At 32.3% G+C, this 72089-nt stretch overlaps 3 protein-coding genes and 1 long non-coding RNA gene across 11 annotated transcripts; 2 read left to right on the forward strand and 2 right to left on the reverse strand.

Annotated features, from left to right (window-relative positions):
• Positions 1-17435: 17435 nt before the first annotated feature.
• LOC106367361 (pyruvate dehydrogenase E1 component subunit beta-2, chloroplastic-like) lies at positions 17436-19756 on the forward strand. Its single transcript, XM_013807123.3, has 4 exons — positions 17436-17698; positions 17763-17881; positions 17974-18002; positions 18527-19756. Exons 1-4 carry the CDS (start codon positions 17605-17607, stop codon positions 19497-19499), a joined length of 1215 nt encoding a protein of 404 aa, XP_013662577.1. The 5' UTR covers positions 17436-17604; the 3' UTR covers positions 19500-19756.
• A 199-nt stretch (positions 19757-19955) lies between these two features.
• Positions 19956-21981, reverse strand: LOC106367362 (nudix hydrolase 25). Of its 5 annotated transcripts, none has more exons than XM_048740443.1 (6): positions 21806-21980; positions 21353-21420; positions 20976-21026; positions 20669-20761; positions 20476-20570; positions 19956-20394 (listed from the first exon to the last, which is right to left on the reverse strand). In XM_048740443.1, exons 2-6 carry the CDS (start codon positions 21416-21418, stop codon positions 20172-20174), a joined length of 528 nt encoding a protein of 175 aa, XP_048596400.1. In that variant the 5' UTR covers positions 21419-21420; positions 21806-21980; the 3' UTR covers positions 19956-20171. The 5 variants fall into 5 exon arrangements, with proteins under 5 accessions (XP_048596400.1, XP_048596401.1, XP_048596402.1 ...); XM_048740444.1 differs by having other exon boundaries at positions 21353-21423; positions 21806-21976; XM_048740445.1 differs by lacking the exon at positions 21806-21980 and adding an exon at positions 21549-21779.
• A 208-nt stretch (positions 21982-22189) lies between these two features.
• LOC106367363 lies at positions 22190-26110 on the forward strand. Of its 4 annotated transcripts, none has more exons than XR_001273833.3 (3): positions 24314-25133; positions 25215-25740; positions 25823-26059. It is a non-coding gene; the product is annotated as an uncharacterized LOC106367363 (long non-coding RNA). The 4 variants fall into 4 exon arrangements; XR_001273836.3 differs by having other exon boundaries at positions 25321-25740; XR_001273834.3 differs by having other exon boundaries at positions 24315-25740; positions 25823-25966; positions 26049-26110.
• A 25215-nt stretch (positions 26111-51325) lies between these two features.
• On the reverse strand, positions 51326-53479 carry LOC106363948 (probable 9-cis-epoxycarotenoid dioxygenase NCED5, chloroplastic). The gene has a single exon (XM_013803599.3). It carries the CDS (start codon positions 53312-53314, stop codon positions 51545-51547), a length of 1770 nt encoding a protein of 589 aa, XP_013659053.2. The 5' UTR covers positions 53315-53479; the 3' UTR covers positions 51326-51544.
• Positions 53480-72089: the final 18610 nt, after the last annotated feature.

The raw sequence follows: 72089 nt of genomic DNA on the forward strand, positions 1-72089 counted from the left end.
TATTAATTATATCAGACAATTTCATAGCTATTATTTAAAGAAAGTGCGAAAATATTCTTTTGTACACTATTTATCAATTTAATACTTAATTTAATAAAAAATATAATGTAAGTTAAGATGAACCAACATATTTCTCTAAGAATTCTGAATTTCATCATCATGGTAACACATGACTATAAAACAATGTTGTAATATTTTTCAGTTAATATATAAGAGATTAAATTCATACTTATGTTGCATATAAATTCATACTCCTGTTGCATATAGATTGATGCGTTGTTATATTTTTTTTTTTAACCGTAGTGTGATCCCAAAAGCTTTCTAGATCCAAAGACTAATCAATACGAAGCTTACAATATCCACGTTTTCTTACCACTTAAGGTGCTCCGGATGGTCAAAGAGAATCAAACAAACTCATTTACTATATTTTTATACTCTTAATTAGGCCTTCAATTCTCTTATGACATTTCATAACAAACTCATTTGCCATTTGAGTCAACAAATATTAATCTTCGACTACTTTCTAAAAAAAAAAATTTCAACTAAGGCACGTGCTTGTCTCTCCATGCGCTGCTCCTTTCAATATTTTCTTGTTTTATTAATTCTTTTGCACTTGTTTATACTTATATTTTATTTTGTTTCACGGCATTGAACAAGTGGTAGAGATCCGTAGGAAAAAACGTGGGTAGGAAATAATTTTTTTATTAGTGATTGAATTTAGCTTTCAATTGGTAACTGTTGAATTGAATGAAAAACTGAATAAAATAATGAACACAAATTCAGTAGAAAAAATGAAAAAGCCAAAATTATATAAATTTGTATTCATTTCATTCTTCATGGAAATTGGAGGAGAAATTTTTTCTTTACAGTTTTTTTCATTCATAAAAAAATAAAATGAATAGATGAGACCCACAAATCTATAATATGATAAAAATATTCAATATAACTGACATAAAATTTACCATCAATTTTTTTCTCAAATTGTGGTCACCAGTTAAAACTTTAGTTTACAAATGTAAACTATCCACTAGTAAAGTTATTCTTGTCAAGAAAAATGTATTTAAAATGAAATCGGCTACTAATTAAACTCAACCTGGGTGCCATCTTCCCTTTGAATCGGTTGAGTAATCAATGTCATTATGGATAAGTGTGCTGCAAGCTAATATGAATTTTACCTGATGTTGTATAGAATAGTTTGAGCTGTTCATGAACCTCGTGACGTTGCGTGTTGCGTTGTACTTGGTCTTTATGCATAATCTTTTATTTTAATTGTTTATCTTCAAAGTTCGGTTCAAATTATAAAATCGGTGGCATGGAGACCATTTGGCATATATATAGTGGTTCAAATTATAAAATCAAGTGTTAATTGAATTGCATTAGTCATTTCCAATATTAACTCTATAAATTAATATTCGATAAATTAATAAATACTATAAATTAATAAATTTGTATGGTCTCGAATAAAACCGGTTCAAAATAAGATACAAATAAGATAATAATTTTTAGAAAATCTTATATAAATATATGGTCCCATTAAAATCATAATTAATAATTTTTATATATACATTTTATATAAATACAAACAAACAATTTTATTGTTTGCTTCTATTTCACAATAGAATTATCTATATATTTTCTTAACATTTCAATATATTTTGCTAATCTTTAGTAAAATTATATCTGAAATACATTTAAATTTTATAAAACATATTTATATACATCAAATAATGCAATATAAAAATGTGAAAGTTGAACTAATTTAATTAATGTATATATGGTAAAATCAATTATTTTAGTAATTTTATAAGAAATTCATAAAAAGAGATTTTTGTAAATTAATAAATATCATAGTTTCAACAATATTAATTTATAGAGTTTTTACTATACTCTAAGTCGATGGCATATTGTTTATCGTAGAGAAATAAATATTAAACTACGATTTTATAGATTTGCTTATTTTAGGTAAGAAGAACATAAACACGTGAGTCATGAGCAGTAACCAACGACTTGGAGATTGTTGGCTTCCCATGCGGCATGCGCCATTTAATTGATTCATTCTTTCACAAATATCGTTTTCTCATTTCACAAAATAGTTTTATTACGTGCCTTAACTAAATATCCAAAATAGTTTGATAAAGTGGTCGGCTTATTACTTTATCTCCTTAACTGAATCCAAAAAAAAGTAGACGACACATCTTTTGTATGTCTGTTTCAGTCGACGTATCCTTAGAAGCTAGATGTGCTCATATACCGACAATGTAGAGAACAAAAGCACGCTGAAAAAGTGGGCTGTAAATCCAAAGCCATCTAACCATTTCAAATAACATAAACAAGGTAATTGGCTAGGCTTAATCCAAGGAATTGGAATCCGACAAAGCTGCAGTTCCCACCAGTAAGTGTTCTGGATCTCCAAAACCAGTTCCAATATTATTTTATTTTATTTGGATAGGGTTGTACACCGGTTCCATTCCATATGAGGGGTGAACTATAATGAAGTCTCTTGTAAAATATCAATCAAGGACTAGGACCGTAGGACGATTAATGAGAGAATGAATTTATTAGAGATCTAAGTCTGAGGCTTTACGAGACAAATTTTGAAAGATATACAAGCATCTGTCTGTGTTTCAAAAAAAAAAGTGTTTCAAAAAAAAGCATCTGTCCTTTTTGGTGTAAAAGCTTATGTTATTTTGTTCTATACAAGTATCTTCACAACTTCTCTTGTTAATAAATCCAAAAACATTAAAATTTTATTTTAGATTGAAGGATTCTTAGAAGACACTCGTATAAACTCGCGAAAACAAAAATAGCACGAGCGTTACTTAGAAAACTAAAGAAAACAATTTTAAATTGGATTCCTGACTTATCTTCTAGATATGTAGCCGCCATATCCGTTAAGTGATAGGCACAATTGAAAATAAAACTATTTGAACTACCACCGCAAGTTCACAACGTAGTTTGTAGTGATACAGTTTCTTAGAGAAAAGGGTAAAGAATATCAAAATTGGTTAAATACTTCAAATGCAGAATTATTTTCTAAGCTTAAAAGAAATGAAGTTACATCGAAGGGATTAAACAAAGACTACGATGATCTTCCGAGGTGGAATTTATTACAAACCAATCAATGAAAATTCAAAGTGTATTCTCTACTCAGAGCATCTCCAAAAGAAACTCTATAACTCCAAATATAGATTTTTTTGCTCTCCAAAAATGAACTTCAAAACTTCAAATTTGAAGTTTTATAGAGTGAAACTCCAAATATAGAGTTTCACTTTTCAAAACTTCAAATTTGAAGTTTCATCTTTTTATTTGCATTTTGATCCTTAAAATAATACATCATATTTATAATTCTTAAATATTTTTTGTTTATTGTTTTAATCCTTAAAACTTTTATATCTCATAAATATTTCAACTTTGTTTTATAAATTTAAGTTCTAGACATGAAATTAAATAAAAAAATTTAAAACAAGATTTATAATCTTTTAAAAATAGAATTAAACAGCACGAATATTACACAAAACCATAATAAAAACTTATTAAAAAGACACATGAAGACATAATTATTACTCAAATTTAAATATTATAACAACACTAATAGTCTGGTAAATTTGCTCCAGAACCTCCAAAATCTCCAAAATATTGTCCAAACAAATTTTGTGTAACCGAAGATGATTGTTGTTGTTGCTCTTGACGCATTTTTCGTATGATTCTTTCTTGTTCAGATCAAATGTATTCACGAATATTAACATCATCGATAGAAGCTACGTTTTTTAGCAATATTTTATTTTCTTCTTTTACTTCTTTAAAAGCTAACTTTTTGTTTTATTTTGCAGTAGTAATTCAATCATCTCATGACCTTTTTCCCTGGTTGTTGTACTTTCGTTTAAAAGATCAAGGTTTTGTTCGTTTGATGATATCAAACTATCAGCAGCCATATTATGAGGATATCTGATTTCAACAATTTTTGGCTCGTAATCTACAAATAAAAAATAAAAAGAATCATTTCTTACTTCGAAATGCACTAATTGATCATATATTGGAGCATTATGGAAATAATTTTATGGAATAGTGTAATATTTGCTTGCAGTTTAATATTTAATTATGTACATTTATTTATAATTTTATATTTTAGTGTAAGATTTTTTAATTAATATTTCTGTAATATTTATATATATATACTAGTTATTTATAGAAGTTTTATGAATTTACATCAATTATGACAAATATAAGGACCATAGTGTAAAATATAAATAATTTTGAAGTTAAGTTTGAAGTTTTACTTTTGGAGAAGAACATATTAAAACTTCAAATATAGAGTTTTGGAAACTTCAAAATAGAGTTCCTTTTTGGAGATGCTCTAAGTTGCAAGAAAAAAAATTCCAAATATAAATTCTCTATTAATTATCAACAATGTTAGTGATTAGTGTGAAGCAAAATTCGAAACAAGTCAACTAAAAACGTGAGACGAGACCTTTCAGATGATTTTATACCAAGCCGACAATTCGAAGAATGATTTATGATTGTTTGTTAATGCCACACTATGGTGAACTGCTAGCCCCTAAACCAAAAAGAGAAATTGATGATTCCAACGATCCCTAAAAGATATATAAAGAAAAAACATTCAAAATCATATTCATTGAGCCAAGATAAAGATTGGGTGTGACGACTTAATTTGTGTAATTTTCGGAACTTGTGAAAATAACAAAGATTGGAGTCACTTTCAGGATTGAATAGATAGTTGCACGAATAATAGGTTCTTGTTAATGTTGGATAATTCTAAACTCCTGGAAACTTAACATATTATTAGATGTTTAATATGTTAAGATAAACACAATAAAAAAAAGAAAATTACCTAAAATAACACACATTTGTTAGGTAATGACTAAAATAACTTACAAAAAGAAAAAAGAAAAAAAAAGATGAGTTAAAGTCTATAATGCCCCACTAATAAAATGAATTAAACAAATTTTAAAAATAAACATCCTCCTATACATTAAAAGAGAAGTCACTTTAGTGATTTCTGCTGAGGTGGCACTCATATAGAGCTTCTCAGAAAAAACGTTATAATTCTATTGGCTGGTTTTTTTGAATTTTTCTTTTTCATTTATTTTAATCAATCGCTTATGTAGACAAGCCCAAAACTATTGTCGATTTCGTTAAGCCCATATATAGCTAGGGGATAATAATTATCGATTTAGTTTAGCCTTGGGTACCCGTTCGGGTTCGAGTCGGGTATTTCGGATTTTCGGGTATTTCGGTATAGAGGTATAAAACCCGTTCGAGTATTTCTATACTTCGGGTCGGGTTCGGGTATTTTTAGTTCGGATTCGGTTATTTCGGATCTGGTTCGGATATTTAGATTTTGAAAAAAAAATTTAAAATTTTCATTTCTCAAGTTTCTTATATTTAAGAATATAACTTTCAATTAACTAATTTTTTATTTTTAATAGATTGAATAGTTAATAGATTTGGACATAACAATTTAAGACTAAAAAGACATTAATTTAGTTATTTTTTTTAAATTTCGGATGTAACTTTTTGTTAATTTTTTAAATAAAAAACTTGACATGCATTTTAAGTGAGTAGCAAATCATTTTTTTCGTAATTGTATGTATATTATATGAACTTAAAGTGTGTGGAGTATCAATATAAATATTTTATATAAAATGAGAGATGTAAACTAAAAATATAAGGTTAATTATACATATGTTCGGTTATCTTCGGATATCCATTCGGGTTCGGGTATTATCCGTTCGGGTTCGGGTATCCAATCTCTCCTTATTCAATACCCGTTCGGGTATTTTGCTACTTTGGTTCGGATTTCAGTTCGGATTTTTCGGATCGGGTTCGGGTGCCACTTCGGATATCGGATAAAATGCCCACCCCTACTAATTAGGTTGTTTGTTTTTAATAACTTACCTTTGTAATATGGATTACTTGCGCAAGTTGAAATCATTAAATATGCAAATAACTTATTGACAAAATTTGTTTTTAATAACTTACCTTTCTAATATGGATTACTTGCGCAAGTTGAAATCATTAAATATGCAAATCACTTATTCACAATATGGATTACTTGCGCAAGTTGAAATCATTAAATATTATCGATTTAGTTTACCCTTGGGCAAGATTTAGAATTAAGACAAATATTAAAAACTTTCCTTATTATTCAAACGGTAAACTTGCGCATGTTGATATCATATTTATTACATTGCTTACAAAATATTTTAATGTTTCTAATTAGGTTGTTTGTTTTTAATAACTTACATTTATAATATGGATTTCTTGCGCAAGTTAAAATCATATCATATGCAAATCATTTTTTGACAATACACATTTAATATCTTTCTTTAAACGATTTCATTATTTATTGTGCAAAATATTGTGCGTCATTAATATGAGAAATAAATCGACTGTATATATATATATGAGACACCCAAGGTCTTAAAATACAAACATTTTCTTTTTATTCTTTAAAGTATTATTCACAAATCTCTTCTCTCATACTATTAAGGTATTACGACGATGTTGCTTGTGTGTTAAGAAAAATATGTTTAGACGCAAAGGCTCCTCATCTTTCATCGACTCTGCCACCCACTTTGCCTTGGAAGTATTATATGCTACTTGATGAATCGACTCTGTCACCCACTTTCATCGACTCTGCCACCCACTTTACCTTGGAAGTATTATAGAAAGATTAATAATGTTTTATATATTACTTTTAATATTTATAAACTATAAAATACAATGAACGAAATTTTATATAAGATAATTATAATAGTTTTATACTCTACTTGATGAATTATGTTTGAATATAATTATATAATAACTATTTTAAATATTACAAAATCGAAAAATGTTTATTAATATTATTTTTAAATTATTTATCGTTGTTTAAAGAATAAATTTATTATAATTTTAAAATAATTTATAAAATGCTTATAAAATGCAAGGCAAAGTTTCACTTTCAAGAGTTAAGTCGAGATCTGGATTAAAAATCCTAATAACTGGTAAAGAAGGGAAGCCGCAGACAAAAATATTGAATGTTGTCTACAAACAAGTTTTTCAGAATATTTCGTAGTTACGGTACGTAATTTTAATCTACTTTTTTTTCAAATACAAATTTTAAAATGAATAAACTGTTGCAATTGCTTATTTTTTGTATTTGCTAGATGGGTTGTGATGAGTTAGGAGACCGATGACAGTATGTCAATTTAATATTATTTCATGTTTAATAAAATTTAGAAATTTATAAATCTATCAAATAATGTTAACCCGTCAAATTGCTTACAAAATATATTTAATTTTTTGCAAGTTTCTAATTAAATTTGCTTTCTTTATCCAAAAATGTACTTCATAATTTATATTATTTATGGATAATATTTTGATTTTTATTATATTTTCTTTTAATATGTCACATAAATGTTTGTTTATTATTTATGGAAAATAATATTATTCACCTAAAATAAAGAATTACGAAACATATACAATACAATTCTAATTAATGATAATATAAAATCTGTTACTTCGAAAACTATACACTATTTATTCCATTTTTTGAATGAAAGTATCTTCGTAAACACACAAAATATTTTGTGACGTTGCAATTATACATACACACAATATCTACCTCTTCGTACTGACGTTACTGTGTTCCCTTTCGTGAGGTACGGGCCGAGAGAGAACACAAGGTGCAGACCGATCATGTTCTTATGCCCGCACAGGGTGCGGAGCGGTCACCTAGTTTACTTTAAAACACTTGAAAAGGTAACAATTAAAAAAACACGGGAAAATCCCTTTGCCGTAACCCATGAACCGAAGCCTAAACCCCTTTCCCATAACGTTCTCCTGTGTTTTGCCATGATTTATCAGAGATTCGATCTTATTTGCACCCTTCTCTACCACAAAAAGCTTTGATTCACAAGGGGAAGTGAATTTGAGGAATTGTTTGATGTCTTTGGTATCTGGATATGACACCGACGATACCTTTGGAGGAAGAGTGAGTCTTCTATCTTCTACAGAGAGAGGAAGAAGACGATTCCAAGTTACACTTGGATCCTCAGTACATTATCAAGTAGCATCTGGGATAAAGTTGCTTCCTAATATATGAACTAGTTCAAAATGCAGAGTCTGCAATTGATTAACTAGAAGAGAGATGATAATATGATGCTAGCTGAAAACGTTGGAACCAAAAAGATTGCAGAAGTTCTGAGCCATTGGACTGTGATTCCAGTGACAAGCCTTTTCCAGACTGAGAGGGAAAGGTTGATTGGTCTTTGCTGATATGTTGCAGAAGAGGGCTGTCAGCTGTGGGACAACAACAAGTAGTGAATGCAGTTTCTGAGGCGTTTTTGATGTTAAGGGCATGACTTGGAAGACCACAATTGATTGTACTTTTAAGGGGTTGTAGTAAGAAGAAACAGCTGATTCTCATCTATTTATATTTCACGTCATACGGATTAACCGTATATTCAGGGACATATTCACTTGGAACAATATGACGTCGGCTAATGATTTTGATCATCAGAAAAACTTGATGCTGGAGCAAGTATTGGTCTCTAGCTTGAGACTGGGTTATAGCAGAAACGTGTTTGGTTCAAACCAGGTTGTGGGTCATTGGTTTCGGGTTGTTCAAGGATTTGTGACAATGATTTGCTTGACAAATTGCATCATCATATGGGTTGAAGAGAAGATAATTTTTTTATCATTATTTGATATTGGATCAAGTTGGATTTATATATTTTGAATTTGCCTTTTCCTTCTGCCACAAACTGTTAAAACCTCCTCCATCGTTTTTTTTTTTGAGATTAACGTGAAAGTTATTTGTAAAAAAAGTGGAAACTGTGACTTGGAGAAAGCAACTGGTTGCGGTTAGTGGTCGGTGTTTTGGTTCAATTAGAGGTAATCGAAATTCTGATTTGTTAATTGATTCGGGATGAAAAAAGTCTGTCACTCCTTAAAGGTATGTCATCACATACATTAAAACCTGCTGCCACATAGCAGTTAGTTTTGTTATAAATTTTAAACTCTGCAACAAAGCATACTTATTCAAAAAGTTTGATGTCTATAAATTAAAAAAGCAAGTCTGCTATTTCAGCAACACGAAAATCTGCCAAATTATAAAAAGTCTACCAGAAAAATTTACATGCCAGTATAAAAGTCTCTTAACTTTTATAAACATGCTATCATAAGGCAAAAGTCTGCCATTATAAATCTGCCAACAGAAAATAAATCTGCAAACGTAATTAAATCTATCATTATGTGCAGTAGACTTTTTACCGTAAGTCTGTTATGATATAAAGTATGCTGCAATAAGTCTGTGTGAAGAAGTAAATCTGCTAGACATTAATAAATCTGCCATCAAATATCACAGATTTTTTACCGCAGATTTATTTAACTGTTTCGAAAATAATTTATTTTTTATGATGTGGTAAAAAAATATTAATGGTATTTTCTGTAAATATGTTTATTGTTAACAAAGGAAATAAGGACATTTTAGGTACACAAAACAGTCTAGTAATTAAAAAAAATTATAAGTTACTCTAGTAATAATAACATGATTTGGTGTTATTTTAGTAATCTTTCCTAAAAAAAATCTAAAAATAGAAAAATCAAGTTTTCTATTTACTATTTAGGTTAGGTTTGTGTTTTTCATATCCCACATGTTAAAAGAAATTGTCTTTCATATAAATAGAAGTCTCATGGAGAAGTGTTCCAAAAGAGATATAAGAGAAACACATTAAGAGCTTTATTTTTGGTAATTTCTAAAGCTAATAAGAAAAATCGTTTTTATAATTTTTTTGTTTCTAGAGATTTGAGTTAATCCCGGATTCGTCTGGAATAAGTGTTTATTTATTTTAATTAAGAGTGTGTATATTTAGTTCTCAAAAACAAAAGAGTGTGTGTGTATCCATGACCAAGACCAATTAGCATCTCGCCATGCAAACAGACATCCTCCTACTATTACCACAATTGGATTTGATGGTTTCATCAAAGTTTAATCCATTTAAACCAATGCAGCGAAGTTCTTGATCACGTTTTGCTGATTCCTCTCTCTCTCTCTCTCTCTCTCTCTCTCTCTCTCTCTCTCTCTCTCTCTCTCTCTTGTTAGCCGATGGTTCCACTATATGTTGGTTTTGTGTATCTGGGGTGTTGAATGAAAGGTACATTTCCACCAAAGTTTTAAGTGCCTGAAAATGCAAAAAGAATAGTAAGTCTTTCATCGAGCCGTCCAAGTTGATCCATATGTACTTTTGAGTATATCTTTATCACATACATGCCAATAGATCCATAATTCAACCTTAAGTGGCATCAACAAGAAGAAGAATGTGGGATCAGAAACCCGTGTCTGGGGTATTCTTTTGGTCTTTAACGCTGCAGAAAAGTAGTTACCATGATGAAGATGATGTGATTCATATATATATCTCGAGGTTCATTTGCTCTTATCTTCCAATACCCAAGCATATTCTTAAAGAAAGTTCATTTAGGAACCTCTTATCAACTACACAAGTTGATAATATCAAAATCATAGATGGTAGATCATTACCATGAAAGGACTGACTTGTAATAATTTAGCAACCAAGTTAGATTCAGGGTCAAAAACAAAAGTCACTCATTCCTCCCCATGGTGTATTTGTAACCTACAAGAATCCTCTAATCATATCAACATAAACACTAATACCATAAAGCTAATCCAATAGATACACCATATAAGTTTTTTTTGGGAAATCTACAAGATCTACATAAATCCAACGGTCAAGATTAGTAATACGATGGTGATATCATCAATTTTGAGTGTTAGATTTATGTCAATCTTGTAGATTTCCCAATAGGTATCAACCCCGAAAATGCACAATCTCTTCTGAGAAATAACATAAAACAGAGGAGAGAAAACAACCTATATACATGTGCAATGCATTTACTTAAAGCGCTTACCCGATCCTTAGCAATAATACAAGCTCAATGAGTTTTGTTCATATCCAATGCTTGGAGGTACTGTAATTAGAAAACTGCATCCAAATTAACAGTCATCAGATTTTTTCTATCTTCAAAACTTCGACCATGCACATTATTTTGACTATCACACAGCCATGAAATGATAAGATAATGATTCAATTGGGCTTTATCCTGAAAGGTATACTGCAAATGCATACTGAACCACATTAGTATTTGAGAGATCAAATCTACAAAGACCGATGCTACACTAGAATTCTGCAAGAGAAGATTCAAGCTAAGTCAAATGAGGAAATTTTTTTTTATATAAAGCTAAGAAAGTATGTAAATATGCAAAAAAGGTTTAATGTATGAAAAGCATTGGGAATGAAGGAATTCCCAGGGATTCAAATATGAAGAAACAATTAAAGCAATAAGGAAATTAATAAGCAACGTTCTCGAATTCAAACAACAAAATTAGCATAACCTACTTCCACAGAGAAAAACCCTATGTATTAGAACACTAAAGACTAAATTTTGTTGAATTCTAGTTTCTTAACATGCATAAAGATCTGAGTTTGATAAGTTCACAAAACTCACTAACATCAACTTCCATTGACTAAGAATATTTTGCTCATCTAATTTTGTTTCAGGCGTTTAAACTATCACTTGTGATGCATTTAATAAAGTAATTAAGACAGAAACTAGGTCATGAGTCCAATTTCAACATTAAAGAACTTAAATGAAGAATCCAATATTGATAAATCATTATTAACAAATCATTAATCAATAAAATCCAATTGAAACCATAAAATCCAATTAAAAACTACTCAAATATGACCGGAGAAACAGAGAAAAATATGAAGAATGCATAAATAAAAATCGGGGTTCATAACACTTCTACGAGGTAGAGTACAAATTCGTCTCCTCCAAAAATTATAAAACAAAAGAGTATGATGAAAACAAAGCATAGCCTATTCAACGGCTAAAAATAAGAGATATATGTCTAATTCACGTTCTAGTCAAAATTTAGCTTAAACCAAACTGAAAATAAATAAAAACTGAAATTTTCATTTTTTCGTATAGGACTGGCAGACAGGCCAGGCTTCAGTAAAACAATCATAATTTTTGATCTAACCGATGGATCGACTTCAAACTAGTGGCACTGAAAAGCTTACTTAATTATATATTATTGTATCCAAATTTGAATTCAATCTCATCGCGGAAAATCTCCCATGCATTGGTAAACTTCAGATGCATCTAAAAAGTTCTGCATCTTTATTTTCTCTTTTGCATCCAATTCGGCACCATCTACTCCAAATCGACCTAACACCTTAAAGACTTGATAAAAAGTAAAAGACTACGAGACAAACTCTGAAAATAAAAGAATCAAAACAAATGATAGAAGTTGGTTAAACACTGTTTATCAAATATGATCTACACTGTTTTAGATCAATACACACAACCTTAACCAAACAGAAGCGTAAACTATCTTGGAATCTAAGTCACTCCTTTTAAACATACTCTCTTAGTATCTTGTAGTAACACTGATATGATATAATGAAAATATAGCAAGAGCAAAAAGAAGCTTACTTCAGTCTGGCGGTACCAGCAAGAAGGCAAGCTTAGTTTGGAGAGAGATGATCTGGCGGCGCGTTGAGTGCATTGTTGAGGTAAAAAAATGTGTAATGGATGGAGTAACAGAAGGCTTGTAAAGCTTTTAACGATATTGATCGGGATCCAATAGACATTTTGCAATTAGTAGAGACAAAATTAACATTGTGGACTGAAACTCAAGTCTTATCAATCCATAGTGAAACTCTACTATGAGAGAGGAAGAAAGACAAAACTCATCAATTAGATTAGGCATATGATGTTCTACGGATAGGCCGTGGAAGGAAAATGAAGTTTTATCGGGACACTGTTGGTATAGTACTTTTGAAGGCTTTGAGAGATTGATGGGAATAAAGAATACAAGACAAATTCTCACACACTTGCATTCATAATTTGAATATCTTATATGGACAGTGGAATACATGATAGCTTTCAGATAAATTCACGTGACGTTTGTAAATTGTGACATATTGTTCTACATTAGTGAAAATGATTTTTGAACTAGATGAATGATTTAATTTTGCAACATATATGGAGGAGATTTGAAGATGTAAGGAAAGGTCTCATATCATTCACAAAGATATAGAGTATTAACTGAGTCTATTCTATCGATAACAAAACAAATTAACAACTTTTGTTTTTATTTGAGATCAATTTTTATTTATTCTTAGTTTCATTATTAATATTTATTAAATGGCATAATAATATTTAAAAGCTAAAACAAAAATAGTATTTAATATTTTATAACCATATAAAATAAAGTGCATAAATTTTAGAAAATATAATTAGTCTTTATTTTTGGTTTAATCTATATATATAAAGAAGACTTTTCTCACACCTAAAGAAGCCACGTCATCAATTCGTTCATCCTGGACGTGACATGTGTCCTCTCTCGCTTAACGCCGCGTTTCATTAACTGTTTTACCTAATATTTTTGGGCTTTGTGTTTGGGCTTTATGATTCTTTATGCTGATCGAGCCCGAAAGCGACCAAACACATATCGTCTTCCTCGATTTCAGAACGAGTTTAGGGTTCATCCTCCTCTTCCCATGAACTTCTTCAACTTCATCTTCCCACTCTCACTCTGATACATCAATGGAACTCACTTATTTTTTGTTTAATATAAAAATTGTGTTACCTACAAATTATTTGGATTAACTGAGTTAATGACCATTAAAGTGACCCTGAACTATTGTTAATTCAATCTACGGTAAAAATACACTTATTGAAAATTTTTAGATTAGTGACCCTGAACTATTCGTTGAGTAACCTTTACTTCCTATTTGCTACATTAAATTTCAATAATATTAAACAAATTTTCTAGTTGTATTTTCTTCCCTTTCTTCATCGATCTACACGAAGAGGATATTCAAGATGTGGTGTACAGACCTCTTATACAGTAGATCTACAAATTAAATAGGTAGCTATGTTATACTAGCTAAGATCTCTGAATACATTTTAGCCAACATCTCTCTTTTTACGTGGCTTAACTCTAGGTCATTTTTGGTAGTTTACGTAAATATGCTACAGGTAAAGCATGTTTTTAAGCGAGTGGGGTAGTTAGATAATTTTGCTCCCATTTGTGTATATCTAGCAACTATCTCATAAAATTAATATATAAACTAAAAACTATCAGAAAATTAGCTTGATGTCTTGGTTAACTCTAAAGATATAAAAAGAATTTTAGTTAAATATTTAAATATCAAAACTTCATATCTTGAAGCAAAATGAAAATCAATATCAAAAGAACTATAAATAAAAACAATTTAAAAGGAAATTAAATTGATATTTAGAATACTTTTATGGAAAATCAATATAAAAGTTTAACTAACAGAACTAAAGAAATAGTAGCTTACAAATGTAAACTTACAGAAAATGATATTATTAATAATAAACAAAAACTTTAAAAGAAATTAATCTAAATAAATTAAATTGATATCTAGACTACCTATGTGTAAAATCTTATCTCTAATATACATAAGGCTATATTTTGAAGTTGGAGTTGACTAAATCTTAGTAGATGCAGACAATGGATATCAAATAACTCCAAGTTGAAGTTGGAGTTGATGAATATTTTCAATCTTATCTCCAGTATATAAATGGTGATTGAATCTTACACAAGTTTTACCGTTTTAGCAATAGGAATTTCAGATGGAGTTGTAGTCCATGCCACATCTCATTTAGCATGCGCGGTTCCCTGGCTTTTCAGAAAATAAAAATGCGTCTAAGCTAATGGTGAAATATAAACAAAGATACATATGGATTTTGTGCAGGCGGTGGAGGAGCTACATGGATTGCAATGATTAGACTAATAACCTTCACATTGGATACACCATGGTTCAGACGCAATAAGCTCTAGCTTCTTAGAGCGTATCAAATTTCTTGATTTTTAGGCATGTTATATAGACAAAATAATCAACTAGTTACAATAAGGTAAGAAAACCGAATATTAAATAGATGACAATGACTCTAAACCAAACTCGCCTTTGGCCTGTTTGATGGATAGACCTTCGACGTTATTCTTCATCTTCACCATCCTTATTCATATGATTTTTGTATATTCAAAATTTTATAATTAATATACACACATAGTAGAAAAGATTAAAGCGAAAATGTATGTAAGTGTGAAGAATATTGGTCAGTTCAGACAATAAATACAATTATTTTCATCCATGGGTGATCTCTATTAGTTTTATTTTATTTTCTCGGATTAGTATTGACAAGATTTCTTTCAAAGGTACATTTAAAAGCTAAAGAAGTAGATTTCATTCATCTATATTTTTACTCCATCTAAAATCTCAACATCTTAACTTTGTACCCAGATAAAATCTTATTTTAATAGTTACAAAGGTTTAACATGCTCTACAAACAACCGAGAAAACAAAAGATTTTTTTTTCAAACAATATATATTAAATTTTAATAATAATTAGAAATAAAAAGTATAATGAAATTCTATAAAACTGATAAATAATAAAAACATGCAACCAGAAAACCACGTAAACCTTATCCAACCTTTATAATATTATACGCCACAACCTTTTAATATAGACACAACCATCAAAAACAAACACAATAAATCTTAACATATATAACCAACCAAACATTCTTGAAAGAACATAAATATTATTATACACCTCTAGCAACATAAAACACATGCAATGAAAATATACAATAATATAGTTATATGCATCACACATAAAGCATATCATGCACGTAGCGTGGACCGATAATAAACTACTAAAAACAAAAGTATTTAAACTGAACTTTACACTAATATAATATTTATAAATCAAAATTCTTAAAAACTGAGAAACCAAACCAAAACTTGTATGTGATCTGAATTGAATACTCCTAATAATATTCTTTTGTTTGACGGGGTTTATGGATTATAGGTGCGCCTAAAGATGAGGGAGGGTTGGGTTTGCGATCTATCAAAGAAGCGAATGATGTCTCGTGCTTGAAGCTGGTTTGGAGGATTCTCTCGACTAAATCATCACTGTGGGTACGGTGGATCAACAGATACTTAATACGGAAAAATTCTTTTTGGTCAGTCAAAGACAGTAGCTCTTTGGGATCATGGATGTGGAAGAAAATCTTAAAATACAAAGCCATGGCGATGCGTTTCATGAAGGTGGAAGTCAATAATGGAGCATCGACATCCTTCTGGTTTGATCAATGGTCCCCTCGTGGCAGATTGATTGACACAACAAATGGAAGAGGCATGATAAATATGGGCATTAAGCTTAATGATACAGTGGAAAAGGCTATCAACTCTCACCGCAGTAGGAGACATCGAGAGGAAATTTTCAACACGATAGAAGAGGAGATATTGACACTGCGTCTGCAAGGTCTAAATCACAATGAGGATGTCTATATGTGAAAAGCAGGAGATAATATTTACAAAGCAGATTTTAGTTCTAAAGCGACATGGAACCTCATCCGTGTTGAGCAAGCTAAAGTCGACTGGTACGAAGGTATTTGGTTCCCATGCAACACACCTCGATACTCCTTTATGGCTTGGATTGAGGTTCAAAATAGACTCCCCACGGGTGATAGGATCTTAACCTAGAATATGCCCGCGACAACAGCATGTTCCCTCTGTTCAGAGCCGCTTGAAACTCGCAATCACCTGTTTTACAAGTGCAAATATTCAGAAGAAGTTCGGAAAAATCTTACTCTTAAGCTACTGTCTGTGCACTATACGAATGATTGGGAGGAGATCATCCGGCTTCTAACGGACCAGACATGGAACTCGACCTACTTATTTCTGCTCAGGTATGTGTTCCAGGTGACACTATCAACTATTTGGAAAGAGAGGAATGGGAGAAGGTGTGGAGAACTATCCAACAACCCTGCAACTTTGATCAAAAACGTGGACAAAGCTGTCCGAAACCGCATATCTAGTTTGCGTTCTATGGGAATTCACAAGTACAACAAAGCTATGGAAACATGGTTTTCATTTAGATAACATTTTATTTCTTTTTCCAACTCCTTAAGAAACATTCCAACATTCAACTTATGTTGCAGTCATTGTAAAAAAGTTTTTTTTTTAAATTAATTTAACATTCATTCAAGAAAAAAATTATAAGTGCGCCTAATGAATTGTTCTATTTATTAATGTGCCTGATACATTTTAGGCCCATCCGTCCGAAAACCCAAACCAAAGAAATGCCAAAGCTTAGTGAAAACTTAAATGTAGTTAAGGTTTGGTCGAGGTGGTTAAGCGAACTCATCGTTGTTATTCTCAACAGCTGCTACTGTTCAGATGTAAACACTTGTCAATACAGCGCGAAAATACAAGGTGTCGCGCTTATATTGGTTGCTTACACAACATGAGATGACGATGAAAACAAAGTAACACAATATAATTCGGCAAAAAAAAAAAATATATATATATATATATATATGAAATTAAATTCTTCGATATCTCCGCTCGGCGTCGTCACACTTTTGAATCTCCATTGTTCTGTTTTATATACACTTTGTAATTGCATAGCTATAACTGTACCAATATTCCCCCCCAAAGATTTAATTGTCCCGAGCTCCGTGGGGGAAAAGAAATGTCTGCGATAATCCATGGAGCTGGAGCTGCTACGGCCTTGACGACGTTTCATTCCAAGAAACTCGTTGCTCGATCTCGCACCAATCTTCCAGGTTCCAATTTCGATTTCGAATTAAGCCTAGGAAAGATCTAAAGCAGTTTGGGGTTTTGATGCAGGGAGGAGCAAGAGATGCATTGTCGCTTCTGGATCTGATGACGGGAGTAAGAGCTTTGGCTCTTCTTCTAGCCTCAGTCTTCGTCACTCTCACAAATTGATTCCTAATAATGCTGTCGCGGTATTTGTTTTTGTCCTCCCATTTTCATTTTGTTGTGTTAGAGTTTCTCCTTTGAATCTACAATCATTTACGGCTTTTTCCTTTTTTTGTAGACCAAGGTGGACACATCAGCGACCACGGGGTACGTTTTGCAATTTGGAATCTGATTTTCCTCAACTTAATTCTCTAGCATGACTTGCTGATTGAAGGATTTAGATACTTGCTTGAACAAATCTATCTTTTGTTACACAAAAACATAGGTTGCATTGCATGTCAATGGGAATCAAAGTTAAGCCAGAGAGCAGCTAGTTGTTATTCTTTTTTGTGCATCCTGGCCAGTTATGGATTAGGAAACAAATTCTCTTTTGAAAAGGGTGTGAGATCTAGGAGGTTTCCAGAGACATTCAAATCCATAGCTGTTATTTGGTAAAGAAAAAAGATTGCATTCTTTGTTTTTGTAATCTTCCCACTGACATACCAGTTGAATATACTGTAATGGCATACCAGTTCATCTATTACTTGTTTCCATATTCATTTTCTTTATTGTAAAGAATAACACATTTCCTGCTCTACCTCGAAAGTCCAGTGTTTCAATGCTCATATTCTAACCATGTAAATTAGATGCCTTTTCCGTATACCCAATTTTTTTGTCATATGAACTTGCAGACATGAACTACTGCTTTTCGAGGCTCTTCAGGAAGGTCTGGAAGAAGAGATGGACAGAGATCCACATGTATGCGTCATGGGTGAAGACGTTGGCCATTACGGGGGCTCCTACAAGGTTACCAAAGGCCTTGCTGATAAGTTCGGCGACCTCAGGGTTCTCGACACTCCCATTTGTGAAAACGCATTCACCGGTATGGGCATTGGAGCCGCCATGACTGGTCTAAGACCCGTCATTGAAGGTATGAACATGGGTTTCCTCCTCTTAGCCTTCAACCAAATCTCCAACAACTGTGGAATGCTTCACTACACATCTGGTGGTCAGTTCACAATCCCAGTCGTCATCCGTGGTCCCGGTGGAGTGGGACGCCAGCTTGGCGCTGAGCATTCGCAGCGGCTGGAATCTTACTTCCAGTCCATCCCCGGGATCCAGATGGTTGCTTGCTCCACTCCTTACAACGCCAAAGGCTTGATGAAAGCCGCGATAAGAAGTGAGAACCCTGTGATTCTGTTTGAGCACGTTCTGCTTTACAATCTCAAGGAGAAGATCCCTGACGAAGAGTACATCTGTAACCTTGAAGAGGCTGAGATGGTCAGACCTGGAGAGCACATTACCATCCTCACTTACTCGAGGATGAGGTACCATGTGATGCAGGCAGCTAAAATTCTTGTGAACAAAGGGTATGACCCTGAGGTTATCGACATCAGGTCGCTGAAGCCGTTTGATCTTTACACGATTGGGAACTCGGTGAAGAAAACGCACAGGGTTTTGATAGTGGAGGAGTGTATGAGAACCGGTGGGATTGGAGCTAGTCTTACGGCTGCCATTAATGAGAACTTTCATGACTATTTAGATGCTCCGGTGATGTGTTTGTCTTCTCAGGACGTTCCTACACCGTATGCTGGTACTCTTGAAGAGTGGACTGTGGTCCAACCGGCTCAGATCGTGACCGCAGTTGAGCAGCTCTGCCAGTGAAATTCATGTCTTATCCGGTGAACCATTATTTACCATTTTCCTATCAGTTTCCCGTCTTTAACTTAGTTCGTAAGAATTTGTCCAAGTGGTTTGGTTTTGTTAAATGTTTGTTCTCTTTTGTTGTGTTGGTATATGGTTTTGCAACTTTTTTAATTTATCTCCCACATTTTTATTTTGAATCTCAGAATTTTGTTTACGTTCTGTAACTAAACACAACCTATTCTGTTTTAAAAATCGTCTAAAGATTTCGTATGAGACATTTTTCACCATGGAATACAACTTGACTATTTGTGTGTTTGAGTACTACCATAATGGATTCGAACAAATTGTACAATAAAACATGAATAAATGCAAAAAATTAGTTTGCAAATTATCTACAAGAATATAAATACTGCAAATAATAAAGCTAGAATAATATATTTCAAACTAGCTTACAAGAATACAACATTCAGGGAATATAAACAATGTACATGTACTATTTAGAATAATCATAACCTTTGCATTTTCTTTACACTTAGTTATAAGTTAGAAGGACATACACAAGCCATTCCCTTTTTGTGGATCCAGACCATGACTTTATTACAATAAACCCCCAAGTTAAACCAAAACCAAAACCTTCTAGTACCAATAACCAATTTACAAAAATGAGCAGAACAAACATTGGTTTCCTTATCACCACTTGGCAGATTTACATTTAGCAGCTCTTCCTGGATCATTCAAGTAAGAACCAAAAGTCTTAATGACTTGTTCGTAGGTTGGCCTTTTGTAATCAACTGCTTGCTCTACCACTTCTTCCGGTCTCGCCCACTTCCACTCCGCAAACTCTGAATCCGCTTCGTTGTTAGCTAGATTGATCTCTCTTTCATCCTCGTCGTTTATCAGTCTCACTAGAAACCTGTGTGGATTCAAAACATTGAACCATTCATTCTCTCTTGCAAAACACTTTGTCCTAGTTTAGGAGGTACTGAAGACTCACCATTTCTGCGCCTGACCATGCCATTCACCGCCCCAGAGCCGGTTAACCTTTGCTTTTACTGCCGGTGGGAAATCATATGTTAACCAAGTTGGAACCTGTTTTTAAGACATTTAAGACGACAGAGAGAAAATCATTGGTAAATGGCTCTGATTCAAAATCATCTGTGGTGTGTTAGTAAGTAAAGAGTAGAGACCTCAGCTATGATTGCAGCTGAAACGACTCCAGTTTCTTCTTGTAACTCTCTCATGGCTGCTGACTTTGGATCCTCTCCATCTTCTATCCCTCCCTGTGACATCCTCAGTTTAGTGAGCTATGAAGTTAAACGATCTAGAAACATCTTGTCAAGATTCTTTATCAAAAATCATGACCATCTATTTCCACTAGAATGGTGTTAAAAACATCAGCAATATGATACAGTTTATCTAAAACGACAAAAAATATAACACCATGAAAACGCGAAAACTTCATAAGTTCGAAAATGAGTGATTAAACACACACACCTGCGGCATCTGCCATGCTCCAGGAACATTCAATCTTGAAGCTACAAATACCTTAGAACCATACATAATCAAAGGTCACAAACTAAATTCAGTTTTACTAACCATTGGCGGATCTAGAAAGTTTTATAATGGGGGGCAAAATTTTCAAACTTACAAATAAAGCATACTTAACCTTAGATTTGAGGTTTTATGGGAGGCAAATTTATTCAATTTCTTCAAAATTCATTATAATTTAGTAAAGAAATTTTTTTTAAAAAAAAAATCATAGGGGGCAGATGCCCCACCCTTGTATGCTCTACATCCGCCACTGTTACTAACTAGTGGCAAAACAATAATTTTACGAGAGAGCTGAATTAGATGATTGAAAATAGTGTTACCAAATTATCTGAATTGATTAGACAAACACCAACATTGGGACGATATCCAGGAGGTAGATTCTCCATTCCTGCTGAAAGCAACAGTCACCACTTGATACATCAAGACAGGAGATTATGTGGTATATAAATTATAAGAATTTTTAGCTTCATCTACTCTTTTTTTTTAGCTATATCTACTTTAAAATAACTATCTTACTTTTTTCAATCTTGCATATCCAGAAATGTTTTTATGTCACTACTACAATTAACGAAGGCGAGAGAGAGATTTCAATTTTCTGTTATCAGATCGTCTTAGAACTTTTGAACAGATTCTCCTACAGCAAAACCTAATAACTCTTCTATTGTTATACTTTCAGACAGAAGAAAACAAATGAAAACACTCGTGAACACAAAGAACAATCTAAAACGTACAGATCTAAAAAAACAAATCAAGAATCGAATGAAGGAACAAACCTTTGCTTTTTTCTGAGCTTTGACTTCTTTAAAGCAGGAGAAAAGTTTTAAGTTTTAACCCAAGGAAGCTACAAAGAAGAACATGTGTAAGAAAGCACACGTATACCTTTTTATACTATATTATATATGGAGAATTGGATTCGATCTTTAAACGGTGACGTTTTTGATCTACCAGCCTCTTCCTTTTCTGTGTTCTGACCGACTATTTGACATCTTAGTTTCACTGTTTATGATGGTCCGGGCCCACAGGCGACTTATTTTAACTTACATTTAGCTGCCACGTGTATTCTATAAAGACCAAAATTAATATTTACAGTTTTTTTTGTCAACGTTTCTTTTCCAGTTTTTGTTTTGTTTGGTTTATTTTAAAACATGATTGTAAATTTTAAATTAGTTGACAAAATAAACATATTTCGCATTTGTTAACTACTTATGTAAATTTGGTTGACTTTGCTAGGGAATTAATGTGTATATGCAGAAAATAATGAAATCGAAAGTTGTATTTTGATGAAGGAAAAAATGTGATGTCGAGCTTCACGGTGGACGATTATTTTAGTTATTTAAAAAAAAGTATAATGTCATTGTCAATTTTTTTACAAGGGCAAAAAGAAAGACATTAGCAAGTTGGCAGAAAAGATAATCTTTGGGAAATAATAGGGTAATGATATAAAGGTCAGCGCATGTTAACGAGACGGGAAGGAAAGTAAGTTAGCACAAAGGAACGTGAATGTTTTAAGCGCACGATAGTGGAGAAAAAGGTGGGAGATGGAGTCAATGAGTGGACAGAGAGAGACGAACGTGCGGTGGTGGGGAAGCCAGGGAGTTGACTTAATAGTGAATTAATGATCATTTTGTTAAGTTGTGTAGTTTTTGTCATTATTAATTACGACAAATAAGTACTAGTTTATCAATTGTCTCTCCACTCAATCACGGGTGATAAATAAAGCTGCCACCATCTTCTTTATTATGGTTTCGGATAATTAAACATAAACCAAAGAAATAGATGGTAGTGATTTCTCCGAATGAAATAAATGGTGGTTTAGTAATATTTTGCGATAATAAAGCGTAACTTCATTTTGTTGCTAATCATATGCTTTCTATAATAATATGTACATACTGAATGAAAATATCAGTGAGTGCCTTATTTAAAAGAATGATTGGAATGGCCGAGGCTGGATAAGATGCTGGTAAATCAAATGTTATCATCCATAAAGAAACTGAATTTTATTCTACAGACTACAATCCCCAGTGCCCTGCTTGGAAGTTATGATACATTGACGACATGTACAAGGCATACGCACACTATCAGATAAAAAACATTTACAGAGTTGTAGCTACAAAAGATTGGCAGAATTTATTTTCTAAGCGTACGCAAAGCTTCTTCTTTTGACGAGAATCAGATCACAAGCCCCTATACTGTTTACAGAAGATCGTCATTGGAAATGTCAAAATATATTCGGCTATGATAATAGATAGTGGCACAATCCGGAACAAGAACTCCTGGAATATAAGGATTTATTACACAAACAATTACTAACATCCCTCAAAATAATTACAACAGCTTCTTACTAACCATCTAAGCCAACAAAGAGAACCCACACACCGGCACTTCTTCCAGAGTAACAACCAAATCTGGCGGCACGAGGAAGAACCATCGATGACATCGTTCGATAAGAGAAACCAAAGATTTCCACCTCATGTTCATCAAACCGAGAAACCTTTACATCCATTTAACCGTACACCCATTTAATCAGAAATCACATATAAGGAAGTGGTACGGCCTCGAGGTTCTTTCTCTGGCGAACAGTTACCCCTAATCAGATTGGGGAGCTTAAACAACTGTCTCACCTCCCCATAGCTGACAAAACAAGCCTCCCCAACCGCAAAGACCACCTATATACCCATTTTGTAGCACTAAGAGTGAATCATACCAGTTGATAGCTAGAGCCTAGATGGTTGTTTATGAGTTATGTACTTAGTCTCAAATAGTATGAAACCTTAAATGATGCTCACGTTCATGGGGGTGTTTATCTGTTTTTGGTTGAGGAAAACAAATATTTTTATTTATCCAATTGTATAATGTGCACTTGCTCTTCGCACAGTCTTCTATAACTCTTTTCAAAAATGCTTGAGTTGACAAATTCAGCCATAAAGGCGGATAATGAAAGTGTGCACGAGGTTCTTAGTCAAAAAGCAAAAGAGGTGAAACCAACAAACGTTCTGAAACGTAAACATTAGCCTATTTGTTGGAACTGGAACAAAGATGTTGATGTTGGAACATGGAAAACATGATACGTCATTTAACAACACGTCTTTTATCGACATGAACTTATGGAAACAAGCAATAGCTCTTGAAAACAAACGAAAATAAGTTGCATTAAAATATGAAACTATGTTTTCGTAAAATGATGAATTGGAGTTTGGATTTCATGAAGCAATTTGCTTTTTGTGACCCTTTGGAGGAATTGACTACATTCTCGTTGGTGCCATTGGAAATACTCAATTCTCGTTGGTGCCATTGGAAATCAACACAATAAAAAGGTTAGGTTCTCTCCAGCAGGTGACACATCAGCATTTTTAAGCTCTGTGGAGAGGACATGTCATTAAATGAAAAAACTCAGGTAACCAATCAAAACATTTTGTATCTCCACAATCGGAAATCAACACAATCAGATCGGGAGAAGCTCTCTCTCTTCCTCTTTCGATTTAATCACTGTCTCTCTTTCTCTTTTGCTTTGAAATCGAACGAGGATGGAGAAGAAGACAGCGAAGAATACAGGTGCTGAAGAACTTCAGACCCAATCACCACGCTCTTCTCCGCCTTCTCTTCACCACTCTCTTCTCCGGCTTCTCTTCACCACTCTCTTCTCTGGCTTCTCTTCTCCATTTAGCTGCCGTCAATGTCAACTTAGAGAGATAGAGCTCAGCCATGTTTCTCCTCCTTCCCTGTTGATCTCTCTTCCTCCATGTCACCTCTATATTGTATTAGCGTGGAGATTCATTAGCATCACCAGCCACCTCTCCTCATCTCACCGGAGCAATTGTCTCTCCCCGGGGAAGCCATTTTTGTTGTGATCCTTATCATTGTGGGATCGTGACCAAAATGAAATGAGAATTGAAACCGGAGCCGTCACGTTCCATCAGGACCAGCCACCAATCCGAGCCCCATTAACCATCCATCACGGGAGAGCCGCCGTCGTGATGTCACCACCTTTGCTTATGGGTTTTGGTTATGTCTTTGAGATTTTAATAAAATTGTTATCAGATTAAGAGGGAGATTTCGACCATGAAACTCGTTCGTTATCCTTGTGTTGTTCGTCTTTACGAGGTAAAGTTTTGTTCTTTCCTCTACTTTATACTGAAAAGATTATATCTATCTTCATATAGAAGTTGATTCATTGCTGTTTAGGTTTCTAGCAGGTCGCACAAATATTTACATTCTCTTGGAGTATAATACATGTGGTGAACTGTTTATAGAATTGTGAATTATCTAGCTCTCGACTCAACTATTTCAGGTGATGATAATCTTTGGAAGACATTGGTTATCCACTTGTTACATGTTATAGGTTCGTAATGAACGTATTAGTGAAGCAAAAACTAGGAAGTACTTACACTAGCTTACCAAAGGAGTTGATAGTAAAGGGGTCTACCACAGAGATCTAAAGGTGGTTTCTTTTGCTGACAATCAACAATCTTTTCAAACAAAATCTGGTTTTGGTTGTTTTTGTAGCCTGGAAAACTTCTGCTAGATTCTCAAGGAAATCTCAAGATATCTGATTATGGGCTCAGTGCATTACCAGAACGAGTAATGGTGGTTTCAGTTTATTGTTTTACTTTCATATTGAATTTTTATCAACTAATCATCTTACTTGTATCTTAAGGGAGTTACCATTTTAAAGACAACTTGTGGAACTCCAAATTATGTTGTCTTTTAAGTAAGTCAAATATCACAATGTTTTGAAATATAGTAATGTTATATATATAGTAGCTCATATTATCTTCTCTGTTTTGGTTTAGGTGTTGAGTCATAAGGGTTACAATGGTGTCGTGGCAGATGTATGGTCATGTGGGGTCATCCTTTATGTTCTGAGTCATAACTCATAAGAATTACAACTGAGCCTTGTGATGAGAACGACTCATGTTCCATTATCTTATATTGCAGTATGTTGTGTTTTAAGTTTTAACTAGAGGAAGAATACAAAGTTATATTTCTAAACAATTTTTTTTTCCTTTTATTGCATAGAATCTATTCTTCTTGGATTGTTTCAGTGATCACCTTTCTATTAGAACCAATAATCGCTTGAAGATGGGGCCCATGGTTACTTTCAGTCCAAAGTTTATAGGTGAGGTTAAGCTGAGTGATGAAGCTGTTGCAGACCAAATCTAGAGGGAGTAAGGGCATTTCAATAGCAAGTAGTTACTGTTTTTTGTCCCACTGAACAGAGTAAGCAAGTGGCAGGCTATATCCAATTTTTGAGGGAAGAGTAAACACATACGAGTATAATGTGTTACTGGGAAAGCGAGCTGATTCCAGAATATTGAGTGCCAAGCAACTGTTGGAGCTATGGGACGAATCAGATTCCATATTTTCTGCTACCGAGAGAGGTAGATATGTCTTCCGCTACAGTTGAAAGACACGTTTCTACCTTTGTGCTTCTTAATATCATGTGTTCATCTTGGTTAAAATAACCTTTTGGCTTTCTTATAACATTTTTAGTTTGGGAATTTTTTTTAAAAAGAATGAAAAACATCTCAAACGACTAAAATAAGTATGTTTTCAAATTAATATGTACAATCAAATATTCAAATAGGCAAGTTTGTGACTTTTCAAACAATTATGTAATCTCTTAAACAAGAGAATCTCTCATTTTATTCCTTTTGTATTGTTTTTATTAAAAAAAAACAAATTATTCCACATACTCAACAATCATAATGTTATATTATTGTTTTCAATCAAAAGTACCAAATACTAAGTTAATATTTATAACTTTTGCTTACTTATCAAAAATACTTTTAAATTATTTTATTCTTGAAAACTACTAAAACATCACCAAAGTTAATATTCTTTAAATAGATTGTAATTTTTTATTTATTAAAAATAGAATTTTTTTCTTAAAATATTTTATGTGTTATAATTTCCCGCAGCGTAGCGCGGGTTTCGACCTAGTACTCAATAATGAATATATTTCAATAACTGGCTATGAAATTATAGGGGACTCAAACAAAATAAAAATAAAGGGCTATATTTTATTTTATAAAATTTTCATAATTTTTTTTAAAATATAAATGTTTTACTATTGCTGTATAATGAATAAATGGGAAATGTAATAGTTGAAAAAAACATATTTGTCAAAAGAAAAAAAAATGGAAAACCCATTAGTCAAAAATTGTTATTTTATGCATTTTAAAATGATTGGGATTTTTTATATGCATTTGTTATTGTTAACTACTCCCTCAGTTCCTAAAAAAATCATGTTTTAGAATTTTTATATTTTTTAATAAAATATATGAAAACTTAGCTATAAATGAATAGTTTTTTGTAATTTTATATTTCTAATATTTTTAAACCAATAAGATTTTAAGAAATGCAATTAATTTTTTTGAACTTCACAATTTCTCATTATTAGTTGACAAAAAATTACATAAAAAATATAAAATATGTATTTTTTTGAAACAAAAATTTTCTCTAGAATATGAATTTTTAGGAACAGAAAAATTATTTTGTTATTATTATTAAATGGGCAAATAAATCAATTTTATTTTATATGGAGATTTGCGAAATTCTTCTACACCAACTCCTCTAAAAGCCAAATCTATAGAGATTCGATACTCCAAGTTACAAGATGGGGGTATGCTGGAGTGACATATTATGGTGATTGCAAACTCTATCTAAATCTTGAACTGAAGCAACAATCCAAGCGTTGGAGCAAGGCCCTGGGCAATGAAATGACCTCGGACCTCCAATCAGAGCCGGCCCTAGGCCTGTTAAGGCCAGAAGCCCAAATAAAAGAAATGGCTGAAAAACAAAACATTGCTCCTGAGGGGCATTGAACCCATGAGCTAACGTATTGATCAAGTGTAACTAAACCACTACACTACGGACAATTTTTAAAAAAATTGTAGCCGGTTAAATACTTAATACAATGGCGGCCGCAAGCATGTGCTTCTTTCGCTTGTTCCCAAGGCCGGCTCTGCCTCCAATTAATGTTTGATTGGGCATTAACTACAGTAAGCAGTAAGCCCAGTAAAAGCAGGCCAGTGGAAAAGAAGAGGTGCAAAAGCCCAAAACACATATACTAAGCTCCTGACTGTAATGTAGTTTTTCTCCTCTTTAACACATCTTTTATCAAGGTGCACAAAAATAGTAAGCAAGGTTTTAAAGTACAATTTTTGCATAACATTTTCTTTTGATCACTAAATTTTGAGATTTCAAACAAAAATTCTAAAGTAGAAATCCAACTATACATTTTTTTTAAAAAAGAGTAGAAATCCAACTATACATCGAAAGGTACAAAATATAATGAATCTTTTGCTTAGGAACTGCATATACGATCATCTAAGATTCTGTTCTGAGGTGTAAAATATGTTATTATCTACTCAAGAAGTGTTCAACAATGTAAATTCCATATCCGGTCGGTGGTATATCCGGCCGGTGGTGTAATGCAATTTAAATATGTAAAGGGATGAAGCTTTTCGTATTAATAATAAAAAATAAACAAACTCAGTCAATTACAAGAACAAGAGATGCTCGTCTATACAGGTCGTCTAAACAAGTATCTCTCTAATTTGGTGTGGTCGTCGAAGACGAGCTACTCCGAGTAGGGCAGGTCGTCAAAGACTTATGGTGTGATTTGGTCGACGATCTCCAGGTATGGATGGTCGTTTTTAAGAGTGAGGCTCTTTTTATGTATTTTCTGTATGTTTCTGACTGTCCCATCATCATTAACTTTAAACAAACGTTGTTTATTTACAGTAAAGTACATCTTGTCTTCTAGTGAAGTCACCATTCTTGTTTAGCAGACCGGACTTGATTTTGTGTTTAGTTCTTAGTGGGCTTATGCTAAGTCCATCTCCAACAAACAAAATAACTAAACGTAATGACTATGTAACAGACTCTTTAAATAGCAAACATGAATATTTCGAGTGGGGTTAGTAATCCATATTAAATTATTAATTCCCAAAGCTATTGTCAATATTTGGAAAATTTTGCCATATCCTACCAATTTTTTGCTATGTTCATTGATATCTGATTTTCTTTTATCACCGTTCAATGATAACTGATGGAAAATGGATTTAGACATTCTTATTTAATTTCCCGCCATACATTACATGTTTTTATATCCTGATTGAAACGTTTTGGGCCCCAAAGGCCCATTAAAGCACATACAGATTTCAGACACGCCCTCTCACCACGTGTTTTATTTCTTTGCCATCTCTGGCTTGCATGGCTTGGTATTATGTCGTGATACACACGGTACTATGTCCTGATTTGCAACTTCTTTTCGTTTGTTTTCCAGAGCTATTGCTTGTTGCCATAATTCATATCCATAAAAGAAGTATTGATAACATCATAAATAAACCATTTTCTTTATAAACCCTAGTTGATGCTAACCTTTTTTTTTTTATAAACCAACCCTATGGTTGTTGCCTAAACCATTTTTTTATAAACCCTCTTACAGTTGATGTTAACCTTAGAACCGCTAGGCTAAAGTTATATTTTACAAATTTTGGGGCCGATTAGATACTTATTAATGTGGTCGCCGGAAGCTCATGCTTCCTCCGCTTGGACCCAGGGCCGACACTGCTTCCGATTAATATCAGAGGTGAACCGACTATCTGTTACGATCAACGATGTAAACCACTTGGGACAAAGCCCAAGCCTAGACTGACCAAGTAATGATAATTTAATTCTTAAGTAAATCCATGACTGATATGGGTACATACCAAGTCTAAAAATATTACCACTAGGCTACTATCACTTGGTTATAATACCATCTTGTCATACCAAATACTTCAGCCAACAAACAACGCAAGTTGGATCAGATATATGTTCCCTGGCAATAGTAGGGAGAAAACATAATTTACATTACTTGTAGAGAGGCCTGTAAAAAAAGATAGTGTGCATATCAAAGCCTTACCACTCGCATTCCTAAGAGTAAGAGAATGCATAAAGTGCATGAGCATTGAATACTATTTTTTTTTATTGTAAGAAGTTTTGAGCGAATATCAGTTTTTTTTTGGATTATAGATAAGAAGCGGTTGTTTAGTACTTTCCCCGTAGATGGTTAGACTTGAATTTGATATTTTCACCTTTGAATAGAAGGCTTTACCAATAGAACTAACAGTTTCGGGTGAGCGATGCAATTTGCGAGAGAAAACAGTACGCAGTGCCTAGTTTGTTCTTTGAAAATGAATTTCAAGTAATAGTATACCTAATAAAAATGTCGTATGAGATACATGGCAATAAAAGAGAAACAGACTTAGTAACAAATGAAAGAAATACGAGCAGGCGAGCTATGTATCTCGCAATGAAATATTGCCAGAGTGAATAGCATGCAACGCCTAGTTTGTTCTTTGAAAATGAATCTCAAATAATAATCTACGTAGTAAAAAAAGTCATGTGAGATACATGACGATAAAAGATAATCGAATTTAGTGACAAATGAAAGAAATACGAGCAGGCGAGCTATATATATCTAATCACATGTACTATATGTATAAAGTATATAAATTGTGGCAGAACTCATATTTCACATTAGTCTTTCTCTATATTTTGCGGAGAAATTTAATTTATACAGTTATTGACTTTCGCTTTTAATAATATTTTTTCAATATAATTTGTATATTATGCTTTTGTGTTATACATCCTAAATTTCATTTTTGAGTTTCATTTAAACCAAAATCACTGTGGTTTTTGCCAAGAAAGACCTTTATATTTTGTTTGATTCTTTGATTAACCTCCCAACAAAATTATCAGTCTTCAGTGATTATGTCTATCCATGATCGTTACACTTACATGTTTTACATCTGGAGGTGTTTTAAACTTCTGTGCATAACTAAAAACCCAACATTTGTTAGGCCGGACGTGGATAGGGTCCGGAAGGAGGAATGGATAGGGTCTATGACGGAAGAGTTAGTAAGTATAGATAAGAATCAAACTTGGGATCTTTTGGAATTACATGAATGGAAGAAAGCGATATGTTGCAAATGGGCGTATAAAAAAAATCAGGGATGTCCGGTAATGAACAAGTAAAGTTCAAATCAAGATTAGTGGCAAAGAATACTCGCAAATGAAAGGTATAGGCTACAACGAGGTATTATCGCCCGTGGTAAAAAACACTTCCATACAAGCTATGTCAGGTTTGGTAGCTAGCTGGGATTTGCATATACAAAAAATAGATGTAAAAACGGTTTTACTTCATGGAGACTTGGAGGAGGAACTATATATGGAGAAACCTAAAAGTTTTTTTTTTAAGTCTGGAGAAGAGCATCTAGTGTGTAGATTTAAGAAGTCTCTCTTCGGTTTGAAGCAAACTCCAAGGCAATAGTACAAACATGTTGACTCCTATATGTTGAAGATCAGCTATCAAAGGTGAGATTATGATTGCTACGATTATGTTAAGTTTCTTGGCGACTATTCTCCCATATTCCTACTGTTATATGTTGACGATATGATTATTGCAGCAAACGATATGGACGATATAAACCGTTTGAAAGGATTACTCGGAGGTGGGTTTGAAATGAAGGATCTTGGTGCTGTAAAGAAGATTCCTTGAATGGAGATTCCTAGGGATATAAAATCTAAGAGATTACAGTTTTTTCTCAAAAGAGCTACATTCAAAAGGTCTTAAAACGTTTTGACATGTTGAAGGAAAACTGGTTTCTATACCTTCGACGAAGCACTTCATACTTTCAGCAGAACAATGTCCAAGGTTTACTGAAGAGATCAAAGATAGGGCGCAGGTTCCTTATGTTAGCGTATTTGGTTGCTTGATGTACAAGGCCGGATCTAGTACAAGCAGTTAGTAAGTATATGTCAAATTCTGGAAGAAGTCATTGGAATGTTGTCAAGTGGATTCTAAGATACCTACGAAGAACAAGTGGCTATGGGCTTATGTTTAGAGGGCAAGAGTGCGATTCAGTTATAGGATTCGTGGATTCATATTATGGTGGAGATCTTGATAATAGAAGGTCGACTACATGGTACATTGTAACTCTTACAAGAGCACATAAATGTTGGAGATCGGTACAACAACCTATTGTAGCAATGTCAACCACAGAAGCGGAATATATGGCACTTAGAGAAATAGCTAAGGAAGCAGTACAAGTAGAAGGATTTATATCGAGTTGGGTGTTGATCACGAAGGTATTCAGTAACAATCTGATCATCAAAGGGCATTGTGTTCGGCTAAGAATCAAGTGTATCATGCAAGGACGAAGCTTATTGCTATAAGGTTTCACAAAGTAAGATAGTTAGCATCTTCTGGAGAAGTCTTATTTGAGAAGGTGCATACTTTAGAAAATGCGTCTGACATGTTGACCAAGCCTATTATAACAGAGAAGTTCAAGCATTGTTTGAATTTACTCCATGTTAGCCGATGTTAAGAAGAAAAGGAGGTCCCCCCATAATATATATGGGATAGAGAGTTTTGTAGAGATTAATCGTCAAGGTGAAGTTTGTAACATCTAGAAATATATTAAATTTCTGTGCAGCAATAAAAGCCTAACATTCGTTGGGACGGATGTGGATTGAGTCTGGAAGCGGTGTAGTATACCTTTTAGGCATAGGAAACAAAAAATTCTAAGATAAGTAGTATTTCTAAAAGAAAAAGAAAATTGGATTTTGAGACTAATGTAAATATGGGTCTAAAAGATTATAAGGTTATTCATCCACATAATAATATAGAACCCTAAACAGATATTTGTCTCAATTATTTTTGCTTTCTTTGCTTTCTTCAAGTTTGATTCGCGTTTATTCCCAACAAGTGGTATGAGAACAAACCTCCTCTCAAATTATGTACCACTCAAACCTTTGATTTACAACCTCCAGCGATACATAACACACATCTTGTACCGTCGTAGTCACCAGTAGGACTCATCACCTAATCCTTGTTACACCTTTATGATTTATTCACCTAATCCTTGTTGCACCATTAGTTATTCACCACCTAATAATTGCAGCACCATAAGTAACATCAATCTAATCTTTGTATATCATTGTTAGGGAGAGATTTTTGGCACAAGTATCCCAGACAGTCTTAATTACAAAGTCATCGTAAGGATGTTCCTCCCACAATCAAAACTTCCAGGATCTTTGACTGGTATTCACCACATACCTTCTCTTCTTATCGAACTATAGTATTTTAGTCTTATTGCGGATTTTTTCTCATTCTGACTCTTTTACCAATTGTTAGGCTTTTTCAAGTTCATGTCCAGATCTACCAAAATCCGATTATTAGTACAATGTTGTATATTTTGGACCGAATAAACAAAGGCCGCATGGATTTGATTTTAGGTTTCTTCCCAAAAAGATTCATATTAATCAGAGTTAAACATTTTTTATATATACTAAACATTATTTATCTGAACTTCCGATGTAAGACTTTGTTTGCATTCACAATCATAATAATGCGAATATATTATCTCTGAAGTTGGACTTGATAAATTGTATCATTCATCAAAATATTTTGTTCTCTCTTTGCAAACTTAATAAACCCGTAAAAATGTATATATATTTAACTTTTATCCATTTATAATTTTATATTTTGTTTAATCTTTTATGTGAAACTTCTAACACCATTTTTTCTGAAATAAATACACTTGGGTATATATCAATATATATTCCATATCTGAGTCAATTCACGCTCTAGTATATCTATCTATCTATTTTATTAAAACATAAGTACAAAAATGAATTAACCCTTTACTTAACCATTTAATTAAAACTAATGCCACTGAATAAGCATCTAATACTAAATTTTAGCATTTATTGTATTATCAGCATTTAAAACAACCATAAACATAACTAAATTGATTTTGAAACTAATTAATACTAACTATTCTTAAACTTTCTTGGAAACACATATTCACCAATCAGAATAAGTGAAAATAAAATTTATGCAAATATCAAATTTTATGCGGTTTATGTTTCCGTAATAGTTTTTTAAATCTCATCTAATATTATAATGATTGTAAGTGATGCATATTGTAAGTTCTAAAAAAAACATTTTTTTGTGTTCTGAAACGTATAAGATTATATAAACTATAAATCATCAGTTAACAAATTAATCCTTTTTCGCAACTCACAATATATATGTGTACATAATATTCCTAAAATATTAACAAAACAATGCACCACACATAATATCAAACATACATAAAATATAGGTTCACCATCCAATTATAATTCGCCACGTCATAATCAGTTTCTGAGAAAAAAAATGAAAAAATTAATTAGTTTTTAACGCCAAAAAAAAAACAAAAAAGGAAAACGTTGTTAACGCCGTCGTAACCCTATTCCTCTGTTGAGCTTCTCCTGGCGACGTTGTTTCTTCTGATTCATCTGTATAGTAAGTTTTTAAGTTCTTAGATATTGTTTAATCACCCAAATTCTCAATAACTAATGACTTCTGCAAAGATGTTTTCAATTTTACATATTATCATTTCTTTTTGGTATGTAGGTTGAAACATTCGCCCAATTTGGTGAGGTGTTTATGTGCTTCACATTGGCTCTAGAATTCTTCACTGCTAAGGTGAGACCAACGTCTTTTTGTTTACTTGCAAGTTTTATTTTTTGGTGTAATGTTTACTTGAAAGTTTAGCATAACCAACTCTTTAAGGACTTTTTCCTCAACTTTCAGTACGTGGTTACGATCAGTTTCTGTTCGGGGAGGCCTTCAAATTCTTCTTTTCATCTTCCTATGTGGAATCAGTGGTGAGTCCTTTAAACGTGAACCAAAGAGTATATTTGCTATCTGATTTATTAATCAATAAGCACTATTTAGTTTTATTCACCATAAACCTTCTCTGTGGCTTGCATATTCTTCCTTCCCTTTTTCTAGTACTTATCGTGGTTTGACTATAGAATTTTATATTGTTTTGATGTTCTGTGTTTTACTAGATATTGATTATCTGGATTAGATATGTTCTTTAATTGAAAGAAGAGGTTGACTCAAGAAAACATAGTAAATATAAAAAATATTTAGGTTACGTATGCTCTATAATATAAATATAATAATATTAAAATGGTTAATGCAGATTGTAATGGAGAATAATCAATTAAGTGGGCAAGAAACTGTTCTTGGTGGTCAATGTGAATCTAGTTTACAAGTCTCGGGTGATTTCAGTTTGATAAGTCAAAAGTCGGTTGAGCCTTTTGCCGAGGACGACAACGCTTCACTCAGTGAAGACGACGCTTCACTCAGTGAATTTAGGGAAGAATATGAACTAGGCAACGACGAAGATCTACTTGAAATTGAAAATATTGATGCTTTAGAAGCAAACAATGAGAATGAGAAGAAAGATGAACTTTGTATTAGAATGGAGTTTAGTTCTAAAGATACTGCGCATATGGTTTATAGTAAGTATGCAGGCAATCATGGTTTCAACGTAAGAAAACAGAGGAGGACCAAAAAAAAAAGAAGATGAAAAAGTAGCAAGGATTCTTTATGTATGCTCAAAAGAGGGGGTTAGGAAGGAGCCTAAGGTCAATAGATCTTATACCCAACCAATCACAAGGTGTGGTTGTAAAGCTCATATGGCTTGCTACCTTCAGAGTAGCGGAAGGTATAAGATTGTGTCTTTTGACCAGAATCATAACCATGAGTTAGTGAGAACACCTATGAAGCATTTGTTGAAAGGAAATCGAGCAGTCACTGTCTCTCAAAAACAACATGCTGATGATGCTGAGATGTCAGGAATTTCAGCAAAAGCAACCATTGAAATGATGAGCAGAGAAGTTGGGGGGAGAGAAAATCTGGGTTTTTTGGATAAGGACTATCGCAATTACATATACCGTAAACGGATGGCAGAAATGGTAAAAGGAGATGCTGGAGCAGTTTTAGAATACTTTCAGAAAAAGAAAGAAGATAATTCCTCATTTTTCTATTCAATGCAACTTGATGAGGACGATATGATCAGTAATATCTTCTGGGCGGATGATCGGTCTATAAGCGATTACAATCTCTTTGGAGATTTCTTTTGTTTTGACACTACTTATAAGACCAATGATTACGATAGACCGTTTGCTCCATTTTGTCGGGGTAAATCATCATAAGCAAACTGTTGTATTTGGAGCTGCTCTCTTATATGATGAAACCACCGAGTCTTTTAAGTGGCTTTTTGAGACTTTTCTTGGAGCAATGTCTGGAAAACAACCGAAAACGATTCTTACAGACCAGTCTGCAGCAATGGCGAATGCAATAGTGAAAGTGTTTCCAGAAACAAAACATAGTTTATGTGTCTGGCATATTTACCTAAATGCTGCAAAGAATTTAAGTCATATATTTCATGGACCAGACCAGTTTGCCATGGATTTTGGAAAGTGTGTATATGACCATGAGGAAGAAGAAGATTGGTTATTTGCGTGGAATGATATGCTCAATAAGCATAAGCTGACAGAAAATACTTGGCTGAAGAATTTGTTTGAGGTGAGAGAAAATGGGCAATGGTATATGGCCGTCATACTTTTACAGCCGATATGGTGAGCACACAGCGTAGCGAAAGTATGAATAGTATTTTGAAAAGATACTTGAAGAGCAGTTTTGACTTGTTGACCTTCTTTAAACACTATGAGAGAGTGTTGGATGATAGGCGATATAAAGAATTAGTTGCTGACTTCGGTATGATGCATACTTCACCGGTATTAGTTGCTTCTGTTGAGATGTTGCAGCATGCAGAAGAAGTGTATACACCAGAAGTGTTTACCTTGTTCCAAAAGGAATACACAGTCATCGGTGATTATGTTGCAAAACAAAAAAGTAAATCTGAGATGATGTATGAATACAATGTCTCTTATCGTGGTGGTGCACGAGAGCATTTGGTTAAGTATGATGCTGCAAACCAAATGATACATTGTAGTTGTATGAAGTTTTCATTTGCTGGGATCTTGAAAATAAAAATCGTGGTACATCAAAATCATCAAGTAAGGCTAGAGCAAAGAAAATATTATTTCAGGTATTGATATATATTATTTGTTTTTGGTTTATGAGCTTTTTTATCAAAATGTGACTAATCAATATATGTATATACTAATCACTGAATATATTGATGAATGCTCCAGGAATCAACTCTTAATCTTGATACCCAGTTATCTTTTGCTACCACCGGTCCGATCTTACATAATGAACCATTTTCCTCTCAAGTACCCGAGGTAAAAATTTCATTATGTCTACTATTTATAATTGGGTTATATGTCAATATTAGTGTTACAATAAAAATTTATATGTCAATTTTTAAAAATTTGATAAATGATTCAGGAATCAACTCCTACTCCTGACACCCAGTTATTTTTTGCTACCACCGGTCCGATCTTATATAATGAATTTTCCTCTCAAGTACCCCAGGTAAAAATTTCATTGTGTCTAGTATTAATAATTTGGTTATATGTCAATATTAGTGTTACCAAAAAAGTTATATGTAAATTTTTAAAAATCCTGATAAATGATTCAGGAATCAACTCCTACTCTCGACACCCATTTATCTTTTGGTACCACCTGTCCGATCTTACATAATGATCCATGTTTCTCTCAAGTACCTCAGGTAAAAAAATTTATTATGTCTAGTATTTATAATTTATTTATATGTCAACATTTACAAATTTGATAAATGATTCAGGAACCAACTCCTACTCATGTATCTGCTGCTGCTGCCACCAATCCAACATTACATAGTGGATCGTTTTTCTCGAAATTACTCCAGGTAAATATTTGATTCTATTTTTTATTATAGTAATTTCATGTTATTTTTTTAATATATATATATATATATATATATATATATTTTTTTTTTTTTTTTTTGCAGGAAGTGGTCAAAAATTATGGCGATGGTTCATCGAAGGATTTTGACAAGAATTATGGCGATAGTTCATAGAGTTGCATGTTTTTATTGAATTTTTTTGGAATTTTTGAATAAAAGATGTTTTAGACAACCAGCCATGGTATGTTTTTGACAAATTTATACAAGTGGCCATTATCGAACTCACTGCATATTCCTTGAGCTTTTATTGCAGAGTACTAGTTTTAACTTATTTTCACTTGTATTACACAACACTGGCCACTACATAGTTTTAGCGAAAACTGATTTTTTCACTTACATTACACAACATTGGCCACTATATATCTATACAGAAAACAGAACACTCTTGATCTTCTCTATAGCTTTATTTTAACTTTAAATTTTGGAGTACTAATTTTCATATAGAGCACATACGTTTCATATATAGCACATACGTTTGACTTATACTTTGTCTTCTACAACAACGAAACACAAAGACTTTTAAACTCCTAAACAATAGTTTTAAACTCACTGATAAAAATCAGTTTTGAGATTATGTCCAAAGTAAATCTCTAGATATTGTTGTCTATTCAATCTGAACACCATGTATGAGTTTAGAGAATTTCTCCTATTTCTTTTTAATTTCAGGCGTCACATCTTCTTGGAATGGAATGTTAGTGTCTTATTTCAGCTGATATGTAATCTTTTCGATATACATTAGTTTCTATTGCGCTTCTCTCCACACAGAATTTTAAAAAAAAATTCACTTTGATGTGCCAGAGCCTGTTTGTGTGGAGCAGGGAATATATGAAGCCAGTGGAGACTGTTCCGTTCCGTTACTTAAGTTTTATGTTTTAAGAATGTCGATGAACTTCAATCTCAATTGGTTCACTTATGCTTTCATTACTTGGAAGTTATTTAATAGATAATTAACTATTATATGATGTTCCTGTTACAGGCTCAATTCTGAGCATCATTCTTTTTAAACTTATTCATAGAACTACTGAACTACTGATGTTTTGTAACTTTCTTTTTTGATATGTATGTGAATTTCATTACAGAATGAGAATGTTTGCAAATTACAAAAAGGTTAAAACCAACTAGCTATCCTCTGCCAAAAAATTAAAAACAAAGAAGAGCTAAACGTAACTAATCCTAGAGAGGGTGTTTCAGTCGTAAGTTAACCATTGTAACATGAGATTCTGAAATTTCTTACGGTTTCTCCTTCCTAGAATGGCATCTCGAACAAGTCTGTGGGTGGGTTTACGTTTAAACAAAGACCTCCACAGGTGAAAGCTCATCTTCATGTCTCTCTTTCTATATTATGAACTATATAAACCCTAGAGAACAAAAACAACAGAAACAGAGTGATGAGTCTTTCTAGTCCTGTGGGATACTGAGATCATCAAAGAGGAATGAAAACATGTGAAGACTCTCAGGGTGGTGTGAGAAGAAGTCCAACAGAAAGCTGATTCACATAACAGAGTTTACTGCAACAGAACATTTGCTGCAACTTTAATATATAAACTGAAGGAAGAAAGCTGATTAACACAACAGAAAGTTTACTGCAACTTCGGTGACATTTATTCACAACGGTCAATAATTAAAATGCTCAGTATAAAAGAGATAAGCAAAAGAAAGACAGTTTGTCGTGGGGAAGGGAGAACCACACCAAATTGGGCGAATGTTTCAACCTACATACCAAAAAGAAATCATAATATGTGAAATTGAAAACATCTTTGCAGAATTCATTAGTTATTGAGAATTTGGGTGATTAAACAATATCTAAGAACTAAAAAACTTACTATACAGACGAATCAGAAGAAACAATGTCGACAGGAGAAGCCCAACAGAGGAATAGGGTTACGTTAACAACGTTTTCCTTTTTTGTTTTTTTTTTTGTGTTAAAAACTAATTAATTTTTCCATTTTTTTTCTCAGAAACTGATTATGACGTGGTGAATTATAATTGGATGGTGAACCCAAGAAAAACTCTGTATTTATTAGGAACTCAATCACAGCTTTTAAAATCTAACTGATTACTTTTTTTATGGTCAAAACTACTTTCTAAAATTTAGCTTACCACTATTTCATAAGATAATTCTATAAATGACATAAGGATTACTTTAACTAAGCTTATTTGTTATTTAGTCACAATTACCTTCCAAGTTTAAGCTCCTACATCAAAGAAAATATTAATATACCTTTTAAATTTAAAAACCAATAGTAAATCATTTAGTTTTGACAACATTTCCAGTAACTAATACATAAATATATAACAAAATTCTATTATATAATTATAAAATTTTTTATGGCATCCGAATATTCATAAACATATTTCTTATATGTTATTTTTAGGCTTTATCTCATTTTAGAATTCCTAATATTTGTCAACCTTTCTCTATAAACTTAATTTGTAGACAGATATTACTTAAAATACTTATAACAATGTGGATTTCAGAGTACGTATGCGATTCCTCAGTGATTAAAAATGTCTGGGTGGTCAAATATTATTTTTACATGCGCCTATTCTATTTCTTTATAGGGGAATTAGGGCCTATGGACATGAAAAAACCATAATACACATAATAGATATTTTCCCTAACGTTTCTATACACGGAGTTATATATACTTATTAATACTGTAATACCCTTTAAACTCAACCGGCCAACCTGCTACCAAAATTAATTAAAAAATAAATTATTAACTGCATAAAAAGTATCTCAGACATATTTATAATTATTAACTTACTCATTTATACTTTAGCATATAGTATAGTTCGCCGCTAAATAAAATAGTACACTTCGATTTTTTTATTAGTAGTTGTTAAATGGGAATTAACCTTCTTTGTAGTCCTTAGAAACATAAGACGGTCTACTATCACTTTCTTTAGTTTAAACATTGATTGTGTCAATGGTTTATATTTCTAAGTTGGGTTTAGTGATTTAGTTCATTAGTTTATTTCTAAATTTTCAGTGTTGCTGCTCTCTCAGTTGGAATTGGATTTACAGTGATACTATTCTACCCAAATTAGTATGAAACGCTTGCAATCGGTATAGAATATACGTGTCTTTTTCTTTTATTTCGCCGTTTCATTTCACGCGCTTCCAAAATTCTCTCATTGTTACTATGGGTCACAAAATCATCACATCGTTTTCTTTATGTGAAGGAACCGGATACATGTTACTAAAAAAGGTATAACCGGCTGGAATGATGGCAAAAAAACAGTTACCACATTCTGTCAAAATCATGTCTAGTCTCTTGATTTCCACATGAAATATGGCTATTACGCCAATAAGCCCTTAGTTAGTTTAGTGTATATATTTTTACTTAATATATAAAATGAAGATGAAATCAGTTTGAAGGAAATGGGGAGCAGACGTGAGACCAGAGGGGGAGATGGTTCATAGGGAAATATGCTTTGAGTTTTAGACCTCACATTTGATTTCCTGCCACGCGAACACGTTCCATGCGCCACATATGTAACACAATCCTCTATTTTAAAACTCATTTTAAGTTTAAATCTAATATGAATTTGTGTTCGCTTTAATAAATTATATGATTGCATATGGTGTTGCATATATATGTGGTTCTAAAACATACACCTATCACTTGTGCATATATGAAACCTTACTTTACAATAAAAATGTATATATTTGTGTCTCTTCTTCGTTCATAGAAGACAGTTACAACTCTATAGCCCGACCTTTCTGCAAGGGCCAAACCGCAAAATCTTTCATATCTTTAATTCATATTCTTTGTTGTCATGTTTTCTGACATATTGATTTACAAACAGATGAGTATTTTATTATGTCAACACCGTATGTCTAGAAGTTTGTCTGCCTAAAATGCTATTGGATAACCATACTTTTTCATGCGAAGAAATTAAAAACTAGTCCATACATAATCTTTAAATAAACACCTACGCCGTGCATATTTTTGATAGATATTTTGAAATTTCAGAAACATATATATAGTCATAGTGGAAAACTGGAAATCGAATTATACTTCAGATAAAAGTTTTGAAGTAAATTTATGTATATTGAAAGGTGGATCATGAAATTTAATAAATCATATCTCAATGTCCGTTTTTATTGAGTTCCATTTAAGAACATAAACTTAACCAAGTGAACTAAGTGTGTTCAATACTTAATTTTAGTTTTTTTGTTCGCATATATATAGAAGCGAGACTATTCTACAATTGTAAGAATGTTGTGTTTGATGAAATTCCTAACCATATTTGATGATCACTTCGAAAAATGAGGAGAACAATGTTAGTTAGATTGGATGTTCGAACCATTTTATTGAATTGTTTGCTTTTTATATTCTTTTTGTTTTTAGTAAATGACATTTTAGAGATCTTAAGCCCTTTATCAAAAAAAAAGAAGACATTTTAGAGATCTTTTAACTTTAAATTATATAATGTTTAGTTTTTAGTGTGAAATTTATTAACTATTTATATTATATAACTTTATGTCTATATAGTCTGTTTCTATTGGTGAAATTATAAATTGATAAATAGTTAATGATGTTTTTGTTCATAAAATGTTTAATATTTAATGTTTTTTAGTTAATGATGTTTTTGTATGGATATCATATGGACTGTTGTCGTGTTGGTCCAGGAGAACCCAAGTTCCCAAGACATTGGAAGTCTAGATTCATTAGCTGCTTCTCCTCTTCGTGGCGAGTTTTCTCCATGTCACGTGTCTTCCTCTAATCTTACATAGAGACAAAGATTTCATTCAAACAAGTATTAACTAATATATAGCGTTTATATAATTCGAAGAGGCAGGTAAAACAGCATATGAGCCGTTTACATATGGACCTATAATCCTCTTAGTCCAGATGCAGTCTAGAAATGTCTATAGAGCATGAGGTCGAACAAGTTTGAAACACGTGTAAAGACACGTGTTGTATCCATATATAGAGATATAATCTGTTGTATACGTCCTGGGGTGATGAATTTAGTCTTATGTATATGTACATGTTGTGGATGGATGCATGAGACATTCTCTCTCTTTCTTAATGTCTACTATTATTGTATTCACCATTGCTTAATATTCATGGGATCCTTAATTTTCCGCGTAATAGATGTAAACTCGATCAAACTAATTTTTCACGGCAAAAGTTTCTGATAATGTTTCATATACCTATATAAAAACTAAACTGATATTTTTTTCCATATAGATAGATTTGAAGTTCCAAAGATACAGACTATTTATCGAAATATCATCCATACTACAGGAGAGTTATATATTGTTGTGCTCGAATTTTTTTTTTTGAGCAAGTTGTGCTCAAATTAACATAAAGAAATTTAAGGTTTGAAATAGCAAAACAGGAAAGGAAAAAAGAACAGGAAAATAATTAACATAATAGTTGTAAACTAGTATATTATGGAAACTAAGTTTTCTTAGACTACAAGTCCATGAAATTACGGAAAAAGCTGACGCCGCCAACAGATAAACACTCGCTTTTTGACTTTTTTCTAACACACGACGATCCTAGTTTACAAAAGACGCAGACACATCTGTCAACAAATATGTATTGTGTTGGTCTGAAACAACAAAAACCCTCTTCACTGCGACGTCATGTGTTATGTTATGTCCACGATCTTTGACATGCAGAGTAAAAGTTTTTCATTGTTTCTCTCAAAAAACAAAAGAACAAAATTGTTTATAATGTTTGAGAGAAAAGTCTTTTAGCTGAATAGTTTGACAAAAAGTTCATTAATACATTTAAAATTAAAAAATCTGGTTTCAAAAATACGATTTATTAAATGATTTTACAAATTAACAAAATAAGAGCTTGCAAAATATTTTTTAACATGGTGCATATAAAACTCGTCATATATAAATGTTTATAAAATGACTTAGATTGGTATAGTTTGATATGAATCACAGTAAAATAAATAAAATTATTGGTTATAAATGCGTCTATGTAATATATGTCATAATTATAATATTATAATGAATCGTAGTTGAAAACATTAATGTTTGTAGTTGTGCATATTTTGATTAGATATATGTTTAGTTTTAGTACCTACATTTGGTAAAGAAAAGAGGAATGGAAGGGTATGGTGTGCCAACATACGCACTCCATGAAGTATGTATGACGGAATGCCTTACATCAGAAAATACATTTATTGCATGAGTGATTTAATCAAAATTGAGGTTACTGTTTTTCTCCGTCCACAATTAGTTAAGGACTTGACGTTTACTGTTTTTATTTCACTTCCATTCACAATCAGTCCATCATCTTCAACGTGAATATCACGTGACCGTCCCACGACTTGATCCGTTTAATATCGAAGCTCGTTTCAGTTCCCTAACTGAGTAATTACTACTGTATCACCACTTATATCAGGTAAATTCAAGAGAACGTCCAGTACCTATTTAAAAAACTACCAAAAATTATACAACTCTTTAATGTAGAAAATCGTTTCTTAAAACATCTTCTATGAAAAACGTAGTATATGTTACGAGTATATTCTATGATAGTATTTACAGAAGTTCCAGATTTGATGTATTCAAACTCATTGAACCGCAGTGGATCATTCTGTCGACCCAAAATCCAAAACGTTATGAATAAATTAAAGTCACATGGACGGCGTTTTGTTCTTGGAAAAGAGTAAAGTTAAAAACAGAGCACTGAATTTTGATTGAACAGCCGAGATGTTAGAATGCCAAGACTCCATTTCCTTCGAAAGCATACTTTGACTCGCATTTTCAATTGAAAAATGTCAGCTCGTTCGGCAAGAATTATCGAAGAGTTACTTATTTTGGATGATAAAAAAAGGCCACGAAGTTGAACCACATATGTGTATGTAAAAAAAGGCCACGAAGTTGGACACAAAACAGATTGTTTTGTATCTTTATATATATATATATATATATATATATATATATATGTATATAATATTTATAATTGTGTAATTATGCTGTAGTGTTGATAGAACGCAAGTATTTTAGATCAATTTATTTATTTTGTGAACAAACTTATAACAATATTTTTTCTATTGAAATAGATTAGAAAATATGCATAACATGAAATTTTTAATGTTGGTTAGTTATATTATTGCAAATTATGAAAAAATACTAGAAGACGGCTTTATAAATGATAATTCTATATATTTATGAGTATTTACATTTGACTTCAACAGTTTAAACCTTTTTATGAGGTCTATGTTTTGACGGTATCCGTTATACCATATTAAAAATTTATTGTAAGCATTTCATCAATTAATCTTCATAATTTGTTTTCTATAGGACTCGAATCCCAAAATTTTAGATGTAAAAGTTTCCAAAAATATAAGACTGATTAACCAAAGGATTTTTGTTTTTGTTTTGGATGAAGAAGACCATCATAGCTTCCTCATTTTTTTAACAACACCATCATAGCTTCTAAAACACATTTGTTTTGTTATGAAGTACCATCAATGGGACAACTTGTGTTGCTTTTCATTTAGAAGAAAAGGTGGAACAATATATATTGGACAGTGACAATTGAAAGTTCATCTCCTAAACAAAAAGGTAAGGAATGAGTTATGGACCTTATGGTCCTTACTCTCACACACAATGGTCGGCACAATCTGTCCCCGCATAGAGACAGCTATTTCAATTGCCTTACTCTGCAAGTCATTGTAAATATGGTGAATTTTGCAACGGTCTGCCTATTCTTCATTAATGGTTTTTGTTTGGAGGGTCCACTGGATATATGATCATTTGGCAATGTGATATTTTTATAAAAGATTTCTTTATTTTTTGGAAAAAATCTATAGTTTGATGGTTTTGGCATATTATTATGACTTTGCTGAATTTGATTAAACTAGTAAAACGTAAAAGACAAAGAAAAAAAACAAGTTTAAAGCAAATCACCATTTTATTTTTATTTTTCTTAAAAGAATCTTCATGTGAATAATAAGTAATTATCATTTAGTTTCAAAAGTTTATCTTCTCGAAAATTGTTTCAAAAATGTATTTTTACATTTGAATGCATTTTATACGTAATAATGATATATTTATAAAAAATTAAAGTTAATTATGTTTATTAAATTTCTATTGGTTAAAGTTATGAAAATAATTAATCATAAAATAGCATATTTATAATTAAATTTTAATATATTTTCTTAACATATGTGAAAATTCAAAACATATATTTAAAAAACTGAGGAGTTTACAACGTCAATAAAATATTTTATGTACCAAAAATATGTCGTATACTTTGATTTCTTAACAGTATAACTGATGGTGACTCTTTTATTAATGTTTATTACTATAGCTGATAATTATTATTTTTAAATACAATGTGTTACATTATTGGATAATCTGATTATAATAAATGATAGAATTATATAATATACGTTCAAAAAACATGTAAAGAAAGACAATAAGAAAAATCTACAAAAATATATGTTAACAGTTTCTTTGTAATATGTATTTTTGATATTTGAAGACGTTTCAAACTAAATATTTGATTAATTTTTTGAGGTTTACAATATTTATCGTATAAGGCGAAAAAATGATGTCTTTCTATTTTTGTAAAGTTTGTCTTTAATTACTTTTTGTTATTTTAGAATTATATTTTGATGTTATTTGTACATCATTATAATGTAATATTTAAATTATAATGTACAATTAATATTAAGTAAATTACAATAGTTTACCACAACTTTTACAACTTTCAAACTCATATATTTTATATATTATATTTTTTTTGATTAACATCTATATTCAAAATCTACGTAAGGATTCAAACTAATATTTTAAGAGGTGAAGTACATAGATAGATCTTTTCTGAATATTCATAAAAAGTCTAAAATGTGGTTTCATATCTACGTGACCACACAAATATAATGTCGTGGAATTGCTTTGAATTCAAATCTCCTGAAGTCCATCTAAACTAAGACCATCTTCATGTGATTATTTTCTATGTGTTATACTCTGTGTACAAAATATGATGGGTTCCGATAGGTAAACATTGCTTAATCACGGGATCGTGAAAAATACAATTAAGCTACAGAAAAAGATAATTAAGTTACGGAAATTTTTTAAAATTACGGGATAGCAGAATTATATTATACTAATTAATATAATTTATATGATATTTATTTTATTATAATAAAAACAATCACCAATAATTAAATTAATTATTACAAAATTTGAAAATAATTAAAATTTATTAAAATACTTTATTTTTATTATAAATATTTAGCTTATTTTCAATATGTTTAATAGTAGATTGACATCTTATAATATTATAAAACAAATTATAATATAATTTTATTTACAACAAAAATATTCATCCTTAAAATATTTAGTGCTATTTATTTAAATTAATTCGAAAGTGTTGATTGTGTAAATAATCTACTAAATTTGCTGTTTCATTTGATGAAATTTTTCTTTATATTTTTGTCAGCAAAAACATAAATATATAGTTTTTAATTTTTTTTCTTCATTTCAGCAACTTTGTTTGATTAGTAAAAAAATAAGCAAAATTGCGTAAAAATGTCATCCCCCTCAAAATTACCATGCCACGGTAAAAAGACTCATAAAAATGCCCAAACCCTCAGTTTACAACTTTCTTTTACCCAAAATAAAGACATTGCACAGCTTTCTTTACACAACTGTTGTTCTATCGTCAACAAATCTCGCCTTATTACAACAATATAGGTTTCGAATGGTGATCATTGCCCCGTCTCACCTCACAGTTAACAGTAACAAAAATCTCTACATATACTATATATCTATACATATATATCTATACATTTTTATAATGGTTAGAACTGTACCGCAGTTGAACCGTTTGTTCCACACCGCTCAAACCGCAGTCACCGTTCGGAGCCATAGTGATTTACTCTGACAATGTTTGTTCAGACGAGACAACAATGATACAAAGACATGCAACTGTCACAGTCCACCAATCATACTCACTTTAAGTATTTTGTCTTTTGCTTTCCATGAGATTTTATCTTTTCAGTTTAATTATAGAGAATTTGTACTCCCTACACACAACATATTCCCTATTTGCACTCCATACCCTATTTCCCCCCATTTTTTTTCCCCCCATCATCACCTTTTTCCCTCAACTCTATGGTATCTCACTTCTTTTTGTATATTGAGCTAATTTACTCTTAATTATATGATATTTCCAACTAAACACGAACAGTGCGATTGGTAAATGTAAGGGTATATGAAAAGGTGAGTGAAAGAAAAAGGGTGAAAAAAAAAACAATCCAGAGAAATCATATAATTTTGATAAAATTTAGACAGTGTGATTGATAAACATTAGTTGACAAAAAAAAGTGATTGATAAACATTAGAGTTAACTGAAATAATTAAAGTAAGTACATTACCATTTTTTTGGTATCATTATTCATGTTTACTAACACTAAAGAGATATTTTCAAAAATATCTTCTTTATTAAGTGGCAACAAAATTTTTATTTTTTATTTTTTATATATATAATAAATAATTATTTAAATAAAAATATTTCAAAAAATTTTAAAAATAAATTTTTTAATGTTTTCGAATTATACTTTTTCAAATTCGGACTTTTATTTTTAAAAATTGAATTCTTTTTGAATTTTTTTTTTCAAAATTTCTCTTTGAAAATCAAAAATTATTTTTTGAAACTATTTTTAAAGTATTTATTTATATATTTATTAGAATCATAAATTTCACATTCTAAAAACCCTACCCACCCCTCAACTCTAAACCCTAAGTCTAGATTAGTTAACCTTAAAATTATAAATGTATTTTACCATTTATTAAAAATGAAAGTAAAATGATTAGTGTAAACATGTTAAAATATCACTATAAATATGGTATTTTTAGCAATTTTCAAAATGAAAATTCCCCGTAAATGAGTAAATGGACTAATCCAGTTTCTTATATCCAAAATCAAAAGTCTAAATAAAATAAGGAGAAATTTCAATTCTACCACGAGTTTGATACCACTTTTCAAATTTACAATTAATAAATAACTATTTTCATAATTACCTTAAATTTGTGATAAAATAACACTAACTAAAATTTTAAAATATTAATAGAACATTTATAAATCCAACCTCTTAATACCAAACTTTAAACAATAATCAATAGAGAATAAATCCAAATATTAGTATATATTTTGATAGGTCGTATTTTTGAAAAGTAGTACTTAACATGTTGTATTTCTAACCAAATTTCTTATAAAATAACGACATATTATTTTTATGATAATATTCCTATATAAATATAAACTAAAAGTGCCGCAAAACATTTTAATAAAGAACAATAAAATACTTACCAGTTGTTACAATTTCATTCTCAAAATAATATATATTAAGTTATACATAATATTATTAAAGTATATTTACATATTTAAGACAACCACAAAACAAAATGAAAATATAAAAAAAAATCAAAATTTTAATCTTTCTAAGAACAAAAAGAATGTAGTTGAAATGGGAGAATTAGCAGTAAGGGTATTCAATTCGGTAACAGCAAACCAAAATAAAGAAAATGGTTTGTATTTGGTGATACCTAATAAACCGAATGAATTTTATTTTTTCAAAACTGCAGTATATAAACATGGTTAAATATAATAACCGAATTAAACTTCAATTTGATTTTGAAAGAATATATGTAATTTAATATACTCACAAAAAGAGTAACTGGACTAATCCAGTTTCTTATATCCAAAAGTAAAGGTTAAAAAAGTAATAACATATAATTTTTATGATAATATTTTATTATTTTTATACATCTAAATTACGGAATTTCTCAAAGTATTTTAATAAAGAAAATAAAATACTTACTAATTGTTACAGTTTAATTCTCAAAACAATTTATATTAAGTTATACATATTTTTTTAAAAACTATTTACATATCTAAAGCAACAACCAACCTAAAATACAAATGCAAATTTAATCAAAATTTTATTTAATAGAACAAAAAATAATGTAGTTGAATTCGGAGAAATAGAATTAGGGATGTTCAATCCGGTAAAACCGAAATGAAACAGAAAAAAACAGTGTGTCTTTGGTAATACCAAATAAACCAAAATCAAATGCATGTTATTTTTAAGAAACTGTAATATATAAATATGGTTCAGTATATTAATCGAATAAACCGAACAAGCTGATTAATTAGGTTATAGTAGTATATTTATATGTAAATTGTATATAACTAATAATATATACATAATTTATTTTATTGATATGATCTTCATTAAACCGGTGATTTTTGTAATTCTTTTTGTTTTAAGTTAAAAGTTATTTTGTTTTTCTCATTTTTATCAAACTAAATAAAATATAACTTTTGTTGACAGATCATTGTGCTAAAATTTAGTTTTTAATAATATTATGACAATATTTAAAACTGTTTTTTTTTATGAAAGTTATCATAATTATTAACTTTTGCTCTTACTAATTATTTCTCAATTGTTAATTAAAACAGAAAAATATTCTATTCGAACTATAGAGTAGTGAAGATATCTTTATGTTTCAATAAATCCGATTCTTAATCATATAAAATAAATTTCTTAGAATATATAACAGATAAATATAGCTATATTTTTTGATATAAAACCGAACAAACCAAAATCGATAGTATATAAACTGCACTAAACTAAAGTAGATGTGTTATTAATATGGTAGATAGTTTTTTTATGATCATGGTATCCGGATGCCCTTGAGAGAGACCCAACTAGCGCCAAAAGACCGTCTTGATTAGCGCTTAAAGACCGTCCACTGGAGCTAAGCCAGAGAGCTCGCCGAAGGTATCCTTGAAGACCGTATTTTTCATCCATTTTAATCGATGGGTGCCGAAATACAAACCTAGGTGGTGGAACTTACAACCGTGAACCCTTTACCATCATGCTACAAGCACCGGGTTAATATGGTAGATAGTTTTTACTAACCAAAATATCGAAAACCCCCAAAAACATGAACATTAACTGATCCAAAAGTCCGAACTACATCTCTAAGTAGTATGTAGAAGCAATTTAATATACTTAAATGATAACCAAAGCGAATAGATATTAAATATCTAAAATCACATATCTAATTAAAATATAATTTTATTGATATAAATTATGCACATAAACTATAAAATAATTTAAAATAATAATTAAAATGTTAATCAATTATGATAATATATTTATTTTATTAATATTTTTATTTGTGCATGAGTCCCAGAGAATCATCTAATTATAACTAACGTGACAAACAGTCATTACCAAAATAAAATTTGATGTATTTTCATGTTTATATACAATACACCACAAAATAATGAAAAAATAGATTCTACTTGATTGGTAATTTTTAGTTTAATCTAATCAAAAGTAAAATATTGATCTAGAGCAAAATTTTAGTCTATATTACCTTTCAATCACACACGAAATATTAAAAATATTTTCAGTGAAACTGTCATATATATCAAAGATTTTACACAATATTAGAACAGGGAAAGGTATTGATGATCACTAGTATTGAACTATCGATGATTCCAAATTAAATTATTTATCTATCAATGATTTTACAAAATATACTGAGAAAGGCATTAATGATTATTAACAAAAAATATTCATTTTAGTACATAAATATGCAGCAGAAAGCAGCTGAGCTCACAAAAATTCTACTTACACTAGCTTCAAGCTGGCTTCTGCCGCCCTGCTTTAAAAACTAGTATTTGTTCCCACACAAAAAAAATTAAAAATTCCCTATGCACAGTAAACCAACCATGACCTGTTTCGGTTTACTGCATCTTAAGCCTGGTTTAACATATCAGCCGAATTCACGAAGGTGCCGTGAAAACCATACGGTACTCTTGATGGCAACTTAATGGTTGCTTCCAGTTCCAACGTAACGGCGTTAACAATCTGAAGCTCCGATTTCCAACCCTCCTCGTCGTGCACAAACGACATAATGTAACCGTCATCTTCTCCGTCAGATTCTAACCCTCTGGGTAAGAAAAAAGGTTCACCTCCGTATTTTTTATCACCGTAAAAATGATTTTTGACTTCTCCGGTTGAAAGATCCACTTTAGCGAATCCGGATACTTTAGGCCACGGTTCGGCTATGGCTAGGTACGCGTACCGGGTTTTCCTCCCTAGAAAATTCCGGTTAACCATACCAGCTTCAAGATTCATCTGAACCGAACCGGGAATTATAGTTCTTCGTGTGGATTTTCCGGTTTTGAGATTTAACCGGATTTCAGACAAAACACTGTTGAGCTGCTCATCACACTCGTTGAAGATGGAATCCGCCGGAGTCATACAAGATCCGATCACAACAGCCTCATCAGTCTCCGGTGACTCCCAAGCGTTCCACAAGTGGAAACAGAAAGTGTCCGGAGACTCTACCCAGATCATCTCCGACGCGTCCTCGGCGTTTTTCGGCAAAATACCAAACCGGGAGACTTTCTCTCCGTCGTACTTAACCGGTGATTTCCCAAGAAACATGTCGGAGAGCTTAAACACAACTTGTTGATCAGGAATCACCACGAAATTCTCTGTGATCGCGAAATCGTGCATCATCGTCGGACTCGCGAGAGGAATCTCAACGTCCGGCGACTTCTCCCCTTCCGGCGAGAATCTGAAGTATTTAAGGTACGGTTTCTTAACGACGTCGTAGCTCAACGCAAATAGCTCCTTCGTTTCAGGGTCAATTTTAGGGTGAGCGATCATGGCGGAGTTTAATTGTCCGTCGAAGTCGAATCTTCCGACGGTCTCGAGATCGCCATCATCGGTAACGCGAACTTGGTAAGGGAGATCGTCTTCAGACATTGCTAATAACCGGTCGTGGAAATAAACCAAACCGGCGTTAGCGACTCCGGTTCCATTACGGTGATTTAATAAACCGAATAAACCACGTGCGTAAAATAGCATCAACCGAGCGATGCCGGTGTGACCGTGTAGCTCGCCTATGGCTTTAGGGAAAATCGGAGAACCAAGACGTTTCTCCTGAACCAATCTCTCGGTTTCCGTAAACCGGCACGAGTAACTCGCGTCTCCGTTAGTGATTTTAACGGCGTGAACCATGCCGTCTCCGTCGAAGAGGTGATGACCAGAGACTGGCTCGAAGAGTGGATTAGCGCCGTTACGTAAATAAACGCCGTCAATGCAGTCAGGGATTTTCCCGGTAACGGAGAGTGATGATTTAACGGATTGCTCCGGCACCGGAGCGTAGTTACCGGAGATCTGATGGCGAGGATCAACGGTTTTAGGAAGAGGCTGAGAACGCTCGCGAGAGAGTAATGCGGCCTCGGCCAAGTCGAAAGCGGCGGAAGCGGCCCGTTGGAGAGGATTCCAGTTAGAAGTGTCCTTTTCCAGAATTATGGGCTTCGGCGAAGGGTAGTTTGGGAAATTTAATAAAGCCGGAGAGTCTGTGACGGAGTTTGTTGAGAATTTACGGCGTCTGGACTTGGTGTTGGTGTAACAAACGGAGGATGACGGTGAAGGAGCATCGAGATCTGACGGTGCAAAGGAGAGATTGAGTTTGGCTGGGTTTGGTGATATTATGTAAGAAGAAGCCATGGGGGAGAGGGAGAAAGAGAGTTGAGAGATTTTGAGAAATGGAGAGTGAGAGAGGTTGAGTATATATAGACTTTCTTCTGAGGTTGGACTAAGAAAATCAAATATAATAATGTTTTTTCTACATAAAAATAAGGAAAAGTAATCGCATATTAAAATATGAAATACTATGTTACTAGATTAAGATCAGCGCCATGCGCGAAATGAATATTATATATAAAAATTATTTTATATATTATATGTTTATAACATATTATGAAATAATAAATATATATTAAATAATTAAAAAATCATTATCTACTACTTATAAAATTAAATTGGTGCAAACATATAAATAAATTTTATAAATCGAAAAAATATCTTTCTATTTTATATGATATATAATTAAATTTAAATGATAGTAACATATATATGGTATATTTTAATATTAATATTTATTAGATGATGCTTTTTGCTCATATTTATTTTATCATTTGTATCTGTTATAGCAAAAAGTCTAAATTAGTGATAACAAAATTTTTACTTTGGGATTAATGGCTTAAGTATTTTATAATATTTTAAAAAATTAAGTTGTCAATAGTTTTTCAAATTTTTTATCAAAAAAATATTCAAAGTAAATTTCAAAATTAAGATATTTATGTATTGTTATATGGCATATAGTTTAATTTAAAATGGTACATATATTTATATATCTTTTACTTTTGATACTTATTAAATGAGACTTTCAACTTATATTATTTTTTAATTATTTGTATTATGTCATAACAAAAGTTTTAAATCATAGATCACAAAATTTGAATGTGAAACTTTTAACAGTTTTAGTAATTTATACTCGTTTTTAAAAATTCAAAATATAATATATAAATAATTTTTTTAATTTTTATTATATGGTTACTATAATTTTTTTATTTATTTTAATATCTTGAAATTAAACAAATATAATTATAGTACACACTTATTTTTATCAAATCTTTATTATTTAAAATCATTAATTGTTATACATACTTTAGCCACATTAGACAATTCCGTAATTTTATTTAAGGAAATAATGAAGCACATTAATAATGTATTTATTGTGGTTTAATAAAAAAACTTATTATATATTTAGATGGACCAACCTATTTCTCTAAAGATTCTAAGAATCATTCTAGTGATGACACGTGGCTACAAAAAAAAAATGTTACAATGCTTCTCAAATAATATATAGGGGATTATATACTTTTTTTATTTGACTCCAACTGAATAGACATTTTTAACACCAATCAGTTTTTGACATAATTACATTCTGATGTATCAAGAGTTACATACTGAACATACTGCATATAGTCAAGAATCTTCATGGTAAATTAATTTATTACCGTAAGAGGGATCATAGCCTTTTTGGTTGACTACAGATTCTGGTGGTCCTTCTCACGTCAGTAACTCTATGTCGTTCAGAATTGGTGGTTTCCTCTCAAGAACTGGAGTTTTCCAAGAAAATCTCAAGACAAAACTGGATTTTCCTACTTGTTTCCCCTTTTTGAAGATGGTAGTGGGTTCTGGTTAGTGTAAGCTATGCAGTTCACACAGCTCTGACTCTCTTCTCCTATGCAGTTGGTTTAGGGTTTTTGAGGGTATTGTCGGCGTTGTTTTGGTCTAGTCGATGCTAATGATGTTTTGGACTTGTGACGCGGTAGTATTGCGGTTTCCTTTGTAATGAAGGGTTTTAAAGGTTCCAAGTTTTCGCCTGATTTTGGTTCCGTAAGTTGGTCTCACGCTACTCTTTTGGACTTTGATCGTCCCTGCCTCAGCCTTTTGCCAATGGTTCTCGGTACGTTTGTCAGGTGTCTCCTCTATCTTCTGTGGTTGGCAGGTGTTTATAGGCCTTTCTTATCTTTCGTATATTTTTAGTTATTTGTTTTTGCAGTCAATTGTCTTATTTTGCGTATGCAACAAATTTGATGTTTTTTTTAAACTGCAACAAATTTTGGTAAAAATTAATATTAACTATCAAAATTATCCAGAAAAATATATCCTCAAATTATTACCTTAACCATGCACGTGATGTTACGTCAATGTATCTTTTCAGAAAATACTGTATTGATTTTGCTACAAAATTCCTAAATTCACACAAAATATATTGGTTTATGACAAATAGATTTGATTGTCTGTAACACAAACCACATATAGTCAATTAACACGCAACATACGATAACTCAGATGCCTTTCTGATTTTCTGCATATGAAAAAAGCTCGAAAGTTTCACTAGCATGATAACTTGTGAAGATTAATTAGAACCGTACACTTTCAATATTAAAATACAACGATAGAGAATATTTAATGTATAACGTTTAGATCCATAACAACCTAGGTACATAGTAAAATGGTCTAATCATTATAGTAAGATTCAAACTGATTCTTTTACTGAAACATATGTTCACTTTCTCTCTATCTGTTTTTACTATAGTAATGAGTATCCCAAATTGTGGAGCTCGGTTGATTCAATTAGTAGGTCGACCATATGTTGCAAATGGTGGGTTGGTTCTGTCTTCATCATAAGAGATTTGCTATAGTTTTGCACTGAGCATGAGATCCAACATAGTATATAAAAATTACTAATGATTATACTATCCTAAGTCTTATTCAGAAAAGTTTACCATGAATTGGTACCAGAAATAATATTATTTTAGGGAAATAGTCTATAAAGATAACACTACATGTACAAAAATTGAAATTTCTAAGGTAATAAAATATTTTGACATTACGCTTCTTGAACTAATCTCAAAGTCGCACATGCAATATCGAATTGGTTTTGCTGTATGTGCAACACATCAATCAATGATCCTGACTTGACATGCAAAACTCTGTCTTTCACCGGAAATGTTTAGGTTTAAATTTTCATCAGGAAGTCATCCATCGATATAGACTGATTAGAATGATTCTTCAGTTGCGTGTGACACGACATTGTTTTTTTTTTCTAAAATTGTTATGTTACATGAGAGTCTTTTTGAGGACAGAGGGATTCTTTGTCAAGACTGGAAATAACGAACAACCAATCTCCACTGATCTCCCAGTTACAAGACGATAAGTTGAGAATTTGGGAATTTGGTAAAGCAAATTAATAGTGAAATACAAAAGATTACCAATAAAGTAATCAAACGTATCAACCGGAACCGGATCCATCGACTAAGAAATTTACAATGAATGAGAAAAGGACGTGTAGGAAAGTTCCGTTAATTTATTTATTTTATAATGTATGTAGATACTTTTTATAAATTTGGTCGGTCCACGTGAAATTGTGTTGGGCAGGTGGGCCGTAGCAGAAGAAATAGAAAACAAGACTTGCAATCTTGGGTCCACTCGACTCAATTTCGACGTGACTAGTTCGGTCTTTGGGTCTATTTCTTTTCCTTTTTCCTTCAAATTTTAAACCAACGTCTATTTATATATTATTTTGGTTGAAATGCAAGAACCACTTCACATTAGTTTAACCATTAATCTTTCTCAAAATGTACTTTTATATCATATCGTCAATTGTGTGTTTTGCCTATATATGAAAGTGTTTATGTACAGAACAATAGAGACGACCAAAAGTCATAAAAAGATGGGTGCATGAATCTGGTGTCGCACTTTCTAACCTTAATTTCCATTTACATATGACTTATTCTTGGGTTCACCCCATAGGGTGAACCTCTAGGTTCACCAACCAATAGAATTATATTATTTCAAATTTGATATTTTTTATAAAAGGAAACAAAATATTGTCAAGTTATATTATGTTTTTAAAATAAAAAGATAAAAAATAGAAAATAAAAATAGTAGTAATTACAAAAAAAATATTTTTAAGAAAAAAACTAAACTTTAAATCCTAATCCCTAAACCCTAAACCTGAAACTCTAAAGCCTTGGGTAAACCCTAAACTCTTGGATAAATCATAAACTCTAAATCAAAAACACTAAACACTAAAACACTAAAACTAAAACACTCAAGGGTTTAGGATTTTAGTGTTTAGTGTTTTTTATTTAGAGTTTATGATTTATCCAAGGGTTTACCCAAGGGTTTAGGGTTTCGGATTTAGGGTTTAGGGATTAGGATTTAGGGTTTTGGGATTAGGATTTAGGGTTTAGTGTTTTGATGACGATGTTAACAATATTTAAAAAAAAAATCTTTTCTTTTGTAACAACTATTTTTTTTTTATCTTTTTTATTTTAAAAACATAATAACTAATAACTAGACAATATTTTATTTCCTTTTTTAAAAGATATCAAATTTAAAATAATGAAATCTTATTGGTTGGTGAACATAGAGGTTCACTCTAGGGGGTGAACCCAAGAATAACTCTTTACGTATCCACTTTTGTCAATCTCTTACTAAACATCTACATATATATATATATATATATATATATATATATATATGTATATATATATTTATGAATATTGAAATAAGTTTCTGCGTAACCAATATAATTATGACTTTCGGCTCTTATTCTTACATCATTTCTGTGAATCTTTTTAAATTTTTACTTAAGAGATGATTTTTACATGGTTGGATAGTTGTTTGTATAGTGGATATCTATAGTATATCTGCAACTATAATTACATGGGTGATTTCGTGGATATTCGTTTATGTTTTCGGGCTTCTTTGGTTAAGAAAATAATATCAATTTTGGGATGTAATAGAATTTTGTTATTCGTACATTGAGGAAACTTATAATAAGATGAGACAGCAGGGGTGTGCTGATGAATAGGTTGTGAGATTAATGTTCATGTCTTATATCAACACTCTTGTCCTACCTTTCCCTTCTTGCCTACTCCTTGTTTCTCTTTTGTCTATAATAATTATATTTAACAATTATGATGTATAGTGATAATATGCACTAGATAACCATATTTAGTCAAAAAACCATATTTTACTATCTTGTTTACAAAAATGACAGATACCAATGTTGTAACTAGTTGCTTCATTTATTACATGTGTTTTCTTTTCTGTAAAATAACATGGATTCAACGTGTTTTTTACAAATGTTTTGTTATTTCTAAACACTCGCTATATTTCATGACATTACGTTATTGTATTAAATCATATACAAAAACTCATCGTTATATGTCTAATAGGCTAATACGTTCTCTTCTTATCTCATATAATGGGTATACAAATTGTTTAACGATCCCATATAACATAAGAGGTTCTTTTATAACTAATTTATTGTAATCGAGTAATTGAAAGACTCGCTCAATTAATTGAGATAATTAACATGGTAGAGTCTTCGCACAACGATTTCAATCATGATTGATCAATATGAACGTTTTGAATGCATGAAAATTCCGCTTTTCTATAGTTAGCACGGGGTTATATAACAAAATTCGTGTTTATAATGCTGATTACGTTCTCTACCAAATCCATGTATAATATCATTCAAATGGATGCATGCAAGCGTAAATGGGAACACAAGTACATATACAAGATCATCACGCATATGCATATGTGCATAGAGTAACCAATCATGTCCACATGAGTCCTGAGTCACTTGTAATCCTATCTTATCATATGCAGATGCAGACATGGTGTGTCACATTCTGATCATGAAGCTACACGATCTGATCATGAACTGACAAGAGAGCGAAATATGCAAGTGTATGTACGTTGATACATACATATGCATGCATACAAATATGTAGACATGCATGTGTCCTGGTGCAAGTTGGTGTATTTAAAGCTGTCGTTGCAGCACATTTCATTAGATTTGAGGTTCATGTGTAGGGTCAATTTTTGGGTTGGCAAGAGGTAATTTGTACTTGATTTAATTCCCGTGAGTTCTTAGTTTGGATAAAAACATAACTATACTCGAATTTGGTAAAAGTAGGAAGACTTGTACGATATCCACTCGCTACATATATACGCATTTGATAACTCTCCGATTCTTAGAACAACTCCAATGAGAGTTTTTCTACCTAAAACCAGGATTAACCTCAGTCTCTTAACTGAGGTTCTTAGTTCCGGATAAGAGACATTTTTAGTGTTTTAAATTTTAACTAAGAAAAACTAAAAACTGTCTCTTAAATAAGAGATATAAAAGCCGTTTCTTAATCAAAAAATATAAAAAAACAAAAAAAATATCAAATCATTAGTTAAGAATCCCGGCTAAGAGACTATGGTTAATCATGCTCTCTCTAAAATACATATATGTGTATGTATATATAAATATTAGTATTTAGTTGTGAATAGCTAAACTTTACGGAAAACCCAACTGAATATTAATATTAATATTAATATTTATATATAACATACATATATATATATGTATTTTTAGAACTTTAATAAAGAAATTTTCATTGGGGTTGTTCTTATAAGATTTAAAAAAAACTCCATCCAATGTTTTATTCTATTAATCATTATTGCAGGTCTCAAATCACCGTGATGCAATAAAGATGAAAAATCCTTTACGCATAAAAGAAAAAAAATATAATAATATGTACAGTTGTGGAAAATGTTATGAAATAATATATGAAAGAGATCTATGTAAAAAATGTATAAAATAATGGTAAGTTCATAACAGTGGAAATAATTGAACATTTCTCCGTTTTACACCGATTGAAGCAACTCCAAAATATTTATATTCATATAAGAGATAAATGCAAGTTGTTTACACAGCTTGTCCTCTTGATGGATGACCAAGATGACAGATCAAAACCGTGATCAGAGAAGCTTTAAAATTTGCTTTAGTACTGCTTGACAGTGCCTGCCAATGGCCAATCACTCCAATTTAGGTGGACTTGAGAGCAACTCTGAAAAGCTGGTTGCACGTTGTAGTTTATATATGATATAATTTAGGGTTATTCTCTTTTATTTTTTTCACTCATTATTGATGTTATTGTGTGTTTCGTAATGACTTGTGCTCTATTCTCGAACACTCGACCCTCTCTATTCAATTATATGATTATATATCGAGTGTTGACTCATGATCATGCGAATACTTAATGGTAAAACGTAATAATTCTACTTTCGTTGTTAAGCAAAAAAAAAAAATCTACTTTCGTTTTGATATATGTAAATAGTTGGTCATTCTCAAAAAATCTAAACATATAATTAACTATCTAGTCCACTGGAATGAAATACCCTTTTAAGTAAACGGATGAATTCTAACATAAAATTCAGATTTATTCTCGTGATCTATAGAAAATCAGACTTTTTTGCCATTATAAATAATAAGTGGAATGAAATACCTTTTCAAAATTCTTTTTATTTTTAGGGTTTACTTAGTGATTGTATGTAGTTAAATTAATTAAGAACCACAGTTTGAAATCATATATTGTCTTGAAAAGGATAGGGCTAACAACTAGTAAGAAACCGAGAGATCTAATTGGCCAAATTGGCTTTCAAAGTAAAAGCAATTCTCATTGGTGAGAATTGTGCAATCCAACAAGTGGCTTCAGCGTTTGGAGACAAAATGTACTATGTTTCTCCAAAGTTGTGTGTTTCAGGCATCTTCCACTCTTTCCTTAGTGCCTTATGACAGTTTTTTTTTGGGAGCTTTAACGTTTTAATTCATAGTGGATGTCTTGTAGAGTTTGTTAGGTTCACCATTGTCTCTGATCCATTGATCCTCCACGGCATTGATGATTGAATACTACTTATTATATCGCGGTTACCTCTCCAACTCAGCAGTCTAGACCTTGTAATTACTTTGGTACATCTTATTGGATCCACAACTAGTTACTTTGGCGGATGTGCTGTGATAGCATATACTTTAGGTTCCAAAATATTTCATGTTATACGAGCTTAGATCGACAGAACACATGGCTTTAAATATTTTGCAACACATGACTTCTAACATCTTTATATATAACAAGTATCATTTAAACCAGATAACTCTTTTTTTTTTTAACTAAAAACGAGAGAACTCTTGCAACTACAAACATTTCAGCTATAGTTTATGAGTTGTTATTGATAGTCTAGTTTCTGTAGGTCTAGTATCTCTAAACCCTTTTGATTTATATTACAAATAAATGATCCTAGACCCGCCGAAATTAAAGGATTTTATTTGTTTCTAACGTTACCTCTTAATCTTATAGAATCCTAATTCCCACGGCTGATATATTTTGAACATGCTGAATTTTTGTTTTGACTAGGTCCGGAACAATTATGCATATAATTATGTTTTTCAATTTCATTCTTTTTGTAATTAAAATAAAACCACGTCAAAAAGTTAAAATATTACATTATTTTTAGATTTGAAATGATTAAGTTTTTTCTTGCTAAAGAATAATTAAGTTTGTTGGTTTGAACAAGGGTTTATTGGTAGAATAACAAAAAAAAAAAGAAATTAGATTTTGAGAGAGAGGAGAAGAGAGAGAGATAGGAAAATAAAGTAGGAGAGATGGTGAAATTTTAGTTAGACAATGAATTATATTTTTCTTGGTGTTATTGAACCTAATTTCTCCTTTCCCTAGGGCTGACGGAGTGCATGGCGTACGGGGGAAGGGGGCACGTGCCCCTAACTAATTTTTTAATTTTCTTTAACAAATGCTGTAAGTATATATATAGTGAAACCTCTATAAATTAATAATGATGAGACTACACCAAAATTATATTTTTTTATTAATTTATAGATATATTAATTTATCGATATATTAGTTGAATCAAAAATTTAATCTGAAACTATAAAATTTTATTATTTTATAGAGATTTTTAGTATATATTAATTTAGAGATGTTATACTGTATGTATAAATGCCCCCAGCTGAAAGAAAATATACAATGAAAACTTTGTTCTGCCCCTTATTAAATCCCTTATTAAATGTATACAAAACGTTAGATGATGGCCAAATATCAGCACATGGTGAGCACCAAAACACAACAAATATGAGGGAATTCGGTTAGCCACATGGACTGCACATATGGCTATGAAGACTAAATTGGTACAAAAGGTTAAATTTCACCAACTTATCATTGCAACTTCTCATTAGAAAGATCTTATGTCTATATCTACTACTACTTTGGAGAGGCAAAATCATTAAAATAAAGATATAAGAATCCGACATATACATGCATTTATTCAAGAAAATTCAGAAACTGGATACAATGGGCACATGGAATGATCTTTATGCAGATCTTTTCATGACCATTCACTGATATTTTCAATTTGATAATACGTAAATTATGTATGATTGAGTGATCGAGGATATAAAAAATGTTTTAATGTTTTGGCGAAAATATTATCTCAAATCAATATGTTCTTTTGTCCAAACAAATAATCGAGAGAATCGAATCCTATGGTGGTGAGGAACTCACGAAAAAACTACCAACGGTCGACTATACCTACCAAGCAATAGTCATAATCACATACTGATTAGTAGGATCCTCTTTTTATATTAGTTTCAAAGAATATATACTTGCATATATTTCAAAGATTCGTCCAGAACACAGATCTCCGGAGAAAGCAAGCTAATCATATATTCATAGAATATGGTAATCTATATCATAAATCCATATTTTCAGCTAGACTTTTGCTAATATATAAGCAAAATGTTAGAGATTAGATTATTATATAATATATACATACTAAATGATGACACGCGTCCTGCGCTGAGTAAATTTTTTTTAAAAATATATTGTACTTAAATATTAGAGGTAGATATTCGAGTACTATTTGGTTGGATTCAGATCTTTGAGGGTTTGGTTCAGTTCGGATCTTTGCGGATTTGGTTCAGGGTTGGGTTCAGATAACCTATTTTTTTTTTCAAAAACTAAATTTCATATAGACTTTAAATTTTTCAAAATCTAAAAATAAAAATAATATACAACATATAAATTTGAATAATGTATGCCAAATACTTAAACTTAACATAAAAATTGGTTTACCTTAAATATTTGGATAATAAATCAACAGATATTTTAAGTATTTTAGGTATTATAAGTATCGTTTAGTTATTTTAAACATGTACTAATAACTATTTGTATATATTTCCAAGTATTGTGGACAACTTAAAAATGTCTTATATAATTTGTATATTCTTATTAAATTTAAAAATAATTAATATATTTAAGTATATAAATCTTGTTTGGATATATTCGGATACCTAAAATATTACGGTTTGGATCGGATTCGGTTCCAGTTCTATAGATACCAACATTTTGAATCCATTCGGATATCTAACCGATTTTGGTTAAATCTCAGTACTATTCTTTGGATCGGCCTTGGTTTGGTTTTTTGGATTCAGATTTTTTGCCCAACCCTATATTTTTATTGTGACAAAATTTTAAACGACAATGATGATGATTCATATTGATTTTGGGCATGCAACAATTTTTAAACCAAATCACAATTTCCTATGCCTGTGGCCCATTTAGTTAATCATTAAAAAATTTCTAGACCCATTTAAGAAAAAAAATGGCTTGAACTTAAAAAAGCGTTACCATTTCACATTGTCAATCGATACTTCCAAATATTCTTTGTCAGTGTTCTGACGAATAGAAAAGGGGTTATGGTTAGGAAAACATATTTGTTGTTCAATTCATATTCTCGCTAGGTGATTTAAATAACTTCTAAATAAATCTTAGTTGTATCGATCTCTTGTAAAATTTTCGAACAATATTAATTAATAAAATCTTACACTCGATAGAGTAATCAATTATTTCTCAATTAATATATATGAGATTATAGTAATCACATAAATCAAAACAATATCTCTTGTTTATTTACTATATATTTATGGTAAATAAATCAAAATAATCATTTTATTTATTTATATGGTATATAATTATATTTCAATTATATTGATATAAATATATAGTATATTTTAATATAAATATTTATTATTGATATTTCCTACTCATATAGTTTTATTTACATTTGTATATTTGACGTAACAAAAAATTTAAATAATTAATCTCAAAATTTTTGATGTGGTATTTTTCGATGCAAATTCCAAAAATAAAATATTAAAATCTCAATGCTCTTTTCAATGCAAATTTTAAAATTAACATATTTATGTATTTTTAAATGGTACATAGTTTAATTTAAACGATATATATATATATATATATATATATATATAATATAATATTTAATATGAATATCTATTAAATAAAAAATCATATTAATATGATTTTATGATCATTTGTATCTTGTTATAACAAATAAATTAAGCCATTGATCACAAAATTTCCAAAGGGATTTTAAAGTTTTTTTTGTAATTTAAAGTCCTTTTACAAAATTCAAAATATAGCATATAAGAAAAAAAACTATTTTTTTATTATATGGTTAATGTGATTGTTTAATTTATTTTAATAATATAAAATTAAACAAAAATCAGGATGAATGCAAAAATTGTTATCAAATTTTTATTATTTATAACTATTATATATATATATATATATATTGATCATATTAGGTAACTTCGTTGCTTTTATTTAAGGTCTCCTTTTAATTAATACAAACTTAAAATTACAACTTTTTAAATGATTCTCAATTAATATAGGGGATATATATCTATCGAGCTCACATTTCACCACTAACGCAAAAAGTTATGAAATAAGTTTCGCTCGTTCAGTCCGGAACCTTGTGGTTGGATGGTAAGAGGAAGGGTTTGTAATGCCAACACGTTTTAAGTTCAATACATCTACTGCACGAAACTAAGTCATATTGTTTATCGACACATATATACGGATATAAGCCCTGCTTAGGATCCATTTGTATACCCTGAGAAAAAGGTCTATCCGCAGGGCCGACTGATATAGGGGGACAAGCGGTGCGACCGCTCCGGACCCAAGCGGTGCGACCGCTCCGGACCCAAGCGGTGCGACCGCCCCGGATCCAAGCGGTGCGACCGCCCCGGACCTAAACATGTGTCCCCATTTGTATTCATTAAATTTAATTTAAAAGGGGCCCTAAAATATTTACGTGTATATAATTTTTTTATCAAAATTTTTATAAAGATGTTGATGATAAAAAATTCTAAAATATATTTCAATTTTAAATAAACATGAATATTAAAAGCTTAAATTTTTTTTTTCCTAGGGGTCTAAATAAATGTTTCACTACAAGAAAACATATTTTTTACAAGGGCAATATACGTTGTAACTTCGTCGTAAACGGGGTGTTACGACGAATGAACCTCGAAACACGTTTCGTCGTAAAACGCCCGTTGTAACCGACGTTTCGTCGTAAATGACTTGTTAAGTTTACGACGAAATATATTCCTTGTAAAGCGCAGGGCAGAGATTCGTCGTAAACGACACGTAAAAATTCGTGGTAAACTCCACGTAATGGATTCGATGTAAAGCACACGTAAACAATTTCGTTGTAACACCCTCGTAAATGTTTCGATGTAAACTCCACGTAACATTTCGATGTAAAGACCACGTAAAAACTTCGATGTAAAAGACTTGTAAATCATTTCGACGGTAATCAGTTGTAAATGTTTACGTCGAGCCTACATCGACGTTTCGTTTTATAATATATTTTGAATATTGTTTTTAACCTCAAATATATATATAAATTTGAATTTATTTAAAATTCAGAATTTTAAATAATTTTAATTTTAAAACGAAATATGAAAATAAAAAACATATATAAAAAAGCATTTAAAAGTCATAATATTTAAATTCATAATACAAACCGAAAATATTAAAAAAACTACATATCATCGAAGTAGTCGGTGGGGTTGCTCGGCTGTTGACGGGTTGGATCGGAGTCTTGGGGATCTCGTACTGGCAACCCAAGAGCGGCTCGTCTCTGACTCAACATTCTCTGCATAACCGGGTTTCCCACGGCCATCACGTCTAGCAAATCCTCAAGAGAGTCTAAACGAACCTGCTGGCTATCCATTCGAGCTTTCATCTGAGAAATCTCTTCATCCCGTCTCGAAGTGTATGACGAAGTTGCCCTTGCAACTTGGTTAACAGAGCCTATACCGACTATTCGGCCCTTCTTTCTAGGAGCCAGCTATAAAATTAAAACATATATTAATATAGTTATTAAAAATAATGTAAAAATTTTTTTTTAGTTGTACTACCTCTTCGAAGATTCTGTCGGCTTCTTCGGTGGACAATGTGACGGGTAATCCATCGGGAGACTCCTGAGTTAGTTGCGTCTCCCGTTCTTCAATCCGAGTAGCCACTGCTTGAGCGAGTTTCTCTGATGCAGGATCCACAAAAACTCCGTCGGATGTGGCGTGAGTCATCTTGAATAGGTCAGACAGAGATGGTAAGACTCCCGTCTTCTCCAACTACAAAAAAAAAAATATTAAAAATTATATTAATTGAATATTTTAAAATAAATATTTAAAAACAAAACTTACAACTTCTAGACGGATGCCTGCATGTGGTTTTTGGCCGGTTCTGTGAAGCATGGGAAAATTACCATCTTTATCCTTCGTTCTTCAAGAAGCCGAGCACGAATTGGCCTTTTTGATCGAAGATGGGTGCTTCCAATAGGCGATGAGGCCATCCCACACATCCTTCGTGAGCTCAGTGGGCTTTCTCTCATACCCGTCGAGCTCCCACTTGTCCTTCCAATCGGAGACTGTGTTGCAGAGGCGGATCTTTGCTTTTGCAACGAATTCCGCCTTCACCATCTCGGTGATTCCCAAAGACCAATGCCACTTTTGCTGAAACACAAAAAAATTGAAAAAATTACAATTAATAATAATATTTTAAAAATATATACATATTTAAAAGTTAAAATTTAATTAAATTTAAAAATCTTACCGCAAACATTTTAAACCAAGCGATCTTAACGTGATTTGGAGTCTTGCTCCAGTTCGGATACGCCCCGTCGTAGTAACCCTTAATCGTTTTCGAAACGCTCCGGCCAACACGGTTGTTAGCCCCAAACCTGAAAGGAAAACAATTTAACCGTTAGAAAATAAAAATAATTTAAATTTTAATGTAATAAAAATTAATAACTTACCAATAAGTTCCTCGGAGTCTATCGGGGTCTAGAACATCCAAACCCTCCCGTCAGGGCTGGGCAAGCAAATCCTCTACCGTATATCTCGCGAATGGGGCATATGAAGGCACACGCAAATCCGGATGAACTGCACCTTCTGGGACAGGCTCAGGTGCAGCCGCTGGAGGAGGAGGTGGAGGCATATGCGGTGGAGGCATTTGCGGTGGAGGCATCTGCGGTGGAGGAGGACTCCAAGCAACTCTCTGAGAAGGCTGAGAGTCTGGAACTGCGGTGGAGGATGATGGACCGGAAGACGATGGACCGGAAGAAGATGTACCAGAACCATCGTCGCCAAACAAATCTCTATAACTAGGTGCTCTGGATTTTCTTCTAGGAGCCATCTAAAAAAAATTAAAATAAATTTAATCAATTACGACATAATAAAAATATTATTCCGTTACCTAACTAATCACCTAAACTAATTACCTAACTAATCACCTAAACTAATTCCGTTACCTAACTAATCACCTAAACTAATTTAAAAAAAAAAAGAGAGAGAAGAGAGAGTTTACCTTAGAGAGAGCAAAGGAATTTGGGAGGAATGAGCGAGGCAGCCTCGCTCTCGGCGTCCCCTTATATAGATTAGGATTCGTAGTAAAAGCGACGTAAATTTACGACGAATTTACCAGGTCCGCGTTTTTCCATTTACGACGAATTTACCAGGTCCGCGTTTTTTTCATTTACGACGAAATTACCAGGCCCGTGTTTTTCGTTTTACGACGAAATTACCAGGCCCGTGTTTTTCGTGTTACGACGAAATTACCAGGCCCGCGTTTTTCCATTTACGACGAAATTACGACGCTTAACCCTAAACACCGAGAATGAAATCCCTAAACCCCAAAGTCACATATCATCTAACATCATATCTTATTTCATACTACTTCTTACTCTTTCTTTTAGAAAATGTTACAATAGAGAAATCCAACATTTGATACATATATTACATCACTCTAAATCGTTTTCGTTCTCATCACTATCATTACAATCATCATCGTCGCTTCTCTCGAACTCGTCTTCACGTGCTTCATCTGTCGCATCTTCGGGAATATCTTCATATTGAAAGTTTTGCGGGTCGATCAAAAGGATTTCATCAGTTGGTTGTTCTGGTACCTCAACTTCAGTGATAGGGTCTTCTTCTTGCAAGGGCGGTTCTTCTCCAACGACAATGCGTCCACGAGGTGTAACTTTGATAGCAGTTACCCAGTTTATCCCGGAAGTTCGAAGCCGAGGATAAGGAAGGAAGCTAACTTGCTCGGCTTGTGAAGCTAAAATGAAAGGCTCAAATTTGTTGTATCTTCTCCCAAAATTGACATCCACAACACCAAATTTGTTATACCGAATCCCTCGGTTCACAACAGGACCGAACCATTCACATTTGAAGAGGACGCATTTTAGCTTCAATAACCCCGGAAATTCCACTTCAATAATCTTCTGCAATATCCCGTAAAAGTTTGTTTCACCTTTCATACATATTCCGTAGTTACTCGTTGCCCGATGTCTCCCATACTCGTATGTGTGAAAGGTAAATCCTCGTGTGAAATACATAGGTGATGTGGTGACCTTTGCAACTGGACCTTGAACCAATTCGTGAAACCATACGGGATAATAAGGATCGTTATAATCAACCTGCAAAAAACATATATATATTCTTAAACACTTACTTAATTAATATAATAGTATGAGATATATTACCTGTGATTTTAACCACTTGAGAAAGTGCTTATCTTTACGTGTATCCACATCAGTTGCAGATATTCCTGGTATTGCTTCTTCAACTTGAGATACAAATATCCTGCAAATTGAACAAATAATCAAATCATACATAATTAACTTCAATTCATATAATTAACATTCACAAAAATATTTACCTTTCAAAGTAACGGGTCATTGCATCCTCGCAGTTGAGCAGAATATAAGTGTGGGCACTATGTTTATCTTCTTCACATGACCACCATACTTCTTTCGTTTTACCACCAAACCGTCCAATTTTGCAGAAAATGTCAGGAACACCATCAATTGAATATGATGTCGGTACTCCACCATCATCATATCTCCTAGGAACTCTTTTTATCGTACGAACAGTTGGAGCAAAGTAGTATGATGTGAAGTTAGATGTTTCGGCTGTCAAACTCCCTGCAACTATTGAACCTTCTACCTTTGCAAGATTTCTTGCTTTCCCCTTCAAATGTTTCATCTGTCGCTCATACGGATACATCCATCCGTTGTGAACAGGTCCACGAAGCAACGCTTCATAGGTTGCACAATATGATCAGAATGTTCTGATGAAGTTGTTCGATGACTTCTTCTTTGAACGTATGTGTGCTAAGATCTCTGAAAAATGCTCCGATGGCTGTATATTTTAAAAGGAATCAAATTAATAACATTTCGTAACATATGTATATGTATAAATTTATAATTACCTGCAAGTGCTTCGTGGACATTTGCTGGAAGGAGCTCGGCAAAAGCAAATGGAAGCAGTCGTTGCATAAACACATGACAATCATGACTTTTCATTCCGGAGAACTTTTGACCTCGTTCAATACATCTTGACATATTTGAAACATAACCATCAGGAAACTTAACTTCCGATGCAACCCAGTCAAACAAGGTAGTTTTGGCTGCTGATGACAACCGGAAGATGGGAACAGGAACGTTTCCATTGCTCTTGATATGTAACTCACTTCTTGAGCAAATATCAGGTAAGTCCATCCTTGACTTTTTGTTATCTTTTGTCTTCCCAGGGATGTTAAGTAATGTATTCATGATGTTCTCAAAAAAGTTCTTCTCGATATGCATGACATCCAGATTGTGGCGTAAGAGAAGATCCTTCCAATAGGGTAGCTCCCAAAATATACTCTTCTTATGCCAATTGTGAGATACACCATACCCATCGGGCATATTTCCAGGAACATGCCAATTTCCTCCAACCTTAACTGTTTCCTGAGCTCCGTGATAATCAATGTCCGCTTCGATCTGCTGGCCGGTGAGATATGGAGGAGGACTGTCTCTGACAATTTTTTTGTGTCGAAACAATGTCTTATTTCTTCTGTACAGATGGGCAAGTGGAAGAAACCGACGATGACAATCAAACCAACAACTCTTCCTACCATTCTTCAGTTGAAAAGCATTCGTGGATCCAAGACAATACGGACAAGATAATCTTCCATGTGTTGTCCAGCCAGACAACATCCCATAAGCAGGGAAATCACTTATCATCCACATCAGAACTGCTCGCATCGTAAAATTGGTTTTCAAGGAACAATCGTACGTCCTCACCCCTTATGACCACAATTGCTTTAGCTCTTCTATCAACGGTTGAAGAAAAACATCAAGAGACCGTTTTGGATGCTTCGGCTCTGGGATTAATATGGTCAAAAATAGAAATTCTTGTTCCATGCACATATCCGGCGGTAAATTATACGGCGTAAGAATGACTGGCCACAAAGAATATTGTCTACCAGACATTCCAAATGGACTAAATCCATCGGTGCATAACCCAAGATAGACATTCCGAATATTTGTAGCAAAATCTCCGTGTACCTTGTTGAAATGTTTCCACGCTCTTGAGTCTGATGGATGTGCAACCTCACCATCTCTCTGGACATGTTCGGCATGCCACCTCATCGACGCAGCAGTCCTCTCAGATTGATATAATCTTTTCAATCTGTCTGTAATTGGTAGGTACCACATCCTTTGGTACGGTACCCTATTCCTCCCACGGCCTTGCGGTTTGAATCGTGGTTTTTTGCAGAATCGACACTCTTCTAACTTGTCATCTTCCTTCCAGTAGATCATGCAGTTGTCGATGCAAACATCAATCATCTCCGAGGGTAACCCAAGACTATAAACCAATTTCTGAATCTCATAATAAGATTCAGCAGACACGTTGTCTTCTGGCAAATACTCTTTAAGCAACTCCGCCCATGCATCCATGCAATTCTCAGGTAAATTATGATCCGTTTTAATATTCATCATCCTAGCTGCTAGAGACAATTTAGAGAAACCTTCTCTACAACCAGTGTAGATTGGTTGATTTGCAGCATCTAGCATTTCATAAAACCTTTTTGCATCCAAATTAGGTTCTTCTACATTTCCAGTTCCATCTGCTATTGTTGTAGTTGTTTCTAAAAATGCATCACTAATCATATCTTGAACCCTATCATGATCTACCATCTGCTCCTCTTGATGATAATTATATTCATTATGCACATGATTCGGTTCTTCATTATGATGAGCATCCTCAAAATTAGCATTACTACTACTAGTTTCATTTCCCCCATAACCCTCTCCATGTTGATACCAAATGTAGTACTGTGGTGTAAATCCTCTGTTTACTAAATGATTCCATACAGTTTCACTACGTGCAAATTTCGAATTCTTGCATTTTGAACAGGGGCAGAACATCTTACCGCTTTCCTGCGTGATTGGTGTACAGCCTGCCTGGTGCATGAATGTCTCTAGCCCGTTCAGAAATGCATTCGTCACTCTCCCGTCGGAATCTTTGTGCAAATACATCCAACTTCGTAACTCGTAAATACTACCGCCACCGACCATTTTTTCTACTATTTTTTTTTTAAATTTTTTTTTTCCGTTTGGGTCTTGTGAGGAAGAGAGTTGTGTGTTGTGAGGAAGAGAGTTGTGGGAAATGACATATATATAGAGAAATTTTCGAGTTGGGTAGTTGAAATATAACAACGATTTTACAAGGGAACGTTTACATGGATTTTACATAGTTTTTTACAACGACTTTACAACGAACTTCGATAAGTTTTTCAAATAAATATAACGGTAACATGATTCGTGGTAATATCGATGTAAAGTTTTCTTTTCGACGTACTTACGTCGT

Source organism: Brassica napus, chromosome A9 (assembly GCF_020379485.1).
Source record: "Brassica napus cultivar Da-Ae chromosome A9, Da-Ae, whole genome shotgun sequence".
Classification (NCBI taxonomy): domain Eukaryota; kingdom Viridiplantae; phylum Streptophyta; class Magnoliopsida; order Brassicales; family Brassicaceae; genus Brassica; species Brassica napus.

Excerpts from the sequence above, each read along its gene's own strand:
- LOC106367361 (XM_013807123.3), top strand. The coding sequence starts at position 17,605 with ATGTCTGCGATAATCCATGGAGCTGGAGCTGCTACGGCCTTGACGACG. Across the intron at positions 17,699-17,762 it reads ATCTCGCACCAATCTTCCAG|GGAGGAGCAAGAGATGCATT; the intron begins GTTCCAATTTCG and ends GTTTTGATGCAG. Across the intron at positions 18,003-18,526 it reads GACACATCAGCGACCACGGG|ACATGAACTACTGCTTTTCG; the intron begins GTACGTTTTGCA and ends ATGAACTTGCAG.
- LOC106363948 (XM_013803599.3), bottom strand. The coding sequence starts at position 53,314 with ATGGCTTCTTCTTACATAATATCACCAAACCCAGCCAAACTCAATCTC.
- LOC106367362 (XM_048740443.1), bottom strand. The coding sequence starts at position 21,418 with ATGGAGAATCTACCTCCTGGATATCGTCCCAATGTTGGTGTTTGTCTA. Across the intron at positions 20,762-20,975 it reads GAGCATGGCAGATGCCGCAG|GGAGGGATAGAAGATGGAGA; the intron begins GTGTGTGTGTTT and ends AGGATGTCACAG. Across the intron at positions 20,571-20,668 it reads CAGCTGCAATCATAGCTGAG|GTTCCAACTTGGTTAACATA; the intron begins GTCTCTACTCTT and ends TCTTAAAAACAG.